Genomic DNA, 68,454 nt, shown 5'->3' with positions numbered 1-68,454 from the left:
AGACCCTGCCACATAACCTCTTGTGTCTGAGCTGTTGAATTGCGACTCGATTTTGTCTCTGTACTGAGACTTAGCCTGTTTTGATTGCCTTGCGGAAGAATAGCTACACTGTTTGTATTCGGTCATGCTTCGTCACTTGCGCCTGGTTAAAAGCAGTGGTTCGCTTTCAGTTTCACGCGAATGCTGCCGTCAATCCACGTTTCTGGTTGGGAATGTTTTTATCGTTGCTGTGGGTACGACACGTCAATGCACTTCCTAATGAACTCGCTCACCGAATCAGCATATTCGTCAATATTGTTGTTGGACGCGATGCGGAACATATTCCAATCCGCGTGATCGAAGCAGTCTTGAAGCGTGGATTCAGATTGGTCGGACAGCGTTGAACCCTGAGCGCGGAGCTTGTTGTTTGAGTTTCTGTTTGTAGGTGGAATCAACAAAATGGAGTCGTGGTCAGCTTTTCCGAAAGGGGGGCGGGGAGGGCCTTATAAGCGTCGCGGAAATTAGTATAACAATGGTCTAGTGTTTTTCAGCCCTGGTAGCACAATCGATATGCTGATAGAATTTAGGAGTTTTTTTTTTAGATTAGCCTTGTTTAAAACCCAGCTACGATGAATGCAGCCTCAGGGTGTGTGGTTTCCAGTTTTACAAGAGTCAGATAAGTTCGTTCAGGCCATCGATGTGTCTGCTTGGGGGAATATATACGGCTGTGATTATGATTGAAGAGAATCCCCTTGGTAGATAATGCGGTCGACATTTGATTGTGAGGAGTTCTAGATCAGGTGAACAGAATGACTGAGTTCCTGTGTGTTGTTATGATGATCACACCACTTCTCGTTAATCATAAGGCATAACCCCCCGCCCCTCTTCTTACCGGAAAGATGTTTGTTTCTGTCGGCGCGATGCATGAAGAAACCAGCTGGCTCCACCGACTCCGTTAGCGTCCCTTGAGTTAGCCATGTTTCCGTGAAGCAGAGCACGTTGCAATCCTGATGTCTCTCTGGAATGCTACCCGTGCTCGATTTCATCAACCTTATTGTCAAGAGACTGGACATTGTGCGAGTAGTAGCTAGGGAGTGGAGCGCGATGTGCCCGTCTCCGAAGCCTGACCACGAGACCGCCTCGTTTTCCCCTTTTCGGCGTCGCACAGGGTCGCCGGCTGGGATCAGATCCATTGTATGGGTGGAAGGCAAAACACTGGATCCGTTTCGGAAAGTCATATTCCTGGTAGGAACGATGATGAGTTGACGTTAATCGTATATTCAGTAGTTCCTCCCGACTGTATGAATGAAACCTAAGATTACCTGGGGTACCGATGTAAGAAATAACACGTAAAAAAACAAAATACTGCATATTTTCCAAGGAACCGAAGCGAGGCGGCCATCTCTTTTCGGCGCCGGAAAGAGACCATCCTACCAATCCTCGACTTCGGTGATGTCATTTACAAAATAGCCTCCAAACCCTACTCAATAAATTGGATGCAGTCTATCACAGTGCCATCCGTTTTGTCACCAAAGCCCATACACTACCCACCCACTGCGACTGTACACTCTCGTTGGCTGCCCTCGCTTCATACTCGTCGCCAAACTCACTGGCTCCAGGTCATCTACAAGACCCTGCTAGGTAAAGTCCCCCTTATCTCAGCTCGCTGGTACACATAGCAGCACCTACCTGTAGCACGCGCTCCAGCAGGTATATCTCTCTGGTCACCCCCAAAACCAATTCTTCCTTTGGCCGCCTCTCCTTCCAGTTCTCTGCTGCCAATGACTGGAACGAACTACAAAAATCTCTGAAACTGGAAACACTTATCTCCCTCACTAGCTTTAAGCACCAGCTGTCAGAGCAGCTCATAGATTACTGCACCTGTACATAGCCCATCTATAATTTAGCCCAACAACTACCTCTTTACCTACTGTATTTATTTATTATTTTGCTCCTTTGCACCCCATTTATTCTATCTCTACTTACACTTTCTTCCACTGCAAACAACCATTCCAGTGTTTTTTTGTTTTTTTTACTTGCTATATTGTATTTACTTCGCACCATGGCCTTTTATATTTTAATATATATATTGTTGCCTTCACCTCCCTTATCTCACCTCACTTGCTCAACATTGTATAAGACTTTTTTTCACTGTATTATGACTGTATGTTTGTTTTACTCCATGTTGTACTAGTGTTGTTGTATGTGTCGAACTGCTTTGCTTTATCTTGGCCAGGTCGCAATTGTAAATGAGAACGTGTTCTCAATTTGCCTACTTGGTTAAATAAAGGTGAAATAATAAATAAATAAAATAAAATTCACTAGGTGTGGTTCTGGGATTTTTGCTCACCGTTCTTGTGATCATTTTGACCCCACGGGGTGAGATGTTGCGTGGAGCCCCAGATCGAGGAGATTATCAGTGGTCTTGTATGTCTTCCATTTCCTAATAATTGCTCCCACAGTTAATTTCGTCAAACCAAGCTGCTTACCTATTGCAGATTCAGTCTTCCCAGCCTGGTGCAGGTCTACAATTTTGTTTCTGGTGTCCTTTGACAGCTCTTTCTTGCCATAGTGGAGTTGGAGTGTGACTGTTTGAGGTTGTGGACAGGTGTCTTTATACTGATAACAAGTTCAAACAGGTGCCATTAATACAGGTAACGAGTGAGGACAGAGGAGCCTCTTAAAGAAGAAGTTACAGGTCTGTGAGAGACAGAAATCTTGCTTGTTTGTAGGTGACCAAATACTTATTTTCCACCATAATTTGCAAATAAATTCATAAAAAATCCTACAATGTGATATTCTGGATCTTTTTTCTCATTCTTTTGTCTGTCATAGTTGAAGTGTACCTATGATGAAAATTACAGGCCTCTCATCTTTTTAAGTGGGAGAACTTGCACAATTGGTGGCTGACTAAAAACGTTTTTGCCCCACTGTATACACACACACACACACCTCCCCAATAAGCATTCCTGTATTTTCTATAGATGTTATATCCTTGTATTGCTACTGCTGTATCATCAAATGAATTATCCAAGTGAGTCTCAAAATTGGCTAATACAGTGGCAAGAAAAAGTATGTGAAACCTTTGGAATTATCTGGATAAATTGGTCATAACATTAGATCTGATTTTCATCTAACTCACAACAAACAGTGTGCTTAAATTAACAACACAAATTGTATTTTTCTTGTCTGTATTGAATACATAATTTAAACATTCAGTGAAAGGCAGAAAAAGTATGTGAACCCCTAGGCTAATGACATATCCAAAAGCTAATTGGAGTCAGGAGGCAGCTAACCTGGAGTACAATCATTGAGACGAGATTGGAGATGTTGGTTAGAGCTGCCCTGCTCTACAAAAATCCTTCACAAAATGTGTTTGCTATTCACAAGAAGTATTGCCTGATATGGACAATGCCTCGAACAAAAGAGATCTCAGAAGACCTACGATTAAGAATGGTTGACTTACATAAGGCTGGAAAGGGTTACAAAAGTATCTCTAAAAGCCTTGATGTTATTCAGTCCACGGTAAGACAATTTGTCTATAAAATGGAGAAGGTTCAGCACTGTTGCTACTCTCCCTAGGAGTGGCCATCCTGCAAAGATGACTGCAAAAGCACAGCGCAGAATGCTCAATGAGGTTAAGAAGAATCCTTAAGTGTCAGCTAAAGACTTAGAAATCTCTGGAACATGCTAACATCTCTGTTGACAAGTCTACGATACGTAAAACACTAAACAAAAATGGTGTTCATGAAAGGACACCACGGAAGAAGCCACTGCTGTCCAAAGAAAATTATTAATGCACGTCTGAAGTCCGCAAAAGAGCATCTGGATGTTCCACAGCGCTACAGGCAAAATATTCTGTGGACAGATTCAACTAAAGTTGAGTTGTTTGGAAGGAACACACAATGTGTGAAGAAAAAAAGGCACAGCACACCAACATCAAAATCTCATCCCAACTGTAAAGTATGGTGGAGGGAGCATCATGGTTTGGGCTGCTTTGCTGCCTCAGGGCCTGGACAGCTTGCTATCATCAACGGATAAATAATTTTCTACGTTTATCAAGACATTTTGCAGGACAATGTAAGGCTATCTGTCCACCAATTGAAGCTCAATAGAAGTTGGGTGATGCAACAGGACAACGACCCAAAACACAGAAGAAAATCAACAACAGAATGGCTACAAAAGAAGAAAAGTCTGGAGTGGCCCAGTCAGACTGCTGACCTCAACCCGATTGAGATGCTGTGGCATCACCTCAAGAGAGCGGTTCACACCAGACTACCCAAGAATATTGCTGAACTGAAATAGTTTTGTAAAGAGGAATGGTCCAAAATTCCTACTGGCCGTTGTGCAGGTCTGATACGCAACTACAGAAAACATTGAGGTTATGTCTGCCAAAGGAGGGTCAACCAGTTATTAAATCCAAGGGTTCACATACTTTTCTCACCCTGCACTGTGAATGTTTACACAGTGTGTTCAATAGACATGAAAACATTATTGTGCGTTATTAGTCTAAGAAAACTATTTGTCTATTGTTATGACTTAGATGAAGATCAGATAAAATGTTATGACCAATTTATGCAGAAATCCAGGTCATTCCAAAGGGTTCACATACTTTTTCTTGCTACTGTAAATGTTATGTTAGCAAGTTACTGATTTCATGTACCTCTAAGGCTACATATATTAATATGTGCTTTTTTCAGCCCTTTCCTTATCAGATATGGACATAATATGGAAAGAAGCAAACAAATCAAGAGAAAAAAAATACATTCAGCAGTCCATTAAAAATCAGTTGGTGTGGGCACCGTAGGGTTGAAGCTACGAACCCATAGGCTTGGCTCTCTCATCCCTTACAGGATTTTGGGAGGGAGGGTGGACAATGAGCCTGTCARAGCGGATGAAAGCAATGTATCCATGCCCTCTGGCAGCTTTCATGGCTGGGATAAGTTCCTTCCTGTTCTGGCACACAGCATCAGGATAGTCCTTGTTGAGGAAGTTTTACGTTCCTCTGAAGTTCTTGGCTCTTTCCKGAACAGCTACCTTGTCATTGAACCTCAGGAACTTGACCACTATCGGCCTGGGCATGTCACCTGGGCTGGTGGTGGGTTTTCTAGTCCTGTCTGCGCTCTCCACATTCTTCCTGTGGTCCATCTTCAGTTTRTCCGAGATTCTTTCCCTCACTTTGTCCTCAGACTCCGTCCAGGTCTCGTGGAGATTCTGCAATTACGTCCACAACCACGCTGTTCCGCCTTATTTGTTATTATCTCAAGAGACAACCGATGGAGAAATCAGATTATGGATTGAAATACAAAACTGATGTCCTCTCTCAATGACTTACAGATTGCCGTCATCTTGCCGTTGTCCTGTTTAAACTCATCGAGCTGACCCTGGGAGAACTGCAAACTGTTCTTCAGGTCCTGGACCTCCTTGGTCAGGTCGTCCATTCTTTTATTAGTTGACTCCACCAGTATTTGGACACAACACAAAGCTATTGTCTCGTTGTTGTAATAACTGCTTGAAGAACTCTGTTTCGTTTAAAATATCCTTCAACTGTGATTGAGACACCACTGTCCTCAATGGTACCGCTGGCTTTGGTATTTGTCAGGGTAGAAACAAGGTTACGCTGTTACTCCTCGCAGTTCCAGAGGGCAGGTCGCTGGGAAGATCGGAAACAAGACACAGCCACACGCCTGGGACAATCTATGAAAACGCCACTAGCCTAATCGGCAGCTAGCTAGCAGCTAGGCTAGCTGCTACGCCAAGCGGCTCCTCAGACCCAGCCTTGGTCGGCAGGATCACTGAACAGATAGCGGTCCCAGCAACTTATGCCAACCGCATTGTGGGATCGAAACTCAAAAAGGTAGCTAGAAACAAAACTTTCCAAAACAACAAACCAAGCTCTCCCTCATTCTGCATTCAACAGGAAGTTGTGTTGTGCAGTGCGTTCAAGAAGCTCACCCCTGTAACAGTGAATTCCATTTTGCGTGCCAGGCTAGTGGCCCACCACAGCATAGGACAGGATGAACCAATAAAAAGAACACACTGCTACTTGAAGAGAACACTGATAAAGACTTAATGTATTGACAAGCGCAGAGCCACATACTCCAACAGAAACCACAGCGAGCGCATCCAAAGGTGTACAGTTCTTCGCTTCTCAAGTTACATGGGCAATGAATATAATAAATGGGACGGAGGAATAGGGGAACAATGCCTCAGTATGGAACTGGAAGTCTCATCTTGGGGCTAGAATCAATCCGTAGCGCTGAAGAGCCGTGGTATAGCGAAATTTGTGTTATTTTAAAGGTTATTTTCCGATTGCGCCAACATTTTCAGCATTTATGAACAGTGGGAACATTACCTTTCAATTGCGCTATACCCCAGACCTTAAGCACTACATATTGGATCTAGCCCTCCTTGCCAGGAGGCTATGGGTGGGAGTATATTTAAAAAAGAAAACCCAATTGTGGGCAACATAAGATGGCATGCTGACCCACAAAGAAACTTGACACTGCCACCAGAAAGAGAGCGAGTTAGTTCATGGTCAAAATGAGTAGCATTTACTTAATTTGTTTCTAAAAAATATTCAAAGATTAAGCCTATTAAAACCAGTTAAATGTAATTGAAAATGTAATCTATGTAATCCCCAAAAGTTATATCATGAGAGGCCCATAAACAATAACTAGTAATGCTGCATACTCCAAGAAAATATAACAATTTCCCCTTTCTGGTAAAAATAGTTCAATTGCTGAGGTGTAGTCACTTTAGAGGACACAAGCTCAAGTACACAGTACAAATATGATACACAAATTAAATATTTTCTGTAGTACCTATTCAACAAAACTATGAATAAGGGTTGAAATGACATTCTTTCTAAATATAGTACAATCAATTTATAAAACGACCAACTATAGGAATTCTCCTTAACTATAAAATACATCTTTGTATGTTTATAGTGTTGTGCATATTTCTAAAGGTCTCTTGATCAAAACGTCTGCCCCATCGCTGTGAAAGTCTCAGAGCTCTAGCTTGGCTTCCTGAACTCGCCTCTCATATTAATATTGTTCATCTATGACAAAGTTTTTTCACCTTCAAAATCGATTAATTATTTCAGATTAATGGCTATAAATCGATCTCTAAATGTGTTAGTGATGAAACCACTCTCCGCTTCGCTACTATGCAAGGATTGCGGACATGTGCTTTGTCAGTGGCTGTGATGTAGGGTTCAGTCAGGAGTTGGACAGTCAGAAAAAAGCGAATGAAATGCTAGGAGGGACATCCCAGCTTCAAGTGGTTTCAGGGTTCACATCCTGTGTCACACAGGCTCCGAAAATATACTACCGTGTCTGCAGGAACCAGGACTAACGCTCAACGCAAGCCATTTCAATCGACAGTGTCCACAGATCGATTAATAAATGTCGGTCGGAACAGATACCAGAACTACGTAGGTCCCCTAAAGGGGACTTGACTTTAAAGAATATGGTACGGAGAAAAAAACAAGTTAAAAAAATGCTGCTTTACCAAAATGGGTAGAGCGCTAGAATGGATTTCTGGAATACGTGTACATTGTACTGGAGACATTTGTCGGTTTTCCTTTCGTATAGCAACTGTTTCCGAATCGAAGTGTCGTGCTTTCAGCATTATTTATTTTTATATTCAAATTTTGTACTTTCTATGGTAATCATTATCACCAGTCCTGAGCTACGTTCTCGGAATGTTTCTTTATTTAACGAGGCAAGTCCGTAAAAATCTTATTTTCAATGACAGCCTACCAGGGAACAGTGGGTTAAGTGCCTTGTTCAGGGGCAGAACGACAGATTTTTACCTTGACAGCTCAGGGACTTGATTCAGAAACCTTTCGGTTACTTGCCCAACGCTCTAACCACTAGGCTAATGTTGGAGGATCTGTGATAAAATATGCAACTTCCTCCGCCACAGGGTCAGTGGGTTGACAGGAATTCGATACGTTGGCTAAACTCTCATCATTGGAGCACAATGGCAGGGTATTAAAGACACTGGCAGACACTGAGGAGGATGAGCTGGTAACTACTTCTACTGATTGAGCTGTCAACGACTATCTTCATGACGTTGACCCTTTGACAGATGGGGGAGGGCACACAAAATGCTGTAAATCATGAATGCTGACAATCTCTCAATACACAGCTCAAGATATTGGATGACAATTTTTTGTTGAAATGTGTTATATACACTGAAAATAAACGCAACATGCGACAATTGCAATGATTTAACTGTGTTACAATTCATATAAGGAAATCGGTCAATTGAAATTAATTAATGGAGGCCCTAATCTATGGACAACACATAACTGGGCAGGGGCGCAGCCATAGATAGCCCTGAGATTGTTGGAGGACCACCCACTGGGGAGCCAGGCCCAAACCATCAGAATTCGTTTTTCCCCCAAAAGGTGCTTTATTACGGACATAAGTACTCCTCAGTTTCATCAAACGTCCGGGTGGCTGGTCACAGACGATCCCGCAGGTGAAGAAGCCGGATGTGGAGGTCCTGGGCTGGCGTGGTTGTAAGGCTGGTTGGACGTACTGTCAAATTCTCTAAGGCGGCTTATGGTAGATAATTTAACATTCAATTATCTGGTAACATCTCTTGATGTATATTGCTGCAGTCAAAATGCCAATTGCACACTCCCTCAACTTGACATCTGTGGCATTGTGTTGTGTGACAAAACACATTTTACAGTGTCCCCAGCACAAGGTGCACCTGCGTAATGATCATGTGGTTTAATCAGCTTCTTAATATGCCACACCTGTCAGGTGGCTGGATTATTTTAGCAAATAAGAATTGCTCACTAACAGGGATGTAAACAAACGTGCACAACATTTGAGAGAAATAAGCTTTCTGTGCGTATGGAAAATCTGTGATTTTTTAAATTTCAACTCATGAAACATGGGACCAACATTTTACATGTTGCGTTTATATTTTTGTTCAGTGTAAATATCTAATCTCATAGCAGTTGAAATAAATTATAATACAAAACTCTGAAGTCCTATAAATAACTGGTGGCACTTTTGAGAGAAAAGATATTGATAGCTAAATGTTGCCATCTAGTGGTTCTGATTTAGCTGATTAACTACTGTACTGTTTGAGAAAGGTACTAAAATCACAGTATAAATTATCACAATGACTCCATGTGCAACCCAACAAAACATGGCTTTTAGCTCACCACTTCATCCTTTATTGTTAAATTAAAAAAGCATTATCGACCGTTCTGTTGGAGGATCAACAGAGCCAAGACAGAGAGCCAGGTAGGCTGGATTTAGCAGCTGTAAATCAAAGGTCCGACTCATGTGGCCCGGGTGGTTGTGGTGGCGGCTGTGGCAATGGTGCTGGCTCCACTCATAGCCATCTTCTTCAGCGTTCTGTTCAACTGCATGGCGAATAACACAAGTACAAACTGAGTAAACATTTTTTACATTTTTATTGGAATAAACCAAATTCAATAGCAGATAAGGAGCCTTTAACTTTCCTATTAAGTGACTTAAAAATATCTAATAATTAAATATAGAAGCAAATGTCTGCAATGTAACAGAAATACTATGATAAAGGTAAACAAAGACTGTTGCTACCTGGAAATACTGCTGTAAAGTAATTTGAAAATGTATAATCTCTCACCTCCTCAAACTTGTGGATCTGTCTGATGAAGAAGTCTCCATAACGGCGGGCCACCTTGGTGTCTGCGATGTGGATCATGTCCTGCAGGAACATAACAGACAGGGAATACAGGTTACTTCACTACATTATGTCCAAAGAGTTAATTCCATATTGACGGAGTTACTACATTAAAACCTCTTTGGGATAGGGGGCAGCATTTTCACTTTTGGATGAATTGGTGCCCAAATTGAACGGCCCCCTACTCTATCCCAGATGACAATATATGCATATTATTATTACTATTGGARAGAAAACTCTGAAGTTTCTAAAACCGTTTGAATTATGTCTGAGTATAACAGAACTCATTTGGAAGGCAAACTTCCAAACAGGAAGTGAAAAATCTGAAATGGGTTGATGTGAAAGTCATCGCCTATTCAAATCTCTGTCATTTATGGATCTGTATGCACTCCATACGCCTTCCACTAGATGTCAAAAGTCGGTAGAACGTGGAATGAAGCCTCTAGTGTGATGTGGGGCCAGATGGGAGCTATTTGAGTGACTGGTCTGGCAGAGTTCCAGTTCCTGGCCACGCACGCTAGCCATGTGATGTCCATGTGTGCCATGAGTTATATAGACATGAAGAAATGCTCCGGTTGGGACGTTATTGGATATATATGATAACAACATCCTAAAGATTGATTTTCTACTAATTTTGACCAGTTTATTCGGCTTGTAATATAACTTTTTGAAGATTTCATCCGACGTTTGCATTCAATGCGCCGGTGTTTGGACACGTGTACTACACATGCTAGATAAAGTTGCTAATATGACATAAGTAATGGACTTTGAACAAAAAAAACGATTTATTGTGGAAATAGGATTCCTGGCATTGCATTCTGATGAAGATATTCAAAGGTAAGGGAATATTTATGATGTAATTTCGTATTTCTGTTGACTCCAACATGGCGGAGAAATGTTATTTATATTTGAGCGCCGTCTCAGATTATTGCATGGTGTGCTTTTTACTAGTTAAAAAAAAAAAAAAAAWWTTTTTAATCTGACACAGCGGTTGCATTAAGAACCAGTGTATCTTTAATTATATGTAAAACATTTATCTTTCATCAAAGTTTATGATGAGTATTTATGTTAGATGACGGGTCTCTCTAAAATTTCTCCGGATATTTTGGAGCCATTTCTGAACATGGCGCCAATGTAAACCAAGATTTGTGGCTATAAATATGCACATTATCGAACAAAACATAAATGTATTGTGTAACATGATGTCATATGAGTGTCATCTGATGAAGATGTTCAAAGGTTAGTGATTAATTTAATCTCTATTTCTGGGTTTTGTGAAAGCTATCTTTGCTGGGAAAAATGGCTGTGTGTTTTTTGGAATTGGTGGTGAGCTAACATAAATGTTGTGTTTTCGCTGTAAAACTTTTTTATTTTTTTTAAATCGGACATGTTGGCTGGATTCACAAGATGTTTATCTTTCATTTGCTGTATGAAAGGGGGAGGGGGGGATCTGCTAGCAGAACGTCTGTCCTAGAAAGGTTAAACAGAATCTAAAACGAGGTGAGTGGGCTCTGTGTAACGACACATCTAACACACACACCTTGTCAATGTAGAAGTCGACCTCGGAGGCGGACTGGAATTCTCCGTCCAAGGCAGAGATGCCGCTGGTCCACACCAGGTTCTTCATCTTGTGTTTGAAGACCAGAAGCTGGATGCGGAACTCCTGCTCAGTCATGTCTAGGAACCCTGCCAGCTTGGCCACAGGCATGGTGGTGTAGAGCTTCAGGAAACTGTACAGCAGAGACATGGAGCAGGGTGAGGTTAGAGGGGGAAACCAAGGAACCATGTTAGAGAGCAATGCTAGAGAGCTGGGTCTTGTTCAGTAGGGAGAAATATTTTGAAACGAAGTGAAACAGGGAGGTGCTGAACTTGACTGACTGTAGCAGCTCACCCGACTCTCAGAGATAACTCGTTACCTGCGGATGGTAGAGAGCTGGGCCTGTTGCTGCACCTCCTCAGCGAACACCTTGAGCTGCTGCTGGAAGGGCTCCTTGTGGTAGTTGGGGAGCACATTATCGTAGTTGGGCACCACCGGGGACAAGAACTTGGGACAGGCGAAGCTGAACAGCTCCTCAAACACCTGCAGGTCTCTGAGGTCACAAAGTCATGGCAGTCAAGTCTCAAACACCAACTATGGCCCAATTCAAAATCGAACTGTAGACCCTTACGCCCTATGCACCTGTGGCGATCTGAGTGGATTTGACAGGTGCAAGTAAGCAATGTGGTAATAGCTCCACCTCGCCCTCTGATAAGGCAGGTGGAAGTTTCACTATATTGCTTAGACCAAACAAATCCTGTCTGTCAGATCTCCACATAGGGCTTGATTTGGGATTGGGCCTATAAATCCCTCTAGCCCCTAGTTCCCACAGTATGGTAGTAAGCGTAGACTTTCTCTCGCTCACCCCTTCTGCATGCGGAGCATCTTGTCTCCGTACTTCTCCCTGAGCTGGGTGTGGATGCTTTCGTCGATGCGCATGGGGTACATGGTCAGGGCTATTGCCAACAGCCCGTGCATCTGCTCGTTCTGCTTGCTGATCTGGAAGAGCAGGAAGAAGTAACTCAACCAATTACCAGGGTCGTGTTCATTTTAAAACGTTTTCCATTATGTGCCCTGATCATCACCCAGCTCTGAGAGGGAGATGTCCATCATAATCAGTAATGTAGTTATCACAGGTTAGGCCCACTGACCAATATTCCCCCCCCAAAAATCTACCACTGAGAACATTGTAAGTCTTGTGAGCATTCTGTGCAACTTTCTGCGTGCATTTACTGTGAACATGGAGGCTGTACCCGCTTCCAGTTAATTTTAGACATTTGCCAAGTAAACTACTGAGGCTATTTGGCCTATCAGTGGCCTACTAACAAAAACAAGGGATCAAATGCATCCCATAACATTTTCATATGGAAATAGCTATTGATTTCATCCTATAGTGGCCTATATGGTGTTCAATGTTGGCCTATTCTATTAGATGTAAAAACATTACGCAGGGCTTGACATTAAACTTTTTTCTTTTTAGTTGTCTGAAAGCTCAAGTCACATGTTTAAAAATAGAAAATGGTCTGTTAACTTCTCTAGGGTAGGGGGCAGTATCTGGAATTTTGGAAGAAATGCATGCCCAAATTAAACTGCCTGCTTCTCGGGCCCAGGAAGCAAATGTTGGAAGCAATCACTCCCCCATGGCTGAACAAAGAAATAGCAAATTATTGCCATGTTATAGCTAACAATATCAACATCTGCGCGGGCTGGCATTTCTTCTGTGCGGCAGTCCTGAAGGTGCATGCGCACAAACATTGTCACTGACCATCTCATATTTATAGGTGGACCTCTGGAACATGTTCCTGGTCCTCTGGATGTAGAGTAGGATGTTGGCGAAGACACGGATGGCATCCTGGTACCTCCTCATCATCAGGTAGGCAAAGCCCACGTAGTAGTAGGTGGTGATCTGGCACTCAGGCACACGAGAGTACATACTCTGAGAGATTAAATATAAAGTAGAGGGAAGTGACTGGGTTAGAACAAATAGGGAATCAATTGGAGAGAGAAATATGGAGTAGAAATATGGATAGAGGGGTCTCAACAGTTAAGGCCCACTCCTTAATTCGTAGGTCTGTCAATATCAGAGAGTGTGCATAGATACGGAGACAGTACAGGTGCATCAAAGCTGGGACCCGAGAGACTGAAAAGCAGCTTCTATCTCCAGGGCATCAGACTGTTAAATAGTCACTACTAGCCGGCCTCAGACCAGTACCCTGCCCTGAACTTTAGTAACTTACTAGCCGGCTACCACCCGGTACTCAACCCTGCACGCTAGAGACTGCTGCCCTATGTCCATAGTCATTGAACACAGGTCACTTTAATAATGTTTACAGCTCGGGGATATGATCCAGCAACCTTTCGGTTACTGGCCCAACGCTCTAACCACTTGGCCGGAAAAAATTATATGAAAAGCCGATTAAACTTGCCGGCCAAAATGACCAGGAGAAAAACTAAAACACTGTTAAAGAATGCTTTTTATTAATTGATGGAAATACCAGTTGATGGAAAATACATTTGACAGTCATGCTTATCAGTCTATAGATTAATTTGCATATTTATTTTTGGGGGGAATTACATTGTTCCGTGTCCATCTTCGTTAGCTTTTTGATAAATAAGATGCATGAGGACTATCAGACACGCACAGCATTTTGACTTCTCAACTGGTAATTGAAGTGCGCCTCACACCACTTTACAATGTGAGCTGGAGGCAGTATGCATTTAAAAAACTTACTTTATTTGAAACGTGAATGTCTTATTTCATATTATGAGGCATGTCTTACCTTGCTTCAAAGTTGCCTATAGGCAAAATCCGACTACGGAAATGTGGAGGCAATTATTTTATAAAGACTTCATAGGCAGCATGTGAGTTTCAAGTTAGGGGAAGATTACAATTTATCCTACCATTTCTACCGTTCTGCGTTCCAGTTATGATTTTTATATGCACGTTTTCATGGAACAGTTTCATTTCAATAACGTGTTCATTTCTCAAAATCATTGTCACGTGGTTAATCATAAAAATCTGAATTAGAATTACAAATATCTAAAAATCAAGTAAACTATTTCAAGATTACCAGCCTCTGCCATATGAACACATTGATATACCGTGATCCATTGGTGCTAAAGAAATGAGCGCATGGAACTCAAAGCTTGTAGGCCAATGCAGTAGTACATAACTCTTTCACACAGAGTGGTGATTATCGAGGGGGAGCTTGTTGGAACGATTTTTAAAAATAGTGTACTGAGGAACTAGAGTTTTAATATAGCATTCACAATGGATGTTAAAAAAAACACTTTCATACATTTCCCTGCAATTGGTCAGGTACTTATGCGTGCTCAGAGAAACCAGACATGCTCATTGCTCACATGGAGCACTCCAAACAAAACACAACATTTAAAAAGTACACAAATCTTTACAATTATGGTTATGAAATAAACCAAAACTTGTTTCTCACAACTGCAGCAGGTTGTGAACTCTGAAAACAACATTTCCACTCAGAATGAGAACGGTAAATTACTTGTAATTAATACATAAATTAACATAAGTTTATGTAACCAAATTGTGTGGATTAACAGTACATTTACTACTGGTGACATACAAATCTATTCCCCATTACATACTGTATTTATTTATCAAAGGGCAAACAATTCACACAATGAATGCGCAAGAAATGGCGGGAGACAGCTGAACCATTCTGGAGAGACTCACCGATATCTTAGCTAAACATATTAAATTACACCCAAGAAATTATCTTCACACATATTTTAGATGCTTTTCACTGACACCCACAACTCACTAATTCAGGCTTACGAGCTTGTGATTTGAAACAATCCACAGAAATGTTATTTAATTAGATAATGATCCTCAATTCCTATGTGGCTAAGTCATGCTTTCTTTCTGGTGAAGTATTTTCAATTGTTTAATTTCTTTCTGTATAGACAGGAGTAATTATATAATTTTGGCAAATGTATTTCCATGTACTTCTCTATTGGACCCACAGCCATGCCATTTATGTCCTGTTATACTTTTTTTCTTTGTCCAGAAGCCAAAGGCACAATCCTAGTCTTATTAGCAACCCATCCTAGTTGTTGCATCTTTAGATTCCCCCTCTTAAGTTTTTAACGGAGATTTTCACCACAGTCACATATGGAACTGCTACCAGGTGCACTGTTTAGAAGGGCGTTTTCTCATGGGCACTTTTTAGAAAGGTGTTCACCCGCGAATTGTATTTTGACAAATGTTATAAAATGTTTTATTGGCTGTTTCATTACATGAGCTGCATGTTCTGTTAAAATGAATTACCATAATCGACATGTGATTTCTGTCATTCTGAGCACCGAGGGTGGATACCCTAATGGGTGCATATGGGTCCGGAAAATTGAAATCTTCCCGGTCACATTATCCAGCACCACATTTTCCAAACGGAAATCCTGCTTCATATGTATGTATTTGTATTCTAGTTAAGGCTCATCCTAAATAACTACTGCTGTGCACACCTTTTCGATTCACATACTGTCCATAACACACACCATCATATACATATATTTATATTCAGAACACTGACATTGCTCGTTCTAATATTCCTTTCCTATTGTTAGTTATTACTGCACTGTTGGAGCTAGGAACGTAAGCATTTCACTACACCCATGTTAACATCTGTATAACATGTGTATGTGACTAATACATTTGATTCGATTTGGAGATGCATCTTCAGCTGTATGAACCTTGACAGTACTACTACACAGAGGCCAGTGTACCTTCTTGTTGAGTTCGATGTTCTCCAGGACTTTGATGGCCTGGTAGTAGTCCCCGAGCAGAGAATGTAGCCTCAGCAGCCCCACCAGGCTGAAGTATCCCAGCATCTTATACAGGGAATGACGGCCATACTCGCCAGCCACACTCTCTGGATCGCCTGCGACACAAAACACAACCTGTTAGAGCTGTCGCACAGGAACCTTGGACTGCATCAACCATTCAGTATTGATCACTGAGAAGAATGTGGTGTAAGACAATGTCAAAATATTTTGCTACAAATTATATATCGTTATGTCATAATATATCACTACAAACAATATATTTTTATAACGATATGCAACAATATATCAATGCATATACAATGCATCTACAGCTGTAACTTCTTTACCTCCACTGGTGTAGACCTCCAGCTGGCGGTTGATGTTGCTCTTGTCCACCAGCGAGTGGAGCACGTTTAGAACGCTGTGGACATTCCAGATCTTGGGGTTGTTCCTCAGGAACTCAATCTCCTCCTCAGACTTCTTGGCTGTCTTGCAGCGATACTGGCTGAACGACTGGAACTGGTTGGGGAAGAAGAGTGACCTTGTTAACTTCTTATTCAAATGCAGTCACAATTCCATGTGTCATAGCAGCTTCAAGACAGAGGGGTACCAAATTAATGCCATAGATGAAAAGAATTGCCAGAAAAGTACACTACTGTTCACAAGTTTGGGGTCACTTGGAAATGTCCTTGTTTTTGAAAGAAAAGCAAAAATGTGGGTCCATTAAAATAACATCAAATTGATCAGAAATACTGTGTAGAAATTGTTAATGTTGTAAGTGACTATTGTAGCTGGAAACAGCAGATTTTTTATGGAATATCTACATAGGTATACAGAGGCCCATTATCAGCAACCATCACTCCTGTGTTCCAATGGCACATTGTGTTAGCTAATCCAAGTTTGATTTTAAAAGGCTAATTGATCATTAGAAACCCTTTTCCATTTATGTTTGCACAACTTTTGTGGGTTCGATAACAGGCTCAAAATGGCCAGAAACAAATAACTTACTTCTGAAACTCGTCAGTCTATTCTTGTTCTAAGAAATTAAGGCTATTCCATGCGAGAAATTGCCAAGAAACTGAAGATCTCGTACAATGCTGTGTACTACTCCCTTCACAGAACAGCGCAAACTGGCTCTAACCAGAATGAAAAGAAGAGTGGGAGACCCCGGTGCACAACTGAGCAAGAGGGCAAGTACATTAGAGTGTCTAGTATGAGAAACAGATGCCTCACAAGTCCTCAACTGGCAGCTTAATTAAATAGTACCCGCAAAACACCAGTCTCAACGTCAACAGTGAGGAGGCGACTCCGGGATGCTGGCCTTCTAGGCAGAGTTTCTCTGCCCATTTTAATCTGTTCTTTTTATTGGGCAGTCTGAGATATGGCTTTTTCTTTGCAACTCTGCCTAGAATGCCAGCATCCCGGAGTCGCCTCTTCACTGTTGACGTTGAGACTGATACTATTTAATGAAGCTGCTTTTCTTTCTCAAAACAAGGACATTTCTAAGTGACCCCAAACTTTTGAACGGTAGTGTACATTTTGAAGCTGAAAAACTAATACACATGCAACATACCAAACTATGTTAATTTACCTGATAAATGAATTCATCAATTATGTCCCAGAGCCACTGGTTGGGCAGCTCCAATGGGGCGGGTCCATCTGCATCTATATAGAACAATATATACCTGCTTATTGAGGATTTGAAAACATCCAATGTAACAGTGTATTATGAAAATATATTAAGACAACAAATATTTAGTACTCAGACTTACTTAGAATGTAGTTGAAGAGGTTGCAGTAATTGTAGTAAGACTCAAATCTCTGGTCGAGAGTGGGTCCTCCCTAATGGTCAAAGAACACAAAATCATTATTTATGTAAAGTCTTCCAAGTAGTGACATTATTATATTTCTGTCCACTGTATATCCATTGGATTAAATCCATCCCGGACAGGAGATGTTTGGTTTATATTTGAAAGCCGATAGGGGTTAAACAATGTTTCTGTGGCAGGATAGATACTCACACTGACTTTAGCATAGATGTGTCTGTAGTACAACTCCTTATACAGGATCAGGAACACAGCATCTGAATGGGCCAACAGCAACAGTGAGCAAGCGCAACAAGATAGAATGGCACAACATTCTTTGCCTTCTTCGCTTGCTGGCATTTATTGTAATGAATCTTGACCTGGAGGCAGCTCTGCAGTGGTCAACAGCTGGCACAGGTCATAAAATCTGATTTGAACCCTAACCACACTTCAAACCCTAATGCCTAACCCTAAATTAAAACCAAATAACACATTTTTACAATATTTTGAGTGCAGCTGGCCCACTGAGCAGAAATCGCTTTTTTCTGCTTCCAAGGCAAGACTCATGACAAACATTAACCTGTGCATTCTTCCCACTTCATTGTCAATGGAGAACAGCAACAGCATGAATATTCTACAGAGGCAGGAAACTAGTTTGTGAACCACATGGTCTCCACTCTATTAGCAAACAGCTCTAAAGAAAGCAGAGAACACCCTAATGGATACTAGACATCCTGTTTAAAGTTTAAACTCCTACCATCAGGTCCACATTTCTCTGTCCACCGTTGAAAAAACAACAAAMAAAGACATTCACTCATGCTGCCATAACATGTATCCTTTTCAAAAATGCTACTACTGCACGCCACACAATAATAAGTTGAACTTTTTTCACTCCAGCAACTGTTCAATAAATGTGTGGTCCACGTTATTTTGTGTCACAATTCTTGTGTGATGTCTGTTTTTGGATATGATTCTGCTGCAAAAACCAACTAACCCCGGAGAGATAATGTCTTCTACTTAGTACTACTAACTACCACCACTCGTGTCCATGATCATCTGAACAGGCTTGTGCCCAAACTGGAAGGAGAGTCAGCAGTAGACTGGCGCGCGCACTCACCGTTTCCAACAAGGGAAGCGATGGCCTCAGACTCTGGCCAGGGAGACGTTTTGAAGAAGCGGTCAGTCAGCTTGTTCCAGCTGAGGAGAGAGGGGAGAATGTGTAAAATGAAAACTTTCAACTTAAGTGTTTTAAAATGACAGAGCTTTTCTTTCTCAAAACAAGGCCATTTCTATGTGACCCCAAACTTTTGAACGGTGAGTCATTAGTCGACTGAGAATTTTTGGGGGGCCGAGCAGTAGCATATATACACACACACACACGAGATGGCCGCGGGGTGGGCACAGCACAAGGGGAGTGTGGATAAAATACACGTCTCTCTCCAGAATGCACTCTCCTGCCAAGTTGTGCACATTCATTGTGTGAATTGTTTGCAGTGCAGTCGGAAAGTATTCAGACGATTTCACTTCTTCTACATTTTGTTACGTTACAGCCTTATTCTAAAATGTATCTTGATAAATCTACACACAATACCCCATAATGACAAAGCAAAAACAGGTATTTAGACATTTTTGCAAGCAAATGTATTAAAATATACTGAAATATCACATTTACATAAGTATTCAGACTTTACTCAGTACTTTGTTGAAGCACCGTTGGCAGCGATTACGCTTCGAATCTTCTTGGGTATGACGCTACAAGCTTGGCACACCTGTATTTGGGGATTTCCTCCCATTCTTCTCTGCAGATCCTCTCAAGCTCTGTCGGGTTGGATTAGGCGCTGCACAGCCATTTTCAGGTCACTCCAGACATGTTCGATCGGGTTCAAGCCTGGGCCACTCAAGGACATTCAGAGACTTGTCCCAAAGCCACTCCTGAGGTGTCTTGGCTGTGTGCTTAGGGTCGTTATCGTGATCAGTCTGAGGTTCTGAGCACTCTGGAGCAGGTTTTCATTAAGGATCTCATTGTACTTTCCTCCATTCATCTTTCCATCGATCCTGACTAGTGTCCCAGTCCCTGGTGCTGAAAAACATCCCCACACCATGATTTACCATGGAGATGGTGCCAGGTTTCTTCCAGACATGACGCTTGGCAATCAGGCCAAAGAGTTCAATCTTGGTTTCATCAGATCAGAGAATCTTGTTTCTCATTGTCAGAGTCCGTTAGGCGATTTTTGGCAAACTCCAAGCGGACTGTCACTTGCCTTTTACAAAGGAGTGGCTTCCATCTGGCCACTCTACGACAAAGGCCCAATTGGTGGAGTGCTGCAGAGATGGTTGTCCTTCTGGAAGGTTCTTCCATCTCCACAGAGGAACTCTGGCGCTCTGTCAAAGTGACCATCGGGTTCTTGGTCACCTCCCTGACCAAAGCCCTTCTCCCCGATTGCTCAGTTTGGCCGGGCGGCCAGCTCCAGGAAGAGTTTTTTTTTTTTAACACTTCGGAAGACACAAATGTAGCAGCTATTCTGCTACATTTTACATACATGGTACTTTTATATACAGCAATCAATTAATACATTACCAAACACATGTTTTAATCCCATCCCTCAGCCACTCACCATACACCACCCTCGTTTGGTTTCCATGTGTCATATATTTTTCAAATTTGCTGTGATGTTTTACATACATTTTGAACCTTTCTAAATCACATAGTATCCACAGATGAGCTAAAGATGTAAACTTTTCCTACCAGTATTATTGTATTATTGACTGACTATGGCTTTCCAAATCGCCCAACACTTATTTTAAAGGTTAATTTTAAGTGAATGTGATTTTTTAACCATTCCTGAACCAGTGACCAGAAGCAAGCTACATGGGGTCAATACCTAAATAAATGATCTAGTGATTCTGTCTCTCGGCAGCAAAATCTACAGATCTGAGAATGTTGTATTCCCCATATATACCGCTCTGAAAAAAATTAAGAGACCACTTCAAAATTATCAGTTTCTCTGGTTTTACTCTTTATAGGTATGTGTTTGGGTAAAATGAACATTTTTGTTTTATTCTATAAACTACTGACAACATTTCTCCCAAATTCCAAATAAAAATATTGTAATTTAGCGCATTTATTTGCAGAAAATGACAACTGGTCAAAATAACAAAAAACATGCAGTGTTGTCAGACCACGAATAACCAAATACTAATGTTTTAACTTAGGAAGAAATCAATATTTGGTGGAATAACCCTGATTTTCAATCACAGTTTTCATGTGTCTTGCATGCTCTCCACCAGTCTTACACAATGTTGGGTGACTTTACGCCACTCCTTGTGCAAAAATTCAAGCAGCTCGGCTTTGTTTGATGGCTTGTGAACATCTGTTTCCTCTTGACTACATTCCAGAGGTTTTCAAATGGAGTTCAGGTCTGGAGATTGGGCTGGCCATGACAGGGTCTTGATCTGATGGTCCTCCATCCACACCTTGATTGACCTAGCTGTGTCCTGCTGGAAAAACTAATCCTCAAGAGTTGGATTAGGGAACATTGTCAGAGCAAAATGAAGCAAGTCTTCTTCCAGGACAACCTTGAACGTGGCTTGATTCATGTGTCCTTCACAAAGACAAATCTGCCCGATTCCAACCTTGCTGAAGCACCCCCAGATCATCACCGATCCTCCACCAAATTTCAGTGTGACACTTAAGCTTGAAGGCCTCTCCAGGTCTCACACCCACTGAAATTTGGTGGAGGACCTTCCTCTAGCCCCACTGAAAGCTGAGATTGAAATTCATAGTTATTCCAGCAAATATTGATTTCTTAACTCTTCCTAAGTAAAAACMTTGTGTTGTTTAAAAATATGAACAGTTGGCGTTGTCGGCATTATTCACCACGATTTACAGTGTAACTGGAGAATCCAAATCAGTGGAGCAGGCACACAGAAACAAGGTAGGCACAGTTCCTACACCTGTTACCACTCATTCTGACATCTAGGGGAGATAAGAATCGTATGATGAACAATAGAATACGGACCTAGAAAGCCTGAGCTTATTCAGTAGTCCCATTGTGTTTACGACCAGTCGTAAATATATGGCGTAGGGTAGGTTCCATAAGGATAAGTCCCGAGTGGAGCTAGTACTATGAGAGATCCATGAGTGATACTACAGTGTAGGGTAGGTTACGTGTAGGATAGATCCCTAGGGGACGCAAGTCCCAGCCGCGGAGTGTGTGTATGGATAAATTGTCATGCTTGTGTACTAGTACGGTACATTTTAGAGGAGTAGTCCATTGAGAAGGACCAAAAGAATATGGATGTGAAAGGTTGCCTATAAGTTGAGGAGGAAAGTCACATTCATGGTTAGAAAAGCAAAAAGATATTCTAACGTTGTTTGAATATGATTCGTGTGTATTAGTAGTAGCAATAAGGAGAGAGGTTGGTTTATGCCCTAAATAAATATATTTTGACCTTACACTTTTTTGGTTAACACATGATTCCATGTGTTATTTCACAGTTGTCTTCACAATTATTCTACAATGTAGAAAATAGTAAAAATAAAAATAAACCACTGAATGACTAGGTGTATCCAAACGTTTGYCGTGTGTGTGTACACACACAATGAAAAGTTTGGGGTACCTTAGAAATATCCTTGTTTTTGAAAGAAAAGCATATTTTTTGTTTATTAAAACATCAAATTGATCAGAAATACAGTGTAGAAATTGTTAATGTTGTAAGTGACTATTGTAGCTGGAAAAGGCAGATTTTGTATGGAATTTCGACATAGGCGTACAGAGGCCCATTATCAGCAACCATCACTCCTGTGTTTCAATGGCCCGTTGTGTTAGCTAATCCAAGTTGATCATTTTAAAAAGGCTAATTGATCATTAGAAAACCCTTTTGCAATTATGTTAGAAACAAAGACCTTTCTTCTGACACTCGTCATTCTATTCTTGTTCTGAAAAATGAAGACCATTCCATGCGAGAAATTGCCAAGAAACTGAAGATATCGTACAACGCTGTGTACTACTACCTTCACAGAATAGCACAAAATGGCTCTAAGCAGAATAGAAAGAGTGGGAGGCCCCGGTGCACAACAGAGGAAGAGGACAAGTACATTAGAGTGTCTAGTTTGAGAAACAGATGCCTCACAAGTCCTCAACTGGCAGCTTCATTAAATAGTACCCGCAAAACACCAGTCCATCTCTGACTGGCCAATAAAAATAAAAGATTAAGATGGGCAAAACACAGACACTGGACAGAGGAAGATTAGAAAAAAGTGTTATGGACAGACTAATCTAAGTTTGAGGTGTTCGGATCACGAAGAACATTTGTGAGACGAAGAAAAAATTAAGATGCTGGAGGAGTGCTTGCTGGAGGAGTGCTATCTGTCAAGCATGGTGGAGGCAAAGTAATGGTCTGGGGGTGCTTTGTTGGTGGTAAAGTGGGAGATTTGTACAAGATAAAAGGGATCCTGAAAGAGGAAGGCTATCACTCTATTTTGCAACGCCATGCGCTTAATTGGAGCCAATTTCCTCCTACAACAGGACAATGACCCAAAGCACAGCTCCAAACTATGCAAGAACTATTTAGGGAAGAAGCAGTCAGCTGGTATTCTGTCTATAATGGAGTGACCAGAACAGTCACCGTATGATACGTAAGAAGTGCCCATCAAGCCAATCCAACTTGTGGGAAGTGCTTCAGGAAGCATGGGGTGAAATCTCTTCAAATTACCTCAAATTGACAACTAGAATGCCAAAGGTCTGCAAGGCTGTAATTGCGGCAAATGGAGGATTCTTTGACGAAAGCAAAGTTTGAAGGACAATTATTATTTCAATTAAAAATCATTATAACCTTGTCAACATCTTGACTTTATTTCCTATTCATTTTGCAACTCATTTCATGTATGTTTTCATGGAAAACAAGGACATTTAAGTGACCCCAAACTTTTGAACGGTAGTGTATATACACACACAAACAAAACACCAGTCAACGGTTTGGACGCACCTACACATGCAATGGTTTTTCTTTATTTGTACTATTTTCTACATTGTATAATAATTGTGAAGACATCAATACTACAAAATAACACATATGTAATCATGTAACCAAAAAAGTGTTAAATCAAAATATATTTGAGATTCTTCAAAGTTGCCTTGACAGCTTTGCACACTCTTGGCATTCTCTCAACCAGTTTCATAAAGTTGTCAACAGGAATGCATTTAAATTAATAGGTGTGCCTTGTTAAAGTTAATTTGTGGAATTACTTTCCTTAATGCGTTTGAGCCAATCAATTGTGTTGTGACAAGGTAGGGGTGGTATACAGAAGACAGGGCTATTTGGTCCATAAAGCTCAAATAAGCAAAGAGAAACGACAGTCCATTACTTTAAGACATTCAGGTCAGTCAACGCCGAAAAGTTTCTTCAAGTGCAGTTGCAAAAACCATGAAGGGCTATGATTTAACTGGCATTCATGAGGACCGCCACAGGAAAGGAAGACCCAGAGTTACTTCTGCTGCAGAGGATGAGTTCAATAGTTAACTGCACCTCAGATTGCTGCCCAAATAATTGCTTCAGAGTTCAAGTAACATACACATCTCAACATCAACTGTTCACAAAGAAACCCCTACTAAAGGACACCAGTAAGGAAACTTGCTTGTGCTAAGAAACACAAGCAATGGACAATAGACCGGTGGAAATCTGTACTTTGGTCTGATGAATCCAAATTTGAGATTTTTGGTTCCAACCGCCAAGTCTTTGAGAGACAGAGGAGGTGAAAGGAAAATCTCTGCATATGTGGTTCCCACTGTGAAGCATGGAAGACACGTGATGGTGTGGGGGTGCTTTGTTGTGACACTGTCTGATTTATTTAGAATTCAAAGCACACCTAACCAGCTTGGCCATCCCATCTGGTTTGCATTTAGTGGGATTTTTTTATTTATTTTTTATTTATATATATATATATATACTATATATATATATATATATATATATATATATATAATATTATAATATATATATATAGATATATATATAAAAATAAATAAAAGTAATTTTTAAAAAAGTTTTTAAAATTATATATACAGTGCTCAAAAAAATAAAGGAACACTTAAACAACACAATGTAACTCCAAGTCAATCACACTTCTGTGAAATCAAACTGTCCCATTAGGAAGCAACACTGATTGACAATACATTTCACATGCTGTTGTGCAAATGGAATAAGACAAAAGGTGGAAATTATAGGCAATTAGCAAGACACCCCAATAAAGAGTGATTCTGCAGGTGGTGACCACAGACCACTTCTCAGTTCCTATGCTTCCTGGCTGATGTTTGGTCCATTTTGAATGCTGGCGGTGCTCTCACTCTAGTGGTAGCATGAGACGGAGTCTACAACCCACACAAGTGGGCTCAGGTAGTGCAGCTCATCACAGGATGGCACATCAATGCGAGCTGTGCAAGAAGGTTTGCTGTGTCTGTCAGCGAGTGTCCAGAACATGGAGGCGCTACCAGGAGACAGGCCAGACATCAGGAGACGTGAGGAGACGTAGGAGGCAACAAACCCAGCAGCAGGACCGCACCTCCGCCTTTGTGCAAGGAGGAGCACTGCCAGAGGCCTGCAAAATGACCTCCAGCAGGCCACAAATGTGGATGTGTCAGCATATGGTCTCACAAGGGCTCTGAGGATCTCATCTCGGTACCTAATGGCAGTGAGGCTACCTCTGGCGAGCACATGGAGGGCTGTTGCGCCCCACAAAAAATGCCACCACGACCATGACTGACCCACCGCCAAACGGTCATGCTGGAGGATGTTGCAGGCAGCAAACGTTCTTCACTGGCTCTCCAGACTTCTCTCACGTCTGTCTACTGTTCATGTGCTCAGTGTAACCTGCTTTCATCTAGTGAGAGCACAGGGCTGCAGTGCGAATTTGCTCAATCTGGTGTTCTCTGGCAAATGCCAAACGTCCTGACGGTGTTGGGCTGTAAGCACAACCAAACCCACCTGTGGACGTCGGCCTCATACCACCCTCATGGAGTCTGTTTCTGACCGTTTGAGCAGACACATGCACAATTTGTGGTCCTGCTGAGGTCATTTGCAGGGCTCTGGCAGTGCTCCTCCTTGCACAAAGGCGGAGGTAGCGTCCCTGATGCTGGGTTGTTGTCCTCCTACGGCCTCCTCCACGTCTCCTGATGTACTGGCCAGTTCTCCTGGTAGCGCCTCCATCTCTGACACTACGCTGACAGACAAACAACCTCTTGCCACAAGCTCGCATTGATGGTGCCATCCTGGATGAGCTGCACTACCTGAGCCACTTGTGTGGTTGAGACTCCGTCTCATGCACCACTAGAGTGAAAGCACCACCAAGCATTCAAAAGTGACCAAAACATCAGCAGGAAGCAAGGAACTGAGAGAGTGGTCTTGTGGTCACACCTGCAGAATCACTCCTTTATTGGGGGTGTCTTCTAATTGCCTATAATTCCCACCTTTTGTCTATTCATTTGCACAACAGCATGTGAAATGTATTGTCAACAGTGTTGCTTCCTAAGTGGACAGTTTTGATTTCACAAAGTGCTTTGATTGACTTGGAGTTACAATTGTGTGTGTTTAAGATTACTACCGCAAGCTTCTGACCTTTACACCGGATCAGAAGCTAGCTTGCAACTGAGTGCGCTACTCCCTGGCTAACGTCTCTGTCCCAGCAAGCACAGTTAGCCTTGAGCTAGCCTCGAGCTAGGCCAATCTCCGGCTTGCCGAAGAGGTCCTCCGGCTAATTCTTGTGCTACAATACATATTTTTGCAATTGGCCTGACCTTTTGTTGCGACACAGAGCCCTGCAATCCATCACAACTGGTCTAAATCAGCTACAAGCTAATTTAGCCACCTTCTGCACAGACACCAGCCCTGTTATTAGCCTGGATATTACTCACCAATTTACCAGCATCGGACTGTCTCTCGACAAAACGCCGGATTCCTGCCGTAATCCCTGAGCCACTACTTCTGATCCTCACAGCTAAGCTTGCAGCTAGCGCAGCTAGCCACTGCCACGAAGCTAGCACCAGTTACAAACACAATTCTACAATTCACAACCTCTCTTTCGCCATCGCCATCCGGCTTGGATCTCTGTCGGACACGACCACGTCTGGTCTGCAGACGTATACCCCACCCGCTGTGCCCTCAACCGGCCTCCGTCTGAGCAGACCCCCTCCGTTGAGCAGACCACCCCCGGGCTACTAACTTTAAACGCCGCTGCTAGCTTAGTGGAGGCCTGCCCGCTCCATCTCTTACGGCTTCCCCCTGGACACTATGATCCTTGGCTACATAGCTGATGCCTGATTGACTGTCCATTAATTCACGGTACTCCATTCTGTTTATTTGTGTTTTATCTGTCGGCTCTGTGCTTTAACTCAGATCTGTGTGTATTAATCCGACCCTCTCTGCCTAGTCGTCGCCATTTTACCTGTTGTTGCTGTGTTAGACTAGCACCCTGTTATTGCTGCTGTTATCTTACCTGTTGTTTTAGCTAGCTCTCCCAATCAAGACCTGCAATCACTTTATGCCTTATTGTATGTCTCTCTCAAATATCAATATGCCTTGCATACTGTTGTTCAGGTAGTTATCATTATCATTGTTTTGGTTTGCAATGGACCCCGTAGTTCCACTCTCCGTACCTCTGATACCTCCTTTGTCCCACCCCCCACACATGCGGTGACCTCACCATTGAGACCAGCATGTCCAGAGATACAACCTCTCTTATCATCACCCAGTGCCTGGGCTTGCCTCCGCTGTACCCGTGCCCCACCATACCCCCGTCTGCACATTATGCCAGAATCTATTCTACCACGCCCATAAATCTGCTCCTTTTATTCTTGTCCCCAACGCTCTAGGCGACCAGTTTTGATAGCCTTTAGCCGCACCCTCATCCTACTACTCCTCTGTTCCTCGGGTATGTGGAGGTAAACCCAGGCCCTGCATGTCCCCAGTCACCCTCATTTGTTGACTTCTGTGAGCGAAAAAGCCTTGGCCTCATGCATGTCAACATCAGAAGCCTCCTCCCTAAGTTGCCTTACTCACCGCTTTAGCACACTCTGCCAACCCTGATGTCCTTGCCGTGTCCGAATCCTGGCTTAGGAAGGCCACCAAAAATTCTGGATTTCCATACCCAACTATAACACTTTCCGTCAAGATAGAACTGCCAAAGGGGAGGAGTTGCAATCTACTGCAGAGATAGCCTGCAAAGTTCTGCATACTTTCCAGGTCTATGCCCAAACAGTTCGAACTTCTAATTTTAATTAAATTAATCTCTCCAGAAATAAGTCTCTCACTGTTGCCGCCTGCTACCGACCCCCCTCAGCTCCCAGCTGTGCCCTGGACACCATCTGTGAATTGATCGCTCCCCATCTAGCTTCAGAGTTTGTTTCTGTTAGGTGACCTAAACTGGGATATGCTTAACACCCCGGCAGTCCTACAAATCCAAGCTTGACCCTCAATCTCACACAAATCATCAAGGAACCCACCAGGTACAACCCTAAATCCGTAAACATGGGCACCCTAATAGACATATCCTGACCAACCTGCCCTCCAAATACACCTCTGCTGTCTTCAATCAAGATCTCAGCGATCACTGCCTCATTGCCTGTATCCGCCACGGGTCCGCGGTCAAACGACCACCCCTCATCACTGTCAAACGCTCCCTAAAACACTTCTGCGAGCAGGCCTTTCTAATCGACCCGGCCCGGGTACCCTGGAAGGATATTGACCTCATCCCGTCAGTTGAGGATGCCTGGTCATTCTTTAAAAGTTACTTTTTCACCATATTAGACAAGCATGCTCCGTTCAAAAAATGCAGAACCAAGAACAGATATAGCCCTTGGTTCACTCCAGACCTGACTGCCCTCGACCAGCACAAAAAACATCCTGTGGCGAACTGCAATAGCATCGAAGAGCCCCCGCGATATGCAACTGTTCAGGGAAGTCAGGAACCAATACACGCAGTCAGTCAGGAAAGCAAAGGCCAGCTTTTTCAAGCAGAAATTTGCATCCTGTAGCTCTAACTCCAAAAAGTTCTGGGATACTGTAAAGTCCATGGAAAACAAGAGCACCTCCTCCCAGCTGCCCACTGCACTGAGGCTAGGTAACACGGTCACCACTGATAAGTCCGTGATAATCGAAAACTTCAACAAACATTTCTCAATGGCTGGCCATGCCTTCCTCCTGGCGACTCCCAACCTTGGCCAACAGCCCCCCCCCCCCCCCCCGCTGCTACTCGCCCAAGCCTCCCCAGCTTCTCCTTTACCCATATCCAGATAGCAGATGTTCTGAAAGAGCTGGAAAACCTGGACCCATACAAATCAGCTGGGCTTGACAATCTGGACCCCCTATTTCTGAAACTGTCCGCCGCCATTGTCGCACCCCTATTACCAGCCTGTTCAACCTCTCCTTCGTATCATCTGAGATCCCCAAGGATTGGAAAGCTCCGCGGTCATCCCCCTCTTCAAAGGGAGACACCCTGGACCCAAACTGTTACAGACCTATATCCATCCTGCCCTGCCTATCTAAGGTTCGAAAGCCAAGTCAACAAACAGATCACTGACCATCTCGAATCCCCCGTACCTTCTCCGCTGTGCAATCCGGTTTCCGAGCCGGTCACGGGTGCACCTCAGCCACGCTCAAGGTACTAAACGATATCAAACCGCCATCGATAAAAGACATTACTGTGCAGCCGTCTTATCGACCTGGCCAAGGCTTTCGACTCTGTCAATCACCATATTCTTATCGGCAGACTCAGTAGCCTCGGTTTTTCTAATGACTGCCTTGCCTGGTTCACCAACTACTTTGCAGACAGAGTTCAGTGTGTCAAATCGGAGGGCATGTTGTCCGGTCCTCTGGCAGTCTCTATGGGGTACCACAGGGTTCAATTCTCGGGCCGACTCTTTTCTCTGTATACATCAATGATGTTGCTCTTGCTGCGGGCGATTCCCTGATCCACCTCTACGCAGACGACACCATTCTATATACTTCCGGCCCTTCCTTGGACACTGTGCTATCTAACCTCCAAACGAGCTCAATGCCATACAACACTCCTTCCGTGGCCTCCAACTGCTCTTAAACGCTAGTAAAACCAAATGCATGCTTTTCAACCGTTCGCTGCCTGCACCCGCACGCCCGACTAGCATCACCACCCTGGACGGTTCTGACCTAGAATATGTGGACACTCATAAGTACCTAGGTGTCTGGCTAGACTGCAAACTCTCCTTCCAGACTCATATCAAACATCTCCAATCCAAAATCAAATCAAGAATCGGCTTTCTATTCCGCAACAAAGCCTCCTTCACTCACGCCGCCAAACTTACCCTAGTAAAACTGACTATCCTACCGATCCTCGACTTCGGCGATGTCATCTACAAAATAGCTTCCAATACTCTACTCAGCAAACTGGATGCAGTTTATCACAGTGCCATTCGTTTTGTTACTAAAGCACCTTAACGACCCACCACTGCGACCTGTATGCCCTAGTCGGCTGGCCCTCGCTACATGTTCGTCGTCAGACCCACTGGCTCCAGGTCATCTACAAGGCTATGCTAGGTAAAGTGCCGCCTTATCTCAGTTCACTGGTCACGATGGCTACACCCACCCGCAGCACGCGCTCCAGCAGGTGTATCTCACTGATCATCCCTAAAGCCAAAACCTCATTTGGACGCCTTTCCTTCCATTCTCTGCTGCCTGCGACTGGAACGAATGCAAAAATCTCTGAAGTTGGAGACTTTTATCTCCCTCAACAACTTTAAAAATCTGCTATCCGAGCAGCTAACCGATCGCTGCAGCTGTACATAGTCCATCTGTAAACTACCCACCCAATTTACCTACCTCACCCCCATACTGCTTTTATTTATTTACTTTTCTGCTCTTTTGCACACCAGTATCTCTTCTTGCACATGATCATCTGATGATTTATCACTCCAGTGTTAATCTGCGTAATTATTCGATTTATTGCCTACCTCATGCCGTTTGCACACATTGTATATAGATTCTCTTTTTTTTCCTACCATGTTATTGACTTGTTTATTGTTTACTCCATGTGTAACTCTGTGTTGTCTGTTCACACTGCTATGCTTTATCTTGGCCAGGTCGCAGTTGCAAATGAGAACTTGTTCTCAACTAGCCTACCTGGTTAAATAAAGGTGAAATAAAAAAATAAAAAGTGTTCCCTTTATTTTTTTGAGCAGTGTATATATGCACACACACAGTTGAAGTCATAAGTTTACATACACCTTAGCCAAATACATTTAAACTCAGTTTTCACAATTCCTGACATTTAATCGAAGTAAAAATTCCCTGTCTTAGGTCAGTTAGGATCACCACTTTATTTTAAGAATGTGAAATGTCAGAATAATAGGAGACTGATTTATTTCAGCTTTTATTTCTTTCATCACATTCCCAGTGGGTCAGAAGTTTACATACACTCAATTAGTATTTGGTAGCATTGCCTTTAAATGTTTTCACTTGGGTAAAACGTTTCACGTAGCCTTCCACAAGCTTCCGACAATAAGTTGGGTGAATTTTGGCCCATTCCTCCTGACAGAGAAGTTGTAACTGAGTCAGGTTTGTAGGCCTCCTTGCTCACACACGCTTTTTCAGTTCTGCCCACATGGGACCCCAATCTATGGGATTGAGGTCAGGGCTTGTGACGGCCACTCCAATACCTTGACTTTGTTGTCCTTAAGCCATTTTGCCACAACTTCGGAAGTATGCTTGGGGTCATTGTCCATTTGGAAGACCCATTTGCCACCAAGCTTAAACTTCCTGACTGATATCTTGAGATGATGCTTCAATATATCTACATAATTTTCCTCCCTCATGATGCCATCTATTTTGTGAAGTGCACCAGTCCCTCCTTTAGCAAAGCACAGAACGCATCCCCTTCCTGAGTGGTATGACGGCTGCGTGGTCCCATTGGTGTTTATACTTGCGTACTACTGTTTGTACAGATGAGCGCGGTACCTTCAGGCATTTGGAAATTGCTCCCAAGGTTGAACCAGACTTGGAGGTCAACAATTTTTTTCTGAGGTCTTGGTTGATTTCTTTTGATTTTCTCATGATGTCAAGCAGAGGCACTGAGTTTGAAGGTTGGCAATGAAATACATCCACAGGTACACCTCCAATTGACTCAAATTATGTCAATTAGACTATCAAAAGCTTTTAAAGCCATGACAATTTTCTGGAATTTTACAAGCTGTCAACTTAGTATATGTAAACTTCTGACCCACAGGAATTGTGATAGTGAATTATAAGTGAAATAATCTGTCTGTAAACTACATTTTCCAGGCTGTGTATGGGCTATTTGACCAAGAAGGAGAGTGATGCGTGCTGCATCAGATCACCCGACCTCAACCAAAGATTGTTGGAAAAGTATTCCTCATGAAGCTGGTTGAGAGAATGCCAAGAGTGTGAAAAACTGTCAGGGCAAATGGTGGCTACTTTAAAGAATCTAACATCTATTTTGATTTGTTCAACACTTTTTTGGTCCCCATTATCCTAAAATGTAGAAAATAGTAAAACATACCCTAGCATAGGGCTATAGAGCCCTGTTTTAGGTGTGGGGCCGTTGGTCATTGGAAGAGTGAGTTTAGCAAGGGAGCTCGAAATTCACAATTTACAACAGGATAAAGTATTATATTTAGTGGGGTAACGGGCAGAATCGAAAGTGATACAGCTACTACCCGTCTTTGAACATGGGTCCAGTAACAATACCTGGATAATTTTACATGGTGACAGGAGTGGAGTCGAATTTGGGGTTGGATAATCTTTGCACGATACCAGGAGAGTGGAATCTAAAAGGTAACAAATAAAAATTAGCAGTATGACCGGCGAAAGCAATTGTCAAAACCGCTGAGCAATTGTTGTTTCAAAACCGCCGAGCAATTGTTGTTTCAGGATCATCCACTATGGGCAAAAGGCGCATTAGATTGTGGTCTGATTAAAGGTTGCAAGCCTGTGTGTGGGGAGGGGGAGCCGCAGATGAAGCAAGACCCCATTAAACCGGGGGCTGAGAAGTCGGTGGCGGAGGATCTTCCAATATTACTTGAACGAGGCATAGTGGTATGAGGACCAGCTCGGTGCAACATCCATTTATTCCCAATGAAAAAGAGACTGAAATGGCGTATTACGGTGGATTTTCGCGGCATAAACAAACAGTGAAAATCACACCAGTGCTAGCAGATTTGGCAGAGCTTTTGGCATCTATTCAATAGCTATTATCAGAGAAGTATTTAATTTAAACTTATTTTACTAGGCAAGTCAGTTAAGAACAAAAACTTATTTACAATGATGGCCTACCCCGGCCAAAGCTTAACGACGCTGGGCCAATTGCTCGCCGCCCTATGGGACTCCCAATCATGGCTGGTTGTGATATAGGCTGGAATCGAAGCAGGGTCTGTAGAAACGCCTCTAGCACTGAGATGTAGTGCCTAACACCGCTGCACCACTTAGGAGCCCTAGTATTGGTGAAGGATGCTATAGTAACAGTATTGAACGGGACTACGGCGCAAATAAAATATATTTTGAAGTATGCACCAAGGGCAGTGTTAATGGTAGCATGGGTTACCTTGGTAGCATTGTTGGGATATCACTTTGAGGGCATTGATGTTGAAACGTATTTATAGTGCTGATTTGCCTCAAGATGAGGTCAAGTTGATAAAGGTCACTGCACGTGTATATCATGTGGCCATGGAGGATGAAGAAATGGGGGCCGAAGTGATTACCCGGCATAGGAACACCTTTTGTAACCTGTGACTAACGGGGGGAGACATCCTGAAAGCATGAGGTTTTTTGTGTAACCCAGTAGAAAAGTATCCCGAAGGTATCGAGTCAGGCTAAGAGAGAGTGGGAATAGTCATGTTATCAAACTTAGTTTTTTTCTTTGCAAATATAATTATGCATAGCTTTAAGCATTATTAATACTTATGTTTTGTGTTTCTTTTTGCTTTTCAAGTCTTGTGCTATCACTCTCTTAGGAACCCGAAGGAGGAAGGGGAGAAAGTAAAAATCTCCAGCTGAAATGGAGGAAGTCAAAAGTTCCAGCTGAAATGTCATTATCAGTTGTACGGCGAGAGATGGAAATAAGAGTGTGCATAGTGTAATTATAGGTCAGAGGCCTAAGTCTCTAACTGAATGTTTGTCATGTTTTACTTTTTGTTCATTTATAAGCATTTCTAAGTTCATATAATTTTTAACAGTATGAAGCTACTGTTAAAGGGGGGGACTTGTGTTCCAACTTGAAAAATCGTTATTCATGTTAACATATTAGAACTGGGTGTATGGAAATACTGAGTTAGAAAGGGGAGTGCAGAAAGATTACATTCTGTCAGAACAAATTTTTGTTAAATCTCAGGGATTCTATGGAGAGAAGGGCAGTCTGGTTTCAGTCACTGATAAGGTAGGACAGCCGTTAGTTAGCGACGAGTGAGGAATGCAGGCCGAGGTCAGATGAAGTGAGTTCCTGCCTGGCAACAGCTCTAATGGCTGTCAAGATGTGCGAGGAGGAGCCTCCGCCTAGAAAGAGGGTATAAATATATGTGCTTGTGTAAACATGTCTTTGTCTTATGCAGCTGTTTGACCCAGTAGGTGAATAAAATTGGTTTGAGCTTTTTCCTAGTTGTCCGAATTAGTTTTAAATCTGTCAGAACAGGAGACAGACATCCTTGTTTTACCTCTCTTAAAATCTCAAAACTTTCTGAGAAGTAACCATTAATTTGTATTTTACACCTGGGGTTGCTGTACATAACTTGAACCCATTGTATAAGAGATTCGCCAAAATTAAAGTAATCCAGGCATTTATATATACATTTTAGTTGTGCTTTATCAAACATCTTCAAAATCTGCTATGAAGACCAGGCCTGGTATCTGACGTTTCATAATGTTAAATTGTTAAGTAATTGTCGTATATTATCTCCAATATATCGTCCATGTAAAAAACCTGTCTGATCAGGATGAACAATATCTGGTAAAACCTTTTTTATTCTATGTGCTACACATTTCTCCAGGATTTTCACAAAATTGAAGTGTAAGAAGCCTCCATTTTTTTTTWTTTTTTTTTAAATGGACTGGATCTGTATACTTACCACATGGGTCCTGTTTCAGTAGTAATGATATCAGACCTGAAAGCCTACCATTTTTATAGGCGTAATTAAAGCAGATATACATCTACTGGTACACCATTAAGCCCTGGTGTTTTTTCAAACTGAAAATATTTAATTGCCTTAAAAAGTTCATTGTAAGTTGGCATTCACACAGGTCTTTCTGTACATTTGTTAACTTTACAATAATAATAATAGTATTATTATGAAATAAATCCTTAGTTAACATCATTCAGTGGCGATGGAGACTGGAGAGAAAAAGTGTTTCCTATTTTGCTGTATTACAACCTGTAATTTAAATGGATTTTTATTTGGATATCATGAAATGGACAAACAAAATAGTCCAAATTGGTGAAGTGAAATTTAAAAATAACTTCTAAAAAAACAAACACAGAAAAGCGGTGCGTGCATATGTATTCACCCCTTTGCTATGAAGCCCCTAAATAAGATCTGGTGCAACAAATTCCCTTCAGAAGTCACATAATTAGTTAAAATCCACATGTGTGCAATCTAAGTGTCACATGATCTGTCACATGATCTCAGTATATGTACACCTGTTCTGAAAGGCCCCAGAGTCTGCAACACCACTAAGCAAAGGGCACCAACAAGCAAGCGGCACCATGAAGACCAAGGAGCTCCCCAAACAGGTCAGGGACAAAGTTGTGGAGAAGTACAGATCAGGGTTGGGTATAAAAAAAAACTTCAACTTTGAACATCACACGGAGCATCATTAAATCCATTCATTTAAAAATTGAAAAAATATGGCACCACAACAAAGCTGCCAAGAGGGCCGTTCACCAAAACTCACAGACCAGGCAAGGAGGGCATTAATCAGAGGCGCAACAAAAAGACAGAAGATAACCCTAAAGGAGCTGCAAAGCTCCACAGCAGAGAGCGGAGTATCTATCCATAGGACCACTTTAAGCCGTACACACCAGAACTGGGCTTTATAAAAGAGTGGCCAGAAAAAAGCTATTGCTTAAATAAAAAAATAAGCAAACATGTTTGGAGTTCACCAAAAGGCATATGGGAGACTCCCCAAACATATGGAAGAAGGTACTCTGGTCATATGAGACTAAAATTTAGCATTTTGGCCATCAAGGAAAATGCTATGTCTGGCACAAACCCAACACCTCATCACCTCAAGAACACCATCCCCTTTCCATCGGCAGGGACTGGGAAACGGGTCAGAATTGAATGATGGATGGCCCTAAATACAGGGAAATTCTTGAGGGAAACCTGTTTCAGTCTTCCAGAGATTTGAGACTGGGCTGGAGGTTCACCATCCAGCAGGACAATGACCCCAAGCAAACTGCTAAAGCAACACTCAAGTGGTTTAAGGGGAAACATTTAAATGTCTTGGAATGGCCTAGTCAAAGCCCAGACCTCAATCCAATTGAGAATCTGCAGTATGACTTAACTTCTTATGGCTGCAAGGGCAGTATTGAGTAGCTTGGATGAAAGGTGCCCAGAGTAAACTGCCTGCTCCTCAGTCCCAGTTGCTAATATATGCATATTATTATTCATATTGGATATAAAACACTCTGAAGTTTCTAAAACTGTTTGAATGATGTCTGTGAGTATAACAGAACTCATAGGGCAGGCAAAAACATGAGAAAAAAATCCAAACAGGAAGTGGGAATTATGAGGCTGGTCGATTTTCAACCAAGACCCTATTGAATTCAGTGAGATATGTATGAGTTTGCACTTCCTACGGCTTCCACTAGATGTCAACAGTCTGTAGAACCTTGCCTGATGCCTGTACTGTGAAGTGGGGCCGAAGGAGACAGGAATTAGTCAGGTCTATCATGACCTGACCATGCTCTGACCATGCGCATTCACATGAGATGGAGCTCTCTTCCATCGCACATCTGAAGTCAATGGAATTCTCCGGTTGGAACGTTATTGAAGATTTATGTTAAAAACATCCTAAAGATTGATTCAATACATCGTTTGACATGTTTCTACTGACTGTTACGGAACTTTTTGACATTTCGTCTGCTTTTAGTGAACGTGCTTCCTGACGTTGGATTTGTTTACCAAACACGCTAACAAAAATAGCTATTTGAACATAACTGATGGACATTACCGAACAAAACAAACATTTCTTGTGGAAGTGGGAGTCCTGGGAGTGCATTCCGACGAAGATCAGCAAAGGTAAGTGAAGATTTATAATGCTTTTTATGAGTTTTGTTGACTGCACAATTTGGCGGGTAACTGTATGGCTTCCTTTTGTGGCTGAACACTGTTCTCAGATTATTGAATATTGTGTTTTTGCTGTAAAGCTTTTTGAAATCTGACACAGCGGTTGCATTAACTTCTCTAGGATAGGGGGCAGCATTTTCAAATTCATACCCAAATTCAACTGCCAGCTACTCATCCCCAGAAGATAAGATATGCATATTGTTAGTAGATTTGGATAGAAAACACTCTGAAGTTTCTAAAACTGTTTGAATCATGTCTGTGAGTATAACAGAACTTATTTATTAGGCGAAACCCCGAGGACAAACCATCCATAATTTTTTTTTTTGAGGTCACACTCTTTTCAATTGGATTTTCATTGGGAATCCAGATTTCTAATTGACCTTCTTGCAGTTCCTACCGCTTCCACTGGATGTCAACAGTCTTTAGAAATTGGTTGAGGTTTTTTCCTTTTGTAATGAAGTACGGCCATTTTGAACGAGGGTCACTTGTTGTGTCTTGTTTGTTAGAGGCGCATGACCAGAAYYCTAGCTACAGTTTGTTTTAATCCTGTATTGAACACAGATCATCCCGTCTTCAATTTTATCGATTATTTACGTAAAAAAATACCTAAAGTTGTATTACAAAAGTAGTTTGAAATGTTTTGGCAAAGTTTACAGGTAACTTTTGAGATATTTTGTAGTCACGTTTCGCAATTTGGAACTGGTGTTTTTCTGGATCAAACACGCCAAATAAATCGACATTTTGGATATATATCGACGGAATTAATCGAACAAAAAGACAATTTGTGATGTTTATGGGACATGTTGGAGTGCCAACAACAGAAGCACATCAAAGGTAAGGCATGAATTATATTTTTATTTCTGCGTTTTGTGTCGCGCCTGCAGGGTTTAAATATGCCTCTGTTTACTCTGTTGCTATCCTCAGAAAATAGCATCGTTTGCTTTCGCCGAAGAGCCTATTTGAATTCTGACATGTTGGCTGGATTCACAACRAGTGTAGCTTTAATTTGGTATCTTTCATGCGTGATTTAATGAAAGTTTGATTTTTATAGTAATTTATTTGAATATGGCGCTCTGCATTTTCTCTGGCTTTTGGCCAAGTGAGCCAGTAGCGTCCCGCCTAAACTCAGATTTTTGGATATAAATATGAACTTTACCAAACAAAACATACATGTATTGTGTAACATGAAGTCCTATAAGTGTCATCTGATGAAGATCAAAGGTTAGTGATTCATTTTATCTCTATTTCTGCTTTTTGTGACTCCTGTCTTTGGCTTGAAAAATGACTGTGATTTTGCGGTGACCTAACAATCGTTTGTGGTGCTTTCGCTGTAAAAACCTATTTGAAATCTGACACTGTGGTGGGATTAACAACAAGATTACCTTTAAAATGGTGCAAAATGGTGCATGCATGTTTGAGGAATCTTAATTAAGAGATTTCTGTTGTTTGAAATTGGCGCCCTGCACTTTCACTGGCTGTTGTCATATCATCCCGTTAACGGGATTGCAGCCATAAGAAGTTAAAGATTGCTGCACACCAGTGGAACCCACCCAACTTGAAGGAGCTGGAGCAGTTTTGCCTTGAAGAATAGGCAAAAATCCCAGTGGCTAGATGTGCCATGCGTATAGAGACATCACCCATGAGACTTGCAGATGTAATTGCTGCAAAAGGTGGCTCTTCAAAGTATTGACTTTGGGGGGGGGGGGTGAAGAGTTATGCACTATCAAGGCCAGTTTTTTTGTCTTATTTCTTGTTTGTTTCCCAATAAAACATATTTTGCATCTTCAAAGTGGTATGTGTAAATCAAATGATACAATCTGGAATTTAAATATATTTTGGGGGGGGGTTGTAAGACAACAGTATAGGAAAAATGCCAAGGGGGTGAATACTTTCGCAAGCCACTGTATGCTTAAAATATTTTGCCTCCCTTTTCAAAATATAGTTTTGTGAATCATGGATGACTCCATTTGTAATGAGTTTCGGTAAATCATTTTTGGTCTCATTTCTATATTGAAGCTTTGAGAAAAATGTAGCCTTTTTTTATGTTCCATCCAATTCGCTTTATTTTTGTAATTAATTACACTTGATCATTCTTGAATAAGGTCATCCAATTCTTTTTGTTTTTCCTCTATCCTATTTTGTGCCGCTGTAGTAGTTTCCATCACCATGTACCTGTGCTGTTATTTTCTCTATTTCCTTTATTAGTCTAATCTCTTTTGACCTAAAGTGCTTTTGTTTTAAACGAGAATTGCCTCTAAAACGTACATTTAAAAGTGTCCCATACAATAAGGGAATCTGCGGTACCCATGTTATGTWGAAAAAAGTGAATTCTGAATTATTTTGTCTTAGTTAAGAACAAATTGTCAACCAGCAGGCTTTGATTAATTTTCCAATATCCCCGTCCACGTGGAAATTCTTTAAGAGTTATATGGAGGCCAATTAGATGGTGGACCGATCGTATTCGATCTCCTTATAATACTTTAACTCGATGGAAGCAAGAATGAGACCAGGAAGTAATCGCGACGGCTAGCTTGATTAAGCCTCCTCCATGTATATGTTACTAGGTCAGGGTTTTTCAGGCTCCATATATCCACTAGTTCTAACGTATTTATGATATTCATATTCTCCTTAAGTGCATGATGTTGATGGTTTGTAGTGTGATTTCCTTTACGATCCATTGTGGCACGTAAAACCGTATTATAATCTCCCATCATAATAACAGATTCATTTGCTGCTTGTGGGCCCAATAGATTATTAGATACATTTTCAAAGTAGTGTGGATCATTATTATTTGCCCCCGATAGATTAATTAGCCAGATCTGTTTTTGATCCAATAGCATATTTAAAAAGGATACATTTTTTTGATAATATAAAAATCACCCCTTTTGAGTTTCTTTGCCCATGAGAAAAAATATATTTCTCTCCCCCAGTCCTTTTTCTACCCAAACTCATCTATATTTGTAAAGTGAGTTTCCTATAAAGAATAGATATATTACTTTAGCCAGGTACATTTTTGTATTATCTGCTAAGCAATTACAATTTTAACTGGCTACACACTTATTTCCCCGCTTACAATAATGATACCACAACCAATGTTTGTAAACTTAACATTAAAAAGCCCCATGATGATTAAGTGTCCACATTGCTGCACTATAATATTAGCACTGTTAAGCATACTGTAGCTGCAACTGTGTAAACCTCCGATTGTCCTAATCTTCCACCCACTAAAACCTCCCCCCATACATACAGTGCATTCGGAGAGTATTCAGACCCGTTGACTTTTGACATTTTGTTACGTTACAGCCTTATTCTAAAATCGATGTAAAAAAAATATATACAAAAATAGCCCATAATGACAAAGCAAAAAAACGACAAAGGTTTTTATACATTTAAGCAAATAAATAACATAACAGAAATACCATTTTACATAAGATTCAGGCCCTTTGCTATGAGACTCAAAATTGATCTCAGGTGCATCCTGTTTCCATTGATCATCTTTGAGATGTTCCTACAACTTGGAGTCCAATCAAGTGGTAAATTAAATTGATTGGACATGACTTGGAAAGGCACACACCTGTCTATATAAGGTCCCACAGTTGACAGTGCATGTCAGAGCAAAAACCAAGCCATGAGGTCGAAGGAATTGTCTGTAGATCTCCGAGACAGGATTGTGTCGAGGCACAGATCTGGGGAAGGGTACCAAAACTTCTCTGCAGCATTTAAGGTCCCAAAGACAACAGTGGTTTCCATCATTCTTAAATGGAAGATCAAGTTGTAGAAACATCTCAAGGATATTCAATAGAAACAGGATGCACCTGAGCTCACTTTCAAGTCTCATAGCAAAGGGCCTGAATACCTATGTAAATAAGGTATCTGTATTTTTTACATTTGCAACGTTTCTAAAAACCTGTTTTTAGTATTGTGTGTAGGATGAGCTAATTGTTTTACTTAACAGAATGTYATAAAAGTTAAGGGCTCTGAAACTTCAGAATGCACTGTATATCCACTAGTATTTATCGTTAATTCCTATAATATTGAATCTACAATGTTTGATTGGTTACGGGTTATTTCTGTTAATGCATTCAACATATTCCAGTCTTTTACCGTTCTCACTGTCGGAGTGGACACATTGTTTGCAGAGTGCACAACCTATGCTACAATTGAGAAACAAGTTTTGGTTTATTTCCTTCCATTTACGACTTGTCAATTTAGTCATTGTCTTTTGTTTGGAGCTCTCCTGTCAATGTTGAGTAAGGATGCGCACCCGATTATGCAAAGAAGTAGGCCTTTAGGCTACCTGGCCTAAATGTAGGCATATAAAATGTGCTCATTTGGGGAACTGATAGCATTTCTGACTGGCTTAAAACACCACCACTAATGAGCTGTGGAGCTTCTCAAAGTAATGTTTTCACCTTAAACAGCAAGCCAACAAAGTCTGTTGAGAATGACAATAGTTCCTCAATGTATTTGAAAAACCTCCCTTTCGATAACCACTCGGCATGAAAGGGAAAAATGTAACACGCCTACCTGATTACTTCTTATTCCTTGCACAAATAACCAAAAGCTCAATGGTGCGGGAAACTGAAGGCCCACAATATTTTAGACAATGTTGCAAGTTTGTAAGCTTCGGCCGGATTCAAGTTAATAGTTGATACGTTTCATGTTTGTTGCAGACAGACCATTCGTAGCCAATGTGATTTATTAGAAGTTCATTTTTAAATCAGGATATTTTCTACCTGCAGGCTGCAATGTTTGTATTTGTTGGCCTCACAGGCTATTTTTACATAGTTGGCAATGGCATAAGTTACTTTTTAGGATTGTATCATATTCATTTAGACCTGGATAGAATTGAATTAACCACATGACAAGGCTTCCTTAGAAGTAATTATAAATTAAACCGTTCCATGAAAATGTGCATATAAAAACCATAAACGGCACGCAGATCGGTAGAAATTGTAAGATAAATTGGCATTCCATATGAGAAAGGTTGACGACTCCTCGTGTAGCCTATTACCAGCAACTTCAGGAGAGTAACGGCAGAATCTGCAAAAGCCAGTAGGAATGGGAGGAGGATGGTCGGAACAGGTTAAGGATTCTTTCTTCTGGTTATCTTGATTTCTAGCTCCCTCGAGTCATTTGTGTCTTATTTCAACATAACAGTGCCCTTAAAAGCATCAGAATGCATATATAGTGGATTTTATTACACATAAGATGTGTCTAAGATATATTTTGTCAAGGGACAGCCCTAGTATTTTAATGTTACGATAACTACAGAAAAAACTGAGTACCTGTTCTCGTAGACATCTTGGATTTCGTAGATCTTCTGCTCAATGCTCTCGCTCGACACACGGTTGGCCTGCAGCTCGTACACCTTCTGGTCGATGAGGTCTGAGATGGTCTTGTGGAAGTACTGCAGGAAGTTCTTGATAACCTCTGGGATGACGTGGTAGGTCTGCTGCTCGTACTGGCGCTCGTAGGCCAGGTCAGCTTTAGGGTCACCTGCAAGAAGATTGAGGAAGGGTGAGGTTCTTAAGGAATAGTGTTGCACTGAAACAGTAATGGTGGGATTTGTGCAATACGTTTCTACCATAGAATTATTGATGTGATTCTATTTATTTGGTGTCTACTTTGTGGTACAATTAACTGATGGGTGAGGGAGGCGTATGTAGTGACTACACACCAAACACATGCCTGACATTTGAATGTCTAGTTTATGCACTCATATCTAGACAAAACTACACACTCACCAGTATGGAGATAATCATCATTTGTGTAGGAATAAGGGTCATACTGTGGAGAGATGGAAAAGTATGTCAATTAAGATCAACATGATCAACAAGCAGTCATCAAGTCCAAATCCTAGTTGGTGAAACCAGGGTAATTAAAATGTCAACATATTTTACTAGCTAAATAACTAATGATGGCCAAACGTTTAGGGTATTTTTCTTCTGAAAGCTATTCAATGTGATAACAGCAAATATTTTTATCTGATATAACAAATCACTCAGAAGCCAACCAGACAGAAAAGTATTACTCCACCATGAGTTAACATTAGCTACGCGTTACGTAGGCACGGTAAAATAGGTGGTTTTCGCCAACTGGATGACTGGCTAATTCATAACAAACACTAGTAAGCACATGAAAAGCAACAATTATTTGTGAGTATCTGAAAAAATATAATCAAATCAACCGCCTAGCTAACTTAGGTAGCTATGTCGCTAATGTTAGCAACTATAGGTAGCTAGTTAATGTGGCGTCCTCCACTTCGTAATGAGCCAGTGAGGATAGCCAACATTAGGTTACCGCGCTATAACCTAAAATAAACTGTAGAACATAAAATAGGTATGTACTTCTTCGGTTTCTTCGGTTTGGAACGACATGTTAGGATATTTCCAATCTCGTACAAAAGTGTGTGCTTAGCAGAACCACGCAGCTGGCGGGGAAAGGAACCGGAAATGGATTTGCAACTAGAACAAATAGTAGACAGCAGCATGCTGGGATTGTGGCGGAATGAAATTAGGATCAGATGAGTTACTGGCATGGAATCGGATTGACCGTATTTAAGTGATAATGCCGGAGAAGCCGGTGTTTTGTTTTGGTGTTTCGTTGGATATATTGGCACGGGGGTTGTTAGGCCCGAAAGGAAGTTAAAATCAAATGAAATTGTATTGGTCACATACACATGGTTAGCATATGTTATTGCGAGTGTAGCGAAATGCTTGTCCTTCTAGTTCCGACAGTGCAGCAACATCTAACATGTAATCTAACAATTCCACAACAACTGCCTAATACACACAAATCTAAGTAAAGGAATGGAATAAGAATATATATATATATGGATGAGCAATGACAGAGCAGCATTGGCAAGATGCAATAGATGGTATAAAATATACATATGAGATGAGTAATGCAAGGTGTGTAAACATTATTAAAGTGACTAGCGATCCATTTATTAAAGTGGCCAATGAGAGGCAGTAATAATAATTTATTATTGTGAGTGTTGTAGATGTGTCAGATGGAATTTAAATGTACATGACTCTTTCCGCTACTCCATGACATAGACATCCAGACAATTTAGGCATTTTTCAAAAAATAAAAGCAAACCCACATTTTAACATTTTATGGACATTATTTTGTTTTTCTTTGTATAACGCTACTACATTAAGTACAACATATTTGTTTATGCTTATTTAACAAAGATTGCCTCAAATGAAACATAGACCTATTAGGCCTAATGGATATAATCTTTCTTTCAACATGATCGGTGTGCACTGAGTGTTAAAACTTCGCAAATGTTTCATGTACCAAATGCCTACACGGTAGGCACAGGCACGTGTGTGTCATGAACAACTTTTGCTTGAGCAACAATAGTGCAATCGGCGGTTCGCTTTCAAAATAAAATGCCTTAATTGAAACTGACACAATAGGATAATAAAAACGTGCCGTGATTGGAAAAGATAATGCTAAACAAGGTTGGAATGTTGTTATATACATTSAACAAAATACAATTATTAGTAGATTTATCAAAAACAAAGCTTTGAAAATCTGTTGAAATCGCACTGTGGATGTATTTGAATTCAGAATTGCATTGGGGGCAGCCTAACCTGTGGATTGTGATCCCATGAATTGGGTATCAGCCTACTCAGTGACACCCACAAAACACAACTATGTAGAGATTACACAAATATTAGCATCTTAGCTCTTATTGCAGGACTTTAAACTGTGTTAAATCACCATCTCAGTCAGTCTATTGTGTGCATTGAACATTTATGTTGCAGTGTACAGATGAACTATGGATGGTACACCCAAGAAATGGAGTATCAGCCTACTCAGTGACACCCAGAGAACACAACTGTGTAGAGTTTACACTAATATTACTGTCTTAGCGCTTATTGCAGGACTTTGGCTGTTTGAAATCACCTTTCCAGTCAGTCTATTGTGTGCATTGAACATACATATTGCACTGTGCAGCCTGACCTATGGATTGTGCTCCCATGAAATGGGTTATCAGCCTACTCAGTGACACTCAGAACACAACTGTGTAGAGTTTACACAAATTTGACTGTAATTTTGACTATAATTGCAGGACTTTGACCGTGAGACCGTGAACTCTTACTATCATGGTAAGTCTATTGTCTGTATTGAACATTCATATTGCAGTGTAAAGTTGAACTATGGATTGTACACCCATAAAATGGGGTATCAGCCTACTCAGTGACATCCACAGAACACAACTATGTAGAGTTTTTCTTGTGGTAGCTGTTAATGGCCCCTCGACGACAAGCATTTTGTGGTGCATTTCTTAACAGGGGTTTTCTCCTAGCTTCACATCAAAGTTATCTTAAATGGAAGAATGCATTTTTGGCCGGAAGAAGTACTTCTCTTTGGGGTAGCCATAACTGCATTTTGCCTCTAGGCTCTGCTCTTGAGTACCAAGAAAGACTACATAAACTACTTTCATGTGTTGTGTGCTTTTTTAAACTAAACACACGCTCCTTTTTATGTCAACAATCAGCTGACAAGGTGAAAGATGACTCATCAAGCTCAAGCACCTCAGTTGTAAACTGCATACTCACATTAGCATGAAGACCAATACTTATTTCACAATAGATTGTGGAAAGGGCTTGGCTGCGAATGGCACAGCTATCAGTTGGTGTACCCGAATATTTGAAATGAGCACGTCCCAGGTTAGAAAATCACTTTAGTTGGACTCCTTGGAGGACTACCAACTAAATGAATGGGCTCCAGTAAAGATAGGCATCATGGAGTAAGCAGTAAGTAGCCTTTACCAGAGATCTCCAACTGTGGCCTTTTCCTTACCAAACCTGTCACAATTGGTACCCTAACACTAGCTTTGACTTTCCTACATAATGCAGTAAGTGCTACTTGTTGGGGTAGTTTGACGTGATTTATGGAACACAAAATCACCTGATAATACTGACTATCCTTTTTCTGCCGATTTAAAACACTTCCAGATGACTTCAAACAGAAGTGTTGATTCCATAGCTCATAAGTGCTTCTATTTGGGGTAGTCTTTTTTGTTGTTGTTGAAAATCAAATCACATTGTATTTGTCACGTGCTGAATACAACAGGTAGACCTTACAGTGAAATCCTTCACCAACAATGCAATTTTAAGAAAATACCAACAGAAAAAAATATGAGATAAGAATAACAAATAATTAAAGAGCAGCAGTAAATAACAATACTGAGGCTATATACAGGGGGTACCGGTACAGAGTCAATGTGTCAATGTGCGGGGGCACCGGTGTCGGGGTAATTATGTACTGTACATGTACAGTTGAAGTCGGAAGTTTACATACACTTAGGTTGGAGTCATTAAAACTCGTTTTTCAACCACTCCACAAATTTCTTGTTAACAAACTATAGTTTTGCCAAGTCGGTTAGGACATCTACTTTGCATGACACAAGATATTTTAGACAGATTATTTCACTTATAATTCACTATCACAATTCCAGTGGGTCAGAAGTTTACATATACTAAGTTGACTGTGCCTTTAAACAGCTTGTAAAATTCCAGAAAATTATGTTATTGCTTTAGAAGCTTCTGATAGGCTAATTGACATATATTGAGTCAATTGGAGGTGTACCTGTGGATGGTTCATCCTTGGGAGAAATTTCCAAARGCCTGAAGTTACCGCGTTCATCTGTACAAACAATAGTACGCAAGTATAAACACCATGGGACCACGCAGACGTCATACCGCTCAGGAAGGAGCGGGAAATTCTGTCTCCTAGAGATTAATGTACTTTGGTGCGAAAAGTGCAAATCAATCCCAGAACAACAGCAAAGGACCTTGTGAAGATGCTGGAGGAAACAGGTACAAAAGTTACTATATCCACAGTAAAACGAGTCCTTTATCGACATAACCTGAAAGGCCTCTCAGCAAGGAAGAAGCCACTGCTCCAAACCACCATAGAAAAGTCAAACTACGGTTTGCAACTGCACATGGGGACAAAGATCGTACTTTTCGGAGAAATGTCCTCTTGTATGATGAAACAAAAATAGAACTGTTTGGCCATAATGACATTTGTTATGTTTGGAGGAAAAAGGGGGAGGCTTGCAACCCGAAGAACACCATCCCAACCGTGAAGCACAGGGGTGGCAGCATCATGTTGTGGGGGTGCATTGCTGCAGGAGGGACTGGTGCACGTCACAAAATAGTTAGCATCATGAGGCAGAGAAATTATGTGGATATATTGAAGCAACATCTCAAGACATCAGTCAGGAAGTTAAAGCTTGGTCGCAATGGGTCTTCCAAATGAACAATGACCCCAAGCATACTTTCAAAGTTGTGGAAAAATGGCTTAAGGACAACAAAGTCAAGGTATTGGAGTGGCCATCACAAAGGCCTGACCTCAATCACATAGAAAATGTGTGGGTAGAACTGAGAAAGCGTGTGTGAGCAAGGAGGCCTACAAACCTGACTCAGTTACACCAGCTCTGTCAGGAGGAATGGGCCAAAATTCACCCAACTTATTGTGGGAAGCTTGTGGAAGGCTACCCAAAACGTTTGACCCAAGTTAAACAGTTTACCAGCAATGCTACCAAATACTAATTGAGTGTATGTAAACTTCTGACCCACTGGGAATGTGATAAAATGAATAAAATGCTGAAATAAATCATTTTCTCTACTACTACTACTATTATTCTGGCATTTCACATTCTTAAAAGAAAGTGGTGATCCTATCTGACCTAAGACAGGGATTTTTATTAGGATAAATGTCAGGAATTGTGAAAAACTGAGTTTAAATGTATTTGGCTAAGGTGTATGTAAACTTCCGACTTCAGCTGTAGGTAGAGTTATTAAAGTGGCTATGCATACATAATAACAGAGAGTAGCAGCAGGATGTGTGTGTGTGGGGGGGGGCAAGGCACATAGTCTGGGTAGCCATTTGATTTGCTGTTCAGGAGTCTTATGGCTTAGTGGTAGAAGCTGTTTAGAAGCCTCTTGGACCTAGACTTGGTGCTCCGGTACCGCTTGCTGTGCGGTAGCAGAGAGAACAGTCTATGACTAGGGTGGCTGGAGTCTTTGACAATTTTTAGAGCCTTCCTCTGACAGCTTGGTATAGAGGTCCTGGATGGCAGGAAGCTTGGCCCCGGTGATGTACTGTACGCACTTCCCTCTGTAGTGCTTTGTGGTCGGAGACCGAGCAGTTGCCATACCAGGCAGTGATGCAACCTGTCAGGATGCTCTCGATGGTGCAGCTGTAAAACCTTTTGAGGATCTGAGGACCCATGCCAAGTCTTTTTAGTCTCCTGAGGGGGAATTTGTTTTGTCGTGCCCTCTTCACGACTGTCTTGGTGTGCTTTGACCATGATAGTTTGTTGGTGATGTGGACACCAAGGAACTTGAAGCAACTCTGTTTATTCAGTTTTACACACATAATAAGACAGCACAATAAACAATTTAAATAATATACTCGAGAAAAATAATATAACTAGAGAAAAAAAGAAAAGAAAAGAATACCTATAATGATACCATACTTTAGACAAGTTAAACACACTGGGCTGAAGGGTACGGAGATTAAAGGGCAATCTGTAGTTTAACAGATAGGGGTGGAGAAATGTAAGTGTAAACAAATAAAAAACAGGTCAAAACAAGCTCACATTTTAGGCTCTTACAGGACAAGAGAAATAAGGCATCCACAAGTCTGATTCAATAGGCACATCACCAACCATAATGTCCTCTCAAAAGACCCACAAAGAAATGCTCCTCCAGCCAGTAAGTCACAGGGATGTCAAATACAGACTTATTTTTGTTTTAATAAGAATGTCATCAGAGGTTGGAATGTTCAAAGTAAGACCGGAATGGAGCCCAAGTATCATAAAACAGTTTGGGGTTCCCACATGTATTGAATACAATTTTTTCTAATTTCAGAGAGCACAACACATCTCCCACCCAATATTTCTACGATATTCTACAATATTTCTATGACAGGGGAACTACGATAGGGGAACTACGATATTTCTACGATAGGGGAACTGCCATCTCCCAGTTCCGGAGTATTACCTGTCTAGCTGAGAGAGTTGTATACGCAACAGTGTCTGACTGAATTGTTAACAGGGGGGTACCAATAGGCAGTACTCCAAAAATGGCTGTAAGGGGAGACGGATCTATAACAGTGCCATATATATCAGAGAAACATTTAAATATTAATTCCCAGAAACCCGACAGTTTATGACAGTCCCAATTAAACGCCTTGTTTATTTAATTTAAAAGACTTTAAATTGCCCTTGGTTCTTTTTGTCTCGTTCCGTTTCCACTTGTCCTGCTTTATTGTTATGTCACAATACTTTTAATACAAGATTACAAATAGCATTTCGGTACACTTAAAATAAGCTATTAGTTTAAGAATATATTTAAGAATATATTTTAAGTGTATTAAAATGCTATTTCCAATCCTGTATTATAAGTATACTGAACTATAAAATAATTCGGTTTATTTTGAACACACTTACATATAATGATTACTTTTAATGCTATTCAGTGTACTAAAGTAAAACTTATGTGGTTCCAAAATAATACACTTTAGGAAAACTGCTGATTTCGGCTGGGGAGGGAAAGTGAAAGCGCAAAATATGTCTTACCACAAACAACAATGCATGGTGTGCTTGGCAGCTTTGCACTGTCAATTTCTGATGGAAGGCAAGTTTCATCAACGTTGAGGAACATCTTGTTCTCATCTTCATTGAAGAAGTTAAGTAGCAGCAAAACAGACCCAGGTAGGTTGGCTTCTGGCTTCTCTTTGATAGTTTCTATATCTGACAGTGTCTTGGCAATCTTGGCAATCTTGCTCCTCCACTCACGAGTGAGAGATTTGAAGTAAGACATAATTCTTACACATTTGCTCGCTATGGCTTTCTCTTGCTCTTCATTGAGATCAACACCAGTAAGTTCTCTAAAATGAGTCTTGATGCCAGGGGTCTCGTGTAGATATGGCCATTCTTTGGCAATGTCAGAAGTCTCCATACCACAAATTGTCATGTTTTGTCATTTATTTTCATGTCTTGTCCCTGTGCTTCCCTCTGCTGGTCTTATTAGGTTCTTTCCCTCTTTCTCTCTCTCTCTCTCCTCCTCCCTCTCTCCCTCTCCCGCTCTCTCTCTCTATCGTTCCGTTCCTGCTCCCAGCTGTTTCTCATTCTCCTAACGACCTCATTTACTCTTTCACACCTGTTTCCCTATTTTGCCCTCTGATTAGAGTCCCTATTTCTCCCTCTGTTTTCCGCTCCTGTCCTTGTCGGATTCTTGTTTGATGTTTGCTGTCCTGCGTCCTTGTTCCGCCCTGTCGTGTTTTTGCCTGGAATAAAGACTCTGTTTCTTAAGTCCTTTTGGGTCCGCATTAATCAGCATAACAGAAGAATCCGACCAAGAATGGACCCAGCGACTACGGATTCTCGCAACACTGCCGTCGAGTTCCAGGGAGCAATGCTCGGCAGACACGAGCAGGAATTGTTTGCTGCTCGTCATGCCGTTGAAACCCTGGCCGCTCAGGTCTCCGATCTCTCTGGACAGTTTCAGAGTCTTCGTCTCGTGCCACCAGATACTTCCTGGTCTTCCAAGTCTCCGGAACCTAGGGTTAATAACCCACCTTGTTACTCTGGGCAGCCCACTGAGTGTCGCTCCTTTCTCACCCAGTGTGATATTGTGTTCTCTCTCCAGCCCAACACGTACTCAAGAGAGAGAGCTCGGATCGCTTACGTCATATCACTCCTTACTGGTCGGGCTCGGAGTGGGGCACAGCCATCTGGGAGGCAAGGGCTGAGTGTTCTGTCGATTATCTGAACTTTAAAGAGGAGATGAATACGGGTTTTTGATCGTTCAGTTTTGGGAAGGAGGCTTCCAGGGTCCTGGCTTCCCTATGTCAAGGTGATCGATCCATAACGGATTACTCTATAGAGTTTCGCACTCTTGCTGCCTCCAGTGACTGGAACGAGCCGGCGTTGCTCGCTTGTTTTCTGGAGGGACTCCACGCTGAGGTTAAGGATGAGATTCTCTCCCGGGAGGTTCCTTCCAGCGTGGACTCTTTGATTGCACTCGCCATCCGTTATAGAACGACGGGTAGATCTTCGTCACCGAGCTCGTGGAGGAGAGCTCGCGTTAACGGTGTTTCCCTCTCCGCATCTCAACCATCTCCTCCCCCGGCTCAGAGACTGAGCCCATGCAGCTGGGAGGTATTCGCATCTCGACTAAGGAGAGGGAACGGAGAATCACCAACCGCCTTGCCTCTATTGCGGTTCTGCTGGACATTTTGTCATGTCATGTCCAGTAAAAGGCCAGAGCTCATCAGTAAGCGGAGGGCTACTGGTGAGCGCTACTTACTTCAAGTCTTCTCCATCAAGATCCTGTACTACCTTGTCGGTCCATCTACGCTGGACCGGTTCGGCTGCTTCCTGCAGTGCCTGATAGACTCTGGGGCTAGGGTTGTTTTATGGACGAAGCATGGGCCGGAAACATGACATTCCTCTCAGACAGTTAGAGAAATCCACGCCCATGTTCGCCTTAGATGGTAGTCCTCTTCCCAGTATCAGATGTGAGACACTACCTTTAACCCTCACAGTATCTGGTAATCACAGTGAGACTATTTCATTTTTTTGTGTCACCTTTTACACCTGTTGTTTTTGGGTCATCCCTGGCTAGTATGTCATAATCCTTCTATTAATTGGACTAGTAATTCTATCCTATCCTGGAACGTTTCTTGTCATGTGAAGTGTTTAATGTCTGCTATCCCTCCTGTTTCTTCTGTCCCCTCTACTCAGGAGGAACCTGGTGATTTGACAGGAGTGCCGGAGAATATCATGATCTGCGCACGGTCTTCAGTCGGTCCAGAGCCAACCCCTTCCTCCTCACCGGTCGTATGATTGTTGTATTATCTCCTTCCGGGACCACTCCCCCTCGGGGTAGACTATACTCTCTGTCGGCTCCCGAACGTAAGGCTCTCGAGGATTATCTGTCTGTTTCTCTCGACGCCGGTACCGTGGTGCCTTCTTCCTCTCCCGCCGGAGCGGGGTTTTTCTTTGTTAAGAAGAAGGACGGTACTCTGCGCCCCTGCGTGGATTATCGAGGGCTGAATGACATAACGTTAAGAATCGTTATCCGCTTCCCCTTATGTCGTCAGCCTTCGAGATTTTGCAGGGAGCCAGGTTCTTTACTAAGTTGGACCTTCGTAACGCTACCATCTCGTACGCATCAGAGGGGGGGACGAGTGGAAGACAGCGTTTAACACTCCGTTAGGGCATTTTGAATACCGGGTTTTGCCGTTCGGTCTCGGCAAATGCTCCAGCTGTCTTTCAGGCATTAGTTAATGATGTACTGAGAGACATGCTGAACATCTTTGTTTTCGTTTACCTTGACGATATCCTGATTTTTCACCGTCTCTCGAGATTCATGTTCAGCACGTTCGACGTGTACTCCAGCGCCTTTTAGAGAATTGTCTCTACGTGAAGGCTGAGAAGTGCGCCTTTCATGTCTCCTCTGTCACATTTCTCGGTTCTGTTATTTCCGCTGAAGGCATTCAGATGGATCCCGCTAAGGTCCAGGCTGTCAGCGATTGGCCCGTTCCTAAGTCACGTGTCGAGTTGCAGCGCTTTCTCGGTTTCGCTAATTTCTATCGGCGTTTCATTCGTAATTTCGGTCAAGTGGCTGCCCCTCTCACAGCTCTGACTTCTGTCAAGTCTTGCTTTAAGTGGTCCGGTTCCGCCCGGGAGCTTTTGATCTCCTCAAGAAGCGTTTTATATCCGCCCCTATCCTTGTTACTCCTGACGTCACTAAACAATTCATTGTCGAGGTTGACGCTTCAGAGGTGGGCGTGGGAGCCATTCTGTCCCAGCGCTTCCATTCTGACGATAAGGTCCATCCTTGCGCTTACTTTTCTCATCGCCTGTCGCCATCGGAATGCAACTATGATGTGGGTAACCGCGAACTGCTCGCCATCCGCTTAGCCATAGGCGAATGGCGACAGTGGTTGGAGGGGGCGACCGTCCCTTTTGTCGTTTGGACTGACCATAAGAACCTTGAGTACATCCGTTCGGCCAAACGACTTAATGCACGTCAAGCTCGTTGGGCGTTGTTTTTTCGCTCGTTTCGAGTTCGTGATTTCTATCGCCCGGAAATAAGAACACCAAGCCTGATGCCTTATCTCGTCTCTTTAGTTCTTCTGTGGCTTCTACCGACCCCGAGGGGATTCTCCCTGAAGGGCGTGTTGTCGGGTTGACTGTCTGGGGAATTGAGAGACAGGTAAAGCAAGCACTCACCCACACTGCGTCGCCGCGCGCTTGTCCTAGTAACCTTCTGTTCGTTCCTGTCTCTACTCGTCTGGCTGTTCTTCAGTGGGCTCACTCTGCCAAGTTAGCTGGCCACCCCGGCGTTCGGGGTACGCTTGCTTCTATTCGCCAGCGGTTTTGGTGGCCTACTCAGGAGCGTGACACGCGCCGTTTCGTGGCTGCTTGTTCGGACGCGCAGACTAAGTCAGGTACTCTCCTCCTGCCGGTCGTCTCAGACCGCTTCCCATTCCTTCTCGACCATGGTCTCACATCGCCTTAGACTTTATTACCGGTCTGCCTTCGTCTGCGGGGAAGACTGTGATTCTTACGGTTATCGATAGGTTCTCTAAGGCGGCACATTTCATTCCCCTCGCTAAGCTTCCTTCCGCTAAGGAGACGGCACAGAATCATCATTGAGAATGTGTTCAGAATTCATGGCCTCCCGTTAGACGCCGTTTCAGACAGAGGTCCGCAATTCACGTCACAGTTTTGGAGGGAGTTCTGTCGTTTGATCGGTGCTTCCGTCAGTCTCTCTTCCGTTTCATCCCCAATCTAACGGTCAAGCAGAAAGGGCAATCAGTCGATTGGTCGCATATTACGCAGCCTTTCGTTTCGAAACCCTGCGTCTTGGGCAGAACAGCTCCCCTGGGCTGAGTACGCTCATAAATCGCTTCCTTCGTCTGCTACCGGGCTATCTCCGTTTCAGAGTAGTCTTGGGTACCAGCCTCCTCTGTTCTCGTCCCAGCTCGCCGAGTCCAGCGTTCCCTCCGCTCAGGCTTTTGTCCAACGTTGTGAGCGCACCTGGAGGAGGGTCAGGTCTGCACTTTGCCGTTACAGGGCGCAGACTGTGAGAGCCGCCAATTAACGTAGGATAAGGAGTCCTAGGTATTGTCGCGGTCAGAGAGTGTGGCTTTCCACTCGCAACCTCCCCCTTACGACAGCTTCTCGCAAGTTGACTCCGCGGTTCATTGGTCCGTTCCGTGTCTCTCAGGTCGTCAATCCTGTCGCTGTGCGACTGCTTCTTCCGCCGACATCTTCGTCGCGTCCACCCTGTCTTCCATGTCTCCTGTGTCAAGCCTTTTCTTCGCGCCCCCGTTCGTCTTCCCTCCCCCCCCCCGTCCTTGTCGAGGGCGCACCTATTTACAAGGTACGGAAGATCATGGATATGCGTTCTCGGGGACGTGGTCACCAGTACTTAGTGGATTGGGAGGGTTACGGTCCTGAGGAGAGGAGTTGGGTTCCATCTCGGGACGTGCTGGACCGTTCGTTGATTGATGATTTCCTCCGTTGCCGCCAGGGTTCTCCTCGAGTGCGCCAGGAGGCGCTCGGTGAGTGGGGGGGTACTGTCATGTTTTGTCATTTATTTTCATGTCTGTCCCTGTGCTTCCCTCTGCTGGTCTTATTAGGTTCTTTCCCTCTTTCTTCTCTCTCTCTCTTCCTTCCTCCCTCTCTCCCTCTCCCGCTCTCTCTCTCTATCGTTCCGTTCCTTGCTCCAACTGTTTCTCATTCTCCTAACGACCTCATTTACTCTTTCACACCTGTCCCCTATTTTGCCCTCTGATTAGAGTCCCTATTTCTCCCTCTGTTTTCCGCTCCTGTCCTTGTCGGATTCTTGTTTGATGTTTGCTGTCCTGCGTCCTTGTTCCGCCCTGTCGTGTTTTTGCCTGGAATAAAGACTCTGTTTCTTTAAGTCGCTTTTGGGTCCGCATTAATCAGCATAACACAAATGATGTATTTCCTCTGGGAGTAGAAGGTTGCTGCCATTTTCTTTTCAATACTCTTGTTGTCCTTGCTTCTGTTTTTGTACATATTCTTTAGTTCTTCTTGTGTATGTTTCTGTGTTTCTGTAGTTTCATTGGCTGTTAACCGTCCTCGTCGCCAGTTGATACAGCCATAAAAATCCAGGCATATCTGTCACGAATCCCTCCGAAGATGGTGCCTCTTCCTGTTCGGGCGGCGCTCGGCGGTCGTCGTCGCCGGCCTACTAGCTGCCACCGATCCCCTTTTCTGTTTCATTTAGTTGTGTCTGATTTGTTGACCTGTTTCGTGTTTAGGTTTGGTTGTGGGCTATTTATACCCAGTTGGCCTGCCGGCTTTTGTGCGGGCTTGTTTTTCTGTTTGTGGTGTTCGTTATTTCTTGTGGTATCAGTTCCTGCTCAGTTTCGTCCTGTTTGTTGGACTGGGACTTTACGTGCCCTTGTGTGTGTGGCGTGACCGTCTCTCTGGTTGTATTTGGAATATTAAAAATCCACATTTTTGGAACTACCCTGCTCTCTGCGCCTGACTCCTGCACTCACCACTTATTGAAGCCGTGACAATATCCTCTTGGATAGTGGATCCTCAGACTCACTTGACTGTCTTCTTAGGGATAGGGGGGTGTTCCCTCGCTTCAAGTTATCAACTCGGCTCTGCAGCTGCTTAGTGAAGGAGTCGTGTCCAATACTAACAATTTCACCTTCGGTAACATTTTGGAATGCCTTAGGATAAGTCAGCACCATCTTTCTGGCTACTTCACTCAAATGCTTATTTCCTGGCATTGGACAAACAGTAAGGATTTCACCTACYATCAGGCAAATAACTTCACATCTCTGCCTTCTAGTTGGGCTCTCCTTGTTCTCCAGCTTTCTTGTAACCTCAGATGGCATTCGATTCCAAGGATTTACAAAACTGAAGTGCCAGTTATTGTCCACTGCTGTCCGTCTACTGGGGCTGGAGAATGCGCTTGAACTTGAGCTAGCCGGTGGTGAGCTTGTGCTTTCAGTGTTGTATCTACCACCTGTGAAAGTGCACAAGAAACACATTTGGTGTTCTCTTAACTCCACATTTTACTCCTTGACACCACATACATTATCATCACTGAGTTTCTAATCCAAACTTAACTCCCATTGTAACATCTACATCTTGCTATAAAATGTCTGCTTGTTAAATAATATGATTATTATGACAAAACATTTGATAAAAACCATAAAACTACATTTTTGACACACCATGAATAGGAGGGCTAAACTAGGCTTAATCAGAGTGTGAGAAACTGAGCCGAGATGAGACCTTTCTAATGTCTGTGTAGATTGAAATCATCGGTAGTATAGCTCGAAAAGCTTTCCAAAAGTTATGATTTGAACTATTTGAATTCGACAAATATTACCTGACTTAACACCCACATTGAAAATATTTTCTTGTCAATCCTATCGTCATAATCATAGAGCCCATTTTAAGTTTTGGGTGTATATGCACTTTTTAAACAGTAAATGTATAGCCCGTTTAGCATTTTCTTATGTACTTACGTATAACAAAGTAGCAATCCTTGCTGCGGGTTGTTTGGGGACTACCAGACACACTTCTGGGTGTTGGATCATTCCTTCCAGTACTATCCTTTTCACCTTGGATAAAAATAAGAGGTTGGGAATCAGGCCGTGTACCATGTTCTACCATGTTTTAATGACAGTTATCACGAGTTCTTTAAGTAACAAACTGATACACTTACATTTAGTGTTCACTTGGGCTATAAGCATCCTTGCTTCTACTGGCCTCAGGACATGGAGAAGATCTGCCTCCTGGACATACTCATTTCTTCCAGCTCTTTCACACCCAATGTCTTAAGAGAATCCAGCACTGACTGATGTCCACATGAGTTTGGCAGCACAGAATATAAAAATGATGCAAGAGCACTGTCTTGATCATCCATGTCTACTAAAGATAAAAAGTAAAGACTACCGTCTAATAAAAATTGTTCACATGGTCTCTATTTAACTGTATTTTTGTACAAACTTGTGTTATTTGAACTGTCTACTTTTACAACTTCTAACACTTGATTGATTTCCTATTCAGCATCTACTATGCCAAATTTAATTGAAATTACTCTTGTTCTGTAGAAAACATATGCAGAAAGTGGGTAGTAATCCAGACATAGTTCTGCATTAAGACACATCATGCTCTCAATAGCATTTTGAACTTCATACAGTCCAAAATCTGGTGAATAAGATGAGCTAAGACGTGTAACAAGAAAGTAGACATGCTAGTACACGCAAAACACTAGTCTCAACGTCAACAGTGAAGAGGCGACTCTGGGATGCTGACCTTCTAGGCACAGTTCCTGTCCAGTTTCTGTTCTTTTGCCCATCTTAATCTTTTATTTTTATTGGCCAGGCTGAAATATGGTATTTTCTTTGCAACTCTGCATAGAAGCCCAGCATCCCAGAGTCGCCTCTTCACTGTTGACATTGAGACTCGTGTTTTGCGGGTACTATTTAAGGAAGCTGCCAGTTGAGGACTTGTGAGGTGTCTGTTTCTCAAACTAGACACTCTAATGTACTTGTCCTCTTGCTCAGTTGTGCACCGGGGCCTCCCACTCTTCTTTTCATTCTGGTTAGAGCCAGTTTGAGCTGTTCTGTGAAGGGAGTAGTACACAGCGTTGTACGAGATCTTCAATTTCTTGGCAATTTCTCGCATGGAATAGCATTTATTTCTCAGAACAAGAATAGACTGACGAGTTTCAGAAGAAAAAGTTCTTTGTTTCTGGCCATTTTGAGCCTGTTATCGAACCCACAAATACTGATGCTCCAGATACTCAACTAGTCTAAAGAAGGCCAGTTTTATTCCTTCTTTAATTAGGACAACAGTTTTCAGCTGTGCTAACATAATTGCAAAAGGGTTTTCTAATGATCAATAAGCCTTTAAGAATGCTAAACTTGGATTAGCTAACATAATGTGCCTGTGGAACACAGGAGTGATGCTTGCTGATAATGGGCCTCTATATGCCTATGTAGATATTCCATTAAAAATCGTTTCCAGCAACAAAAGTGATTTACAACATTAACAATGTCTACACGGTATTTCTGATCAATTTTAGGTTATTTCAATGGACAAAGATGAGCTTTTCTTAAAGAAATAAGGACATTTCTAAGTGACCACAAACTTTTGAATGGTAGTGTATATATATATATTATGTTGATTTATCAGAGACAGACTAATCTCTGATCGTCTGTTATGTTGTCACACTTGAGGACAACCACTGGTGGAAAAAATAAGTAATAAAACTAACTAAAACTGACCATACGTATTTGCACATTAGAATTTACCTACAGTTGCAGTCATTCTGTTTGAAAATGTCCCTAAAATAATTAAATACATTTCTGAAATATGCCTCTGATGGTGGCAGTGCAGTTCCATCCACTTTGAAACAAATGTTTTCCCCTACTCTGCAGTACAGTTTAACTTTTTAACCTGTCTAGCCCCAGCGTTCCGCTAGCGGAACTCCTCCCACATTCCACTGAAAAGTCAGAGCGCGAAATTCAAAAAATATTTTTTTGAAATATTTAACTTTCACACATTAACAAGTCCAATACAGCTAATGAAAGATACACATCTTGTGAATCCAGCCAACATGTCGGATTTTTTAAATGTTTTACAGGGAAAACACAATATATATTTATGTTAGCTCACCAACAAATAGAAAAAAGCACAGACATTTTTCACAGCACAGGTAGCATGCACAAAATCAACCAAACTAACCTAGAACAAACCAAAGAAACCAAGAAACAACTTCATCAGATGACAGTCTTATAACATGTTATACAATAAATCTATGTTTTGTTCGAAAAATGTGCATATTTCAGGTATAAATCATKGTTTACATTGCGGCTACAATCAGAAATTGCACCGAAAGCAGKCAGAATAATTACAGACACCAACGTGACATACCGAAATACTCATCATAAAACATTTCTGAAAAATACATGGTGTATAGCAAATGAAAGACAAAGATCTTGTGAATACAGCCAATATTTCCGATTTTTTAAAAGTGTTTTACAGCGAAAACACAATATAGCATTATATTAGCTTACTACAATAGCCTACCACACTACCGCATTCATTCATCAAGGCACGTTAGCGATAGCAATAGGCACGTTAGCGTTAGCGAATAAACCAGCAAAAGATATTACATTTCACTAACCTTCATAAACCTTCCTCAGATGACAGTCCTACAACATCAGGTTATACATACACTTATGTTTTGTTCGAAAATGTGCATGTTTAGAGCTGAAATCCGTGGTTATACAACGTAGCATAACGTAGCATAACGTGCTAACGTAGCATATTTTTCCCAGAATGTACGGATATTACTATTAGACTCTCACCTATTCTGACCAAATAGCTATTCATAAACATTACAAAAAAATACATGTTGTATAGGAAACGATAGATCCATTAGTTCTTAATGCAATCGCAGTGTTAGAATTCTAAAAATATCTTCATTACGACATAAGACTTAGTTATGGTAAGGGAATAACCAAAACCTGAGCGCAAAGCTACTAGTACACAGTTCGACAGATATATGAAATAGCATCACAAAATGGTTCCTACCTTTGCTGATCTTCCATCAGAATGTTGTACAAGGGGTCCTTTGTCCAGAACCGTCGTTGCTTGGATTCAGAACGAACTCTTTCCCTCTTGAATTAGCAAGCACACTGGCCAGGTGGTGCTAACCTCTCCTTCCTGAACAAACGCAAACGACTCAACACGCCTAACGTCCCGAATAAATTTCAATAGTCTAATAAAACTATATTGAAAAAACATACTTTACGATGATATTGTGACATGTATCAAATAAAATCAAAGCCGGAGAGAGTATTCGCCCATAACGACAGCTTTCCAGTAGGCAATAACAGGTCCCAACACGCGCCTTGTAGAGAACAGAAAATGGGGGACACYTTGTTCCAAGATGGTTTATTCAACCTCAGATCGAGATAATCAACTCATTTTTCCTKTCACTTCCTCTTGACATCCAGGGGAAGGTGTATGACGTGCACGTATAGTCATACGTATCATGCCCATTTATAGGCAGACACTTGAACACAGCATCGATTTCAGACTTTCCACTTCCTGGTCACAAAGTGTGCTGCCAAATGAGTTGTGTTTTACCCACAGACAAAATTCAAACGGTTTTAGAAACTAGAGAGTGTTTTCTATCCAATAGTAATAATAATATGCATATTGTACGAGAAGGAATTGAGTACGAGGCCGTTTAAATTGGGAACGATTTTCCCCCAAAGTGAAAACAGCACCCCCTATCCTCAACAGGTTTTAATATGCATTAGCAGTGGATCCATAATGGACATTCTATGCACCTATTACAGCAGAGAAGTTCAGTCAAGCATTGCCCATGTTATATAGCCAACCTTTTTTTCAATAGATCCATTGTCATTGAAGAAGTTAATACATTTTTCTCTTTGAGATAGACAATGATGAATGAGAGGGAAAGATAGGTAGAGGAATATAGACATGAAGGCGCAGGGAGGGTTTGAACCCATGTCACACAGGGCAATGTGTGGTCTGGCAGCACTACCACTACACCAGATTCCAGCACAACATCTTAATTTGGTTTGACACCAACTATAAACAATTGCGATACAGCAACATAAACAGCCCATGTCCCGATGAAGCCACAGCAAGCAGTGTGTGTCCTGGTGGTGACAGTAGTGTCCCCCAGAGCTCTCTAGCTGAGAGGTTCAGTCAGCCTGCCCGCCTCACCGTCACGTCCCCTAATGAGCTAGCGTGCTAATGCTAATTAACAGTGCTCACTGCGTCATTGTGCACATACATGCACACCACACACACACCATTCCTGGTTGTTTGGCAGCGTGCCCACCGGTATGCTTCTGGTGCCCATGGGTCTCGGAGGACCTCACTGCGAAGACGTGTAACGTGCCATTCAATTATGACAGACTTGCACAGAGCATGGCATCAGCAGCTGGTGCAGACAGACCAGGGGGATGTGAAAAGGGGACAGAGGGTGTGTGTAAATCAGAAATACCTGGTTCTCAGGCCTCATGTTTCTCTCTTCATTCTCTCTCTCTCTCTGTTTTTCCCTCACTCTTGACTTGTAGTTCTTAGTCTTTTTTCCCTTTCCAACAGAGAGATCATCTGGCTAGGCAGGTAGCCTAGCAGTTAGACTGTTGGGCCAGTTATCAGAAGGTTGTTGAATCAAATCCCTGAGCTGACAAGGTAAAAATATGTATTTCTGCCCCTGAACAAGGCTGTTAACCCACTGTTCACCAGTAGGCTGTCATTGTAAATAAGAATTTGTTCTTAACTGACTTGCCTAGTTAAATAAAGGTTAAAAAAAAGCATTAATTAGGAAAAGTACTTGCAGTTTACCACTATTGTAAAATAATCTGCCTAGTGAGTAGAATATATGTGTTTGGGGGATGTGTCTCGGCCAATTAACACAATTTGACGTTTCAGCCCTGGGCCCGGTTTCACAAAAGGAGCATCAGAGCTGTTTCCTAAAACCATCATTACTAAAGCTGCACTTGAAAACACTATTTACCGACTGCCTCAGACCACTCGTATAACAGTGTCGTTAGATTACTTTTTGCCCTTCCACATCACTTTTTACACAAAATAACTCCATTTTAGAATAAGGCTGTAACGTAACAAAATGTGGAAAAAGTCAAGGGGTCTGAATACTTTCCGAATGTGCTGTATATATTTCAATCATATTGAAATGAATGTCATGTTCAGTCAATTGAGTTCTATTTTGCTAATTGTAGGTTACATGGTCTGTAATTTTGGCCTCAATCAGTGGTGACACGTCATTCAGGTCATTAATACATGTGACATATCAGTTTGCAAACAATGTAAAAAAACAACAACATTGAGTTAAAACTTCTTATGGCTGGGATCTCGTTAACGGGATCGATATGACAACAGCCAGTGAAAGTGCAGGGTGCCAAATTCAAAACAACAGAAATCTCATAATTAAAATTCCTCAAACATAGAAGTATTTTACACCATTTTAAAGATAAACTTGTTGTTAGTCCCACCAGTGTCCGATTTCAAAAAGGCTTTACGACAAAAGCACACCAATTGATTATGTTAGGTCAGCACCTAGTCACAGAAAAACACAGCTATTTTTCCAGCCAAAGAGAGGAGTCACAAAAAGCAGAAATAGAGATAAAACTAATCACTAACCTTTGATGATCTTCATCAGATGACACTCATAGGACTTCATGTTACACAATACATGTATGTTTTCTTCGATAAAGTTCATATACAAAAATCTGAGTTTACATTGGCGCGTTACGTTCAGTAATTCCAAATCATCCGGTGATTTTGCAGAGAGCCACATCAATTTACAGAAATACTCATAATAAACATTGATAAAAGATACAACTATTATGCATGGAATTATAGATACACTTCTCCTTAATGCAACCGCTGTGTCTGATTTCAAAAAAGCAGATATCCGCCATGTTGTGGAGTCAACAAAGTCAGAAATAGTATTACAAATATTCATTTTCCTTTGATCTTCATCAGAATGCACTCCCAGGAATCCCAGTTCCACAATACATGTTTGATTTGTTCGATGAAGTCCATCATTTATGTCCAAATACCTCCTTTTTGTTTGCGCGTTTAGCCCAGTAATCCAAATTCATGACGCGCGAGCAGACGAAAAGTCCGTTACAGTCCGTAGAAACATGTCAAACGATGTATAGAATCAATCTTTAGGATGTTTTTATCATAAATCTTCAATAATGTTCCAACCGGAGAATTCTTTTGTCTTCAGAAATGCAATGGAACGCAAGCTAACTCTCACGTGAACGCACGTGATCAGCTCAATGCACTCTGACAGACCCCTGACTCAAAGAGCCCTCATTCCCCCCTCCTTCACAGTAGAAGCATCAAACAAGGTTAGTGTTCCACATCTAGTGGAAGCCTTATGAAGTGCAATATGACCAATATCCCACTGTATATTCGATAGGCGATGAGTTGAAAAACTACAAACCTCAGATTTCCCACTTCCTGGTTGGATATTTTCTCAGGTTTTTGCCTGCCATATGAGTTCTGTTATACTCACAGACATCATTCAAACAGTTTTAGAAACTTCAGAGTGTTTTCAATCCAAATATACTAATAATATGCATATCTTAGCTTCTGGGACTGAGTAGCAGGTAGTTTACTCTGGGCACCTTATTCATCCAAGCTAATCAATACTGCCCCCAGCCATAAGAAATTAAAAAGCCGCATACAAACATGGTCTCTTTTTTGCTTACTTGAGAAAGGCAGCTCCAAAATGCAGGTGTTTCAGCCTAGCTCAGTGATTTCTGTGGTGGTGGTGGTGGTGGTGGGGCAGCCAGTGGAAAATATGGTGTGTAGGGGCTGGTAATGTCCTTTAGTTACGCCGTGATTGGCTCAGTGCTCTGGGAACACTACGTCACCGCAAAATCTACGGGGAGAGCTCGAAAATTAAAGCCCCTTGGGTGCTGCTACAGAGTTACATTAGAAGTGCCCATATAAGAAGGTTCAAGGTCATTGGCCACAGATAAAATGAAGTCAAATAACTTTATATCTACCGTAGCTTTGATTGGACTGATCATGTCAACATCATACTTTCAAATACTTAGCTTGCAAGCTAGAAAAGCAATCATCATCATGAATCACGTCAACAACCTACTGGCAAATCCTTTTCAATCCTTGTCATATGACGAGAAATTATTGATATAACGTATCGGTGTTCATAAACATTATAAAACAAGTTGGAATCGAGACGTATGTGGCACAGTCTACAGACAATCAAGGACTACAAAAGGAAAACCAGCCACGTCACGGACACCAACATCTTGCTTCCAGACAAACTAAACACCTTCTTTGCCCGCTTTGAGGATAATACAGTGCCACCGACGTGGACTGCTACCAAGGACTCTGGGCTCTCCTTCTCCGTGGCCGACGTGAGTAAGACATTTAAACATGTTAACCCTCACAAGGCTGCCGTTCCAGACGGCATCCCTAGCCGCGTCCTCAGAGCATGCGCAGAACAGCTGGCTGGTGTGTTTATCTACATATTCAATCTCTCCCTATCCCAGTCTGCTGTCCCCACATGCTTCAAGATGGCCACCATTGTTCCTGTACCCAAGAATGCAAAGGTAACTGAACTAAATGACTATCACCCCGCTGCACTCACTTCTGTCATCATGAAGTGCTTTGAGAGACTAGTCAAGGATCATATCACCTCCACCTTACCTGTCACACTAGACCCACTTCAATTTGCTTACCGCCCCAATAGGTCCACAGACGATGCAATCGCCATCACATGAATCACTGCCCTATCCCATAAGAATGCTTTTCATTGACTATAGCTCAGCATTAAAAACTATAGTACCCTCCAAGCTCATCATTAACCTTGAGGCCCTGGGTCTCAACTCCGCCCTGTGCAATTGGGTCCTGGACTTCCTGACAGGCCACCCCCAGGTGGTGAAGGTAGGAAACAACATCTTCACTTCGCTGATCCTCAACAATGGGACCTCCCTGTTCACCCATGACTGCATGGCCATGCACGTCTCCAACTCAATCAACAAGTTTGCAGACGACACAACAGTAGTAGGCTTGATTACCAACAACGACAAGACAGCCTACAGGGAGGAGGGGAGGACACTCGGAGTGTGGTGTCAGGAAAACAACCTCTCCCTCAACGTCAACAAAACAAAGGAGATGATCATGGACTTCAGGAAACAGCACAGGGAGCACCCCCCTATCCACATCGACGGGACAGCAGTGGAGGACGTAGAAAGTTCCTCAGGGTACGTATCACGGACATACTGAAATGGTCCACCCACACAGACAGTGTGGTGAAGAAGGTGCAACAGCACCTCTTCAACCTCAGGAGGCTGAAGAAATTTGGCTTGTCACCTAAAACCCTCACAAACATTTACAGATGCAAAATTGAGAGCATCCTGTCGGCCTGTATCACCGCCTGGTACTGAAACTGCACCACCCACAACCACAGGGCTCTCCAGAGGGTGGTTCGGTCTGCACAACGCATCACCTGGGACAAAATACCTGTCCTCCAGGACACCTACAGGACCCGATATCACAGGAAGGCCAAAAAGATCCTCAAGGACAACAACCACCCGAGCTACTACCTGTTCACCCCGCTACCTTCCAGAATTACGAGGTCAGTACAGGTGCATCAAAGCTGGGACCGAGAGAGTACCTCCTCCCAGCTGCCCACTGCACTGAGGATAGGAAACACTGTCACCACCGATAAATCTATGATAATCGATCATTTCAATAAGCGTTTTTCCACGGCTGGCCATGCTTTCCACCTGGCTACCCCTACTCTGGCCAACATCTCAGCACCCCCTGCAGCAACTTTTTGTTCGGTGTAATATAATATATAATAGAAGCATTGCTTCTTCTTTTGGCTCTATACTCCAAAGTTTTGGCACAGGATAATCAAATGCTCTCACTGCACAGAGGTGCTTGGGCAGATGGGTCACAACTGGGGACCAGCGTGTGTGGATGTTGGGAGGTAGGAGGGTATCCAAGCTAAATCAGCTACGACTAGATATTGGTTAAACAAAGCCTCCCATTCCTTCTCAATTTGGCATGCTTTCTTAAACAACCAAACTCTATATGCATTCACACATCAAGTATTCTCTTGAGTTGGTCTCTGTGATGGAACTACTGTTGAACATTTGAGCTTGTGGTTGTGGTTGTGGGTGTGTGTGTGTGTGTGTGTGTGTGTGTGTGTGTGTGTGTGTGTGATGTGGGCACAGGTGTGGTGTGGCGTGTGCACGAGGTTGGGCGTGGGTTGGGTGTAGGTCAATCTAAGGGTGGAATGGGAGAGAGGGGCATAGGTGTTTGTTTGGGAGGGGTAGGGTGAGTGAGTGTATGCATTCCACATCTGTTGACCAACATTTTGAATTCTTACTACAGGCCGTTGTTATGGATAACAATCATTTGTAGATTTGCTTATATTATTACACATATTATTCATCAATTGTGGAAATAAATTAAGATGTATAACTAGATGCAGTACAACTGAGGCAAGGGCGTTCAAAATTATGTTGGCTGCGGATCTAATTCTGTACTGTAGTTGGCACCATGTGCTATTTTTAAAGGATGGGCCCCTATCTCTTAAAGTACTTTTGAATTCCGTAAAGTCAGTGTTGAAGAAGTGAAAAAAGTATTGTTGTCTATCAACAATGACAAGCCACCCGGGGTCTGGTAATCTGGATGGAAGATTACTGAGGATAATAGCAGACGAAATTGCCACTCCTATTTGCAACATCTTCAATTTAAGCCTACTAGAAAGTGTGTGCCCTCCGGCCTGGAGGGAAGCTAAAGTCATTCAGCTACCCAAGAATAGTAAAGCCCCCTTTACTGGCTCAAATAGCCGACCAATCATCCTGTTACCAACCATTAGTATACTTTTGGATATTTTTTTTGACCAGATACAATGCTATTTCACAGTAAACAAATTAACAACAGACGTTCAGCACGCTTATAGCGAAGGAAACTCAACAAGCATAGCACTTACACAAATGACTAATGATTGGCTGAGAGAAATTGATGATAAAATCATTGTGGGGGCTGTCTTGTTAGACTTCAGTACAGCTTTTGACATTATTGATCATAGTCTGCTGCTGGAAAAACGTATGTTTTATGGCTTTACACCCCCTGCTATAATTTGGAAAAATAGTTACTTGTCTAACAGAATGCAGAGGGTGTTCTTTAATGGAAGCCTCTCAAACATAATCCAGGTAGAATCAGGAATTTCCCAAGGTAGCTGTTTAGGCCCCTTGCTTTTTTCAATATTTACAAACGACATGCCACTGACTTTGAGTAAAACCATTGTGTCTATGTAAGCAGATATCTCAACACTATACATAACAACGATTGAAATGACTGCAACACTTAACGAAGAGTTGCAGTTAGTTTCAGAGTGGGTAGCAAGGAATACAGTGCCTTGCAAAAGTATTTTGTGGCATTACAACCTGTAATTTAAATAGATTTTTATTTGGATTTCATGTAATGGACATATACAAAATAGTACAAATTGGTGAAGTAAAAGTTCAAAACAGAAAAGTGGTGTGTGCATATGTATTCACCCCCTTTGTAATGAAGCCCTTAAATAAGATCTGGTGCAACCAATTACTTTCAAAAGTCACATATTTTGTTAAATAAAGTCCACCTGTGTGCAATCTAAGTGTCACATGATCTCAGTATATATACACCTGTTCTGAAAGGCCCCAGAGCCTACAACACCACTAAGCAAGGGGCACSACCAATTAAGCAGCACCATGAAGACCAAGAAGCTTTCCAAACAGGTCAGGGACAAAGTTGTGAAGTACAGATCAGGGTTGGGTTATAAAAAATATCAGAAACGTTGAACATCCAAGGGAGCACAATTAAATCCATTATAAAAAAATGTAATGAATTTGTCACCATAACAAACCTGCCAAGAGAGGGCCACCCACCAAAACTCACTGACCAGGCAAGGAGGGCATTAATCTTGTCAATAGGCGCTGTTTTCACTTTGGAAAAAATCGTGCCCAAATTAAACTGTCTCGTACTCTATTCTAGATCATACAATATGCATATTATTATTACTATTGGATAGAAAACACTCAAGTTTCTAAAACTGTTTGAATTATATCTGTGAGTAAAACAGAACTCATTTTGCAGCAAACTTCCATATAGGAAGTGAAAAATCTGAAAACGATGCTCTGTTCCAGGGCCTGCCTATTCAATTGCCTTATATTTATCGATATGCATGCACTTCATACGCCTTCCACTAGATGTCAACAGGCAGTGGAAGGTGGAATGGGGTGTCTAGCTTGATCTGAGGCCGAACAAGAGCTTTTGGAGTGACAGGTCTGGAAATTTCTTTGTCTTCTCTGGCGCGCGAAGTACGTCGACATTGTCTTCTGATAAGCGTTCGGTATACACGGCGGATATCTCCGGCTCTGATTTTATTTGATACATGTGATAATAACATCATAAAGTAGTTTTTTTCAACCGAGTTTTATCAGTTTATTCAACGTTTATTGGGACTTTTGGAATTTTCCGTTCTTTGCGTCAAGAGAAGATGGGCATGTTCGCGCCACATGGCTAGCTAAGGTTGCTATTTCGACAGAGGAAATGGACATTCTAAAACCAAACAACGATTTATTCTGGACCAAGGACTCCTTGTACAAGATTCTGATGGAAGCTCAGCAAAAGTAAGAACAATTTATGATGTTATTTCGTATTTCT

General features: G+C 42.0%; 1 protein-coding gene across 1 annotated transcript; it reads right to left on the bottom strand.

Annotated features, from left to right (window-relative positions):
* Nucleotides 1–9,140: 9,140 nt before the first annotated feature.
* On the bottom strand, nt 9,141–43,593 carry LOC111977727 (eukaryotic translation initiation factor 3 subunit L). Its single transcript, XM_024007297.1, has 15 exons — nt 43,484–43,593; nt 42,881–42,923; nt 42,422–42,632; nt 18,932–19,011; nt 18,031–18,092; nt 17,782–17,851; nt 17,601–17,674; nt 16,357–16,528; nt 15,971–16,125; nt 12,981–13,151; nt 12,081–12,214; nt 11,595–11,768; nt 11,219–11,408; nt 9,622–9,702; nt 9,141–9,376 (listed from the first exon to the last, which is right to left on the bottom strand). Exons 1-15 carry the CDS (start codon nt 43,511–43,513, stop codon nt 9,293–9,295), a joined length of 1,731 nt encoding a protein of 576 aa, XP_023863065.1. The 5' UTR covers nt 43,514–43,593; the 3' UTR covers nt 9,141–9,292.
* Nucleotides 43,594–68,454: the final 24,861 nt, after the last annotated feature.

Source organism: Salvelinus sp. IW2-2015, linkage group LG18 (assembly GCF_002910315.2).
Source record: "Salvelinus sp. IW2-2015 linkage group LG18, ASM291031v2, whole genome shotgun sequence".
Lineage (NCBI taxonomy): Eukaryota > Metazoa > Chordata > Actinopteri > Salmoniformes > Salmonidae > Salvelinus > Salvelinus sp. IW2-2015.
Note: the sequence above shows the minus strand (reverse complement) of the source record. Positions and strands in the feature narration are given on the sequence as shown.

Excerpts from the sequence above, each read along its gene's own strand:
- LOC111977727 (XM_024007297.1), bottom strand. The coding sequence starts at position 43,513 with ATGTCGTTCCAAACCGAAGAAACCGAAGAA. Across the intron at positions 19,012-42,421 it reads CAAGATGTCTACGAGAACAG|CTGGAACAAGCTGACTGACC; the intron begins GTACTCAGTTTT and ends CTCTCTCCTCAG. Across the intron at positions 18,093-18,931 it reads CGCTTCCCTTGTTGGAAACG|ATGCTGTGTTCCTGATCCTG; the intron begins GTGAGTGCGCGC and ends TGGCCCATTCAG.